The following is a 71,584-nucleotide window of genomic DNA, read 5'->3' on the forward strand; positions in this document are numbered from 1 at the left end:
CGCGCTGTTTTATGCATTTCTAATCACTCGCGCTATTTAGCGTATCGCACTGTTTTGTGCATTTCTAATCACTCGTGCTGTTTAGCGTATCACACTGTTTTGTGCATTTCTAATCATTCGCGCTATTTTGCGCACCTCAATTGCACTATTTTGTGCAGTTTATCATTCGCGCTATTTTACGCACCTCCGTCGCACTGTTCTGTGCAGTTTATCACTTGCGCTATTTTGCGCACCACAATCGCACTGTTTTGTGCAGTTTAGCATTCGCGCTATTTTGCGCACCTTCATCGCACTGTCTTGTGCATTGCATTCATCGCGCTATTTTGTGCTTTGCATATCACATCGCATTATCTTGTGCATTTCAAATCAATCGCGCTGTTTAGCGTATCGCACTATTTTGTGCATCATTCGCGCTATCTTGCGCACCTTACCTGCACTTGTTAGTGTATTGCATCGCGCTATCTTGCGCACCTCACCTTTAGCATCACACTGTTTTGTGCATTCACTCTACTCGCACTGTTTTGTGCACCTTTAGCTCGCATTGTCTTGTGCACTCACTTGGTCCAGGAGACCTTAAATCCTCCGGTCTAAGGAGACCTTAAATCCTGCATCATCACTCGCACTGTTTTGCGCATCGCACTTGCATTTATTCGCACTGTCTCGTACACTCACCTGGTCCAGGAGACCTTAAATCCTCCGGTCTAAGGAGACCTTAAATCCTGCATCATCATTCGCGCTGTTTTGCGCATCATACTTGCATTTTACTTGCATTTCATCGCATTATCTTGGGCACCTTCGCTGGTCTAGGAGACCTTAAATCCTCTAAAGGTGCAATTCCTTTGGTGTTTGTCGTGCCCTAACGACTTCCAGTGGTCTGGTATAGCCACCTGCCTGTGTTAGCAGTGAGTTCTTAGGAGATCAATTGAGACGGTGGAAACTAGAGTTTGAATGGATCTTGCTTAGAACGCAAATGTTCGGGATTTCTGAGACTAAAGTCTGGTTTAAATACCTAGGGGTATATCCTCGGCTTGAAATCTGTATGGCAGCCTCATAGATTGAAATAGCATATGTATGAGCCTCAATTCTGGATACCGAATCAACCTAGTCTGTTACCCTATTGGAGAATAGGGAAAGCTGCAACCATAGTCAGGGAGAAAAGTAGTACCTGCAGTTCAACCAAGAAGAAGCGAAAGATCCCCAGTGGCATGAGGTAAGTCATTGCCAATTACGCCTATAAAGTACCTTCACCTCTTAACTATTACATTGCATTTTAGCCACTACATTACAGTGCATTGCATAAATTCTCAATTTTTTTAAACCGGCTTCGCATAGCGTATAAGTCCAATCTTCAAACCGACTTTGCGTAGCGTATAAGTCCAATCATCAAAATCTTCCCGCATATCATTTTATCCTGCCCCTAAACTACGCTGGTTTGATTCCTTGCAAAGGGATACGTGTCACGACCCAAACCCGGCCCTATGGGTTTAGCACCGTAACCGGCCAGTAATCCGAGATTACCAAAGGCCTGCAGAACAGTAATACAGTAAAACAGAGTACAGGGCCTGGCGGAAGCCAATACAGTAAATAAATAGTGTCCATTGAGCTGTGACAGTCTGTATGCAAAAAGGCTTTTCATACATTTATACATAAACAGTACAGAACAGTATACACAATATTTACAATCATTCAGACTAGGGACTCGACCCTAGATAACAGTACAGTAACACTCAGTCTATACAGAACAGTAAAACAGTACAGAAGATAGGCGGGGGAAAACAAACAAAACACCCCCAAGCCATAGCATGGCAACTCGGAACCTCGCAGTGAGGCACAAAGGCTGGCTTGACAAAACTGGAGTCTAACCCACGCTCCTAGCTCCGATCTGGTGGCTGAGCACCTACATATATATATAAACAGTGAGCTAAAGCCCAGTGAATAACACAATGCGTAAAGGGGTTTAGAATGAATGTCCTTACAGTAATGAAAACAGTTCAATTCAATCAGTATTTCAGTTGTTCAGTACAGCAAACAGTCATATGTGGTACATCCATTAGTATAACAGTAACAGTAGGTCTTAAAAGACCGAACAGTGATGATGACCATCAGTCAGTAAACAGTAGTGGTTCCACGAGGGAACCGACAGAGATCTCTGTAACAGTAACAGTAACAGTAACAGTAAACGGTAGGTACTAAGGATGCCACAGTACAGTTCAGAAATAAAGGACATACATTCATTTAGTAATACCAGTTCAGTAAACAGTTCAGTTCAGTATTCAAAAGATATCAGTTGAACATATCTTTACACAATCGTTACTCACAGAGTTTGGGCTACAGTAGGCTAGAGCGTGTCTCCCCAGTCGCCAACCCTACACAGTTCACAGGTTGAACACACACTAAGCTACACAGTTGGGAAATATCATAACTTAATCCCTAATTTGCCTTGGTGTATTCTACAACGATATCCTCATCTAAATGTCTTAAACTAGGCCTAAGAATGCCTAGGAGGGGATGAGGATGCAAAAATACACTTAGAAAACATTTTGCAAAGTTTGCTGAAAATAGGAGCTTCGCTCGAGCGAGACTTTCTCCGCTCGAGCGTAAGTCCAAAATCAAAGGCTTCGCTCGAGCGAGTAATCCTTCGCTCGAGCGGTCTGCAAAACAGTAAAAATACTGGATGCTGAGATTTTACGCGCGATGGTCGCTCGATGGTCGCTCGAGCGGAGCCCTGGACAAAGGTGCTCGCTCGAGCGGGGAATCCTTCGCTCGAGCGAGGAAGCCAAATCTGGAATTTCCAGATTTGCCTCCCAAGCTCAAACCAAGCATTCTACCACTCCAAACTCGACCTCTTGGGCCCAAATTCTGGAAAACATCACTAAATTCAATGTATAACAAGTTTCAAAGCTCAATTTATGAATTCAAGCCCCAAAGGTGAGTCAATTAAAACCATATTCAAACCCATTTTCAAAAATATGAAGAACATGCAAACATGCATGGATTCAAACCAAATTCAACCTTCAAAGCTTGTTCAAATGGGCTCATTTCTTCAAGAACATGATGAATTCATGGAGTATGACCAAAAGATGGACATGCATGTAACCTTTTGCCATGAAAACAACTCAAACATCTACATTACAAACATGCATGCATGAAATGAGTTCCAAATCAACAACAATGAACCAATTCTAGACTTGAATCACTAGAGGCTCAAGAATCTTACATGAATGAGCTTAAACACAACAAAGAGGGGTTGAATTCCTTACCTAGAGCTTTAGTTACAAGGTGAGGAAGCTAAATTTGCAACCTATGTTCCAATTCCTTCAATTTCCAAGCAATTCACAAGGTAGAACTCAATTCCTCTCCCTTTTCCTCTCTTGGTCGGTTAAGCTCAAGAAATGAGCTGATGAAATGCTCTGATTGAAGTGTATACAAGGCTCAAGTGTGTGCATTTGAGTGGACCACTAAGGGTGGCAATTCGGTAATTAAGTCCAACTCTTTAATTAGCTTATTTAATCTAATTTAATCATACCTAATCAATTTTCAGATAATTATACTATAAAATCACATTAATTCTAAGGATCATAGAACACTAATCGGTTTCGGATTCGGCCGCCGATAAGGCCTTCAATTAGCAGTTTAAACATATGAACATGAACAGATAATCATACTGTCAACAGATAAAATGCAATTTAACTAACATATACTCAATCAATTCGGTTTCCAATTTCAGTCAGTCAGTTCAGTACTTTTAATCAGTTCAATTATCAGTCAGTTATCAGTCATTATCCGTTTCGTTTAACAGTAATCGGTGATTATCGGTAATCAAGCAGTCATTAATCAGTAAACAGTATGGGGGTTGTTACAATACGTAGGCAACCTGCGGGCGCAACCATTTATTTGTTTGTACTTTATCTGTTTGTCCAAGTCTTCGGCCTTGTCAAAAATGGGTCGTCTCTGGGCTTTGACATTCACTCCTGTCACTTCTTAACTTCCGAGTTCTGTCAAAGAGGGGCAACAGTAGACACCCCATTTTTGACCAACCTTAAGACTCAGACGTCATTGATTGAACGCTCGGTGATATTTCATATTGCGCTCGTTCAGAAGTTTCAGAGTCCCGGCTGCAAGCCTTGCCTCCGGACTTCCGGACTCTTTCGTGCCTAGCCTCGGTTTGCGAATCAGGCTCTGTTTTCTCTGTTTTCTCTTCCCGAAGGGAGGGAGAGGTCTCGTAGACCATCTTTCAGTGGCCGTAGGCTACGTTTCACGGTCGTAGGCCATTTTTCCTGTTTGGAGCCCGGTTTCCGATTTTTCGGAGCCGACGGCCGTGTGCCTCGGTTCGGGACCACCTAACCACCTCCGTTTGCTCTGGTTTTTGGTATACACCTTATTTACTCCCTTTTGGGGGACACTGTGGCCCGAGAGACCAACTTCATGGTCGAATGCCACCTTCGGTGCTTAACAGCCCATTTTCGGGGTCCCAGGCCGCGCGTTTCGGTCCTCGAACCTCCGTTTTGCATCCGTTTTGGTTCATTTTTGGTGGAGACCTTATTTTCATAGTTAGGAAGTTTGTAGGAGGATGGGAGGCCAGCAATTATTCTGAAAAGCTAGCTTTATTTCTTCATCACTCTCCAACACCCGTTTTCCGCACTTGAAAGCCAATGTTGACCACCCCCGTGCCGCTTTCTTGAACCCTAAACCCCATATTTGTGTTGTACACACTTGGGAGGCCACCAATATTTGGTGGCCGACCAGTAATTGTGCCTGACCCTTTTGAACCCCTCTAAAAAATGGTCTTTTCTCTCTCCTGGTTCACTTTTTCTGGGTTTTAACCCCATAGTTGTGTTGTGCACACATGGGAGGCCACCTTTTTGAGGTGGTCGACCAGTAATTGTCATTGACCCTTTTGATCCTTGGTCGGCCTGCTATGGGAGGTGGCCGGCCGGCCCCATGAACCTTCTGAACCTGGCCGGCCATGACCCTTTCACCTGGTTCCTTACAGCTGCATCCTCTGTTTCCCCCCAGATCCTACATCCGGAGGGGGTCTTTTGGGGGGGAAATTTGAATTTGATTTTCCCCCATTTTCTCCACTCCTCTCCTCTATAAAACCAGCACTTCCAGCTGCATTTTAGGGGGTTACAAAATTGGTTTTGAGCCTTTGCCTACAACTCTCACTCTCTCTCTACTTCAACCATCTAAACCCTAAAAGCCTTGCACCATTTACACTACAACACATAACACAAGACCTCCACACTCCATTCCAGCAACTTGAGACTGTTTTTTAGGGGATAGGAGCACCATTTCTTGGTCCAAAAGCTGCTGTGTCGTTGCTCTACAAGGGTGAGTCTTCTTCCTCCCTTTTCTAGCCTTTTCTTGGTTCATTTACAAGTCATACTTGCAAGAATTTTTGGGTTCCGACCCAAACTGTAAATAGTCATATTTTGAGCCCCTTTTCATATTTGATCAAGGACCTCCTACTGTTTGAGATCTCCTACTATCACTTGCCTCTTTAACTCTCTTTTAGGCCAATTTTTGCATAGTATTTTAGGCTTATTTGTGAGTTGTTTTGGGCTTGGTCATAAACTGTAAAATAACTTTTTTTGAGCCCCTCTTCAACATTGTTGAAGGGATCTCTTCTGTTTGAGGTCTCATACTATCACTTGTCTCTTTAACTCTCTTTTAGGCCAATTTTTGCATAGTATTTTAGGCTTATTTGTGAGCTGTTTTGGACTTTTCCATAAACTATAAAATATCTTCTTTTGAGCCCCTCTTAAACATTGTTGAAGGGCTCTCTTCTGTTTGAGAATAGAAGCTACCACTTGTCTCTTTACCCCTCTTTTAGGCCTTTTCTTGCATGATAGTTTGGCCTTATTTGTGTTTATTTTCGTAGCTTGATGTAAACTGTAAAGTGACTTTTTTTGGGCCCCTCTTAAACTTTGTTTAAGGGCTCTTTGCCATTTAGGGTCGGCTGCTGTCCCCTTGTGTTTAATCTCTCTTTTAGGGCCATTTTTGCATGATAGATTAGCCCTATTTGTGTTCATTTTTGAGACTTATTATAAACTGGAAATACGCATGTTTTGGGAATTTCTTGCATCTATCTTCATGCTTCATGATCAAATAATGCATGCTTTGTATAGCTGTAAGTCATTCCATGTGCCTAGTTTCGAATTTCGGGGTTCATTCCATGCATCGGGTGCCATGTTTCCATGTTTCGGGGCTGTTTTGTATCATATTTCAGCGCTGAAATTTGCATGTTTGCATACCATATTCCATGCCTTGCCATACTTTGATAGAGTAGTATTTGTTGCCTTAGGTTCGATCATCGGTTTGCGTGCATGCGTTCACGTATTTCAAGAGTCTCATTTTTCATCTAACGGCTACTGATGTGAGTGTGCCTGAGGTCCACTCATATTGGTGTAAGTCCATTATGCATTGTGTATGCCATTTCGATTCATAGCATTGCGTATGCTAGGTTGTATGTTAGAGCATTGTGTATGCCTTGTTACATCGTGCATTGTGTATGTCATCTCATAGCATTGTGCATGCTAGGTTGTATATTAGTTGCATTCATGCATGTCATGCATATTGCATTGTGCTTGGGATAGGAGTTAGCCCGAGCACGGGAAACGAGGGACGTTTCGTACTTCGAGTGACGGAACGTGTGTCAATTCCCGGTCACCGACACTCCGAATTATCCATGATGGAGTTTAGGTCTTGTTGTGTTTATATGTGCATTCATTTCATATTGAGTCGTGCAATTCGACCCCTCGGCCATCATGCATCGATATGCGTGATTGGTGGCACGAGGATCGAGGACTACACTCCCCGAAGAGTAGTCATGCATACATATGTGAAAATACTTTGCCATGCCCCTTTGTTGCTCTCTGTTGCAGTAAATCAGAAATCGACAGCCTTCCGGAGCTTGGCACGCATTCCAAGAACAATTACAAATAGAGGCAAACCGGGGCATCACAAGGGATTTTCCGACAAAGGCAACCGAAGCATGCATCATTTATCATCCGGAGCAGATTTGAGGCAGTCCCTGCCTTGCATGCCAATTTATTGCTTTCCTAATTTAATTTGTTAATTAATTAGGGTTTTGTACATATTTGGACTGTAATTATTCATTTGGGACTGTATATTATTTATTCGGACCCTCCGAGTGAGGGCACAACTATAATAAGTGTGCGTGTATGTGATGTATGTCTTTCAACCCCACGTCTTTCTCCCTTTTATTTACCCACTTATGATGGTTAGATTAGGGCATGTTTCAATTAGCATACAGTATGATAGCGTATTTGCATTCATTTCATCTGTTTTGCATGCACCGGGCTCGGCGCATCATACTAACTGCATTGTATTTTCAATTCCAAGTTGAATACATGTTAGCTGTAGCATTTCATATGCCATGTCTAGAATAGCCGAGCCTGCTATAGTTGCATTTTTGCATGTGTTGCATTAGGCATTTCTGTATAATTAGGATCATGCATGGATTTCTAATTAGCTTCTGTTTTGGCTTGGAGTACTCGGTAAGTTTTATGCTTTAGCATCCTTGCATGCGTGTAAGTGACTGCCATGATAGCATGCTTACCATGAGGCTAATTGCTTATGTGATATATCTGCCTGAATGCCTGTGGGTGAAGGTTGAGTTATTTGGATTGGAACAATTCATCAAATGTGTGTTTTAAGCCCACTAGATAGTGGCAAAATCATGTTTTCTAAGCCCACCTGAGGGTGGCAAATCCACGTCTTAGCCTACTTGAGGGTAGCACCATTAAACCATTTTCAAAACAAACAAACATGAAATGTTTTGTTCCAATTCAGGCGATCTAGTCTATACTTGTATGCTGTGTGCATCACATAGTAAATCTAGGCTAATAACCGGAATAAGAACACATAATGTTTTCAAAAATAGATATCATGGTTAGTAGAGGCCGATCTTTGATCGGGCGAGCGGGGGTTCTCACGAAGTGACCTTCCCCAATCGTACCCAAGTTCCCGAGTCGAGGCAACTTTGGTGATGACGGACACGTGGCCTTAGGCAACGAGTCAGGGTTTCCTAAATTTTTCAAAAATAAAATATTTAGGTGGCGACTCTGTATCTGGCAAAGCAGTCCATGTTTGGCACTTCTTTCAAAATCTGTTTTCTCAAAACGATTTGTCGGATTTGGACTCTTTGGTTCATATTTAGAACCGTGACAATTTGAGAGTCCTGAACTGTAGTGAGCCCAATATGAACAGAACGGGAGGAACGGGACTTATCCCTCCCGAGGCGTTCGGGGACGTCTACATATGTGTTTTAAAGTGTTTTCTAGAAAATTAGCCCAAAAGGATCGAATTTGATGCTTTAAATGTTGATTTTGAGCTTGGAGGTTCAATCTGGAAATTCCAGAATTTGGACCCACGCTCGCGCGAGGAACTCCACGCTCGAGCGTACGCTTTGTGTTCATGCAGTTCGCTCGAGTGAGGAAAGTGACGCTCGAGCGTGAAATGCGTGTATCCAGTACATTGCATGTGTTTACAGTCCGCTCGAGCGAGGACTTGTATGCTCGAGCGAGGACTTGTGTCTCACGCTCGAGCGAGGGTCGAGCGCCCGTCGAGCGTGAATTCCATGCATCCAGTACTTTTGCAGTCCGCTCGAGCGAGGAAAGTCACGCTCGAGCGGAGCTCTTTTGTCTGCATGTCCGCTCGAGCGTAGAAAGCCACGCTCGAGCGAGACCCCTGTTTTCTGAAAATTCTGAAAAGTGTTTTAAAGTGCATTTTTGCATCCTCATTCCATCCTATGCATTCCTAGGCCTAGTTTAAGGCATCTTAATGAGGATAATGCTTTAGAACCACACCGAGTCAAGATAGGGACTAAGTTATTATTTCCCAAACGTGCAACTTAGTGTGTGTTCATTCTGTAACTGTGTAGGGTTGGCATCCGAGGACGCTCACTAGCCTATCTGTAGCCCAGAACTCTGTGAGTAACAATGTTGTAAAGATATGTTCGATCATGAATATTTTCTGAATGAACAACTGTACTGCTTTCTGAAATGATATTTCTTACTGAATGAATGTTTGTCCTATTTGTAAACTGTATTCGTGGCATCCATAGCAATTTACTGTTACTGTACTATACTGCTACTGTCACAGAGATCTCTGTCGGTTTTCATGTTTAGAACTACTACTGTTTACTGATATGATGGCCATCAACTGACCGCTCGGTCTGTTAAGACCTACTGTACTGTTTTGCTATTAGATGTACCACATATGACTATTATAGTTTCTGAATGACTGTTATGGCATGAAATATGAGCCACAAACTGAATGACTGATATACTGATAAATGACTGTTTTCAATACTGAAAGGACATTTATTCTTAACCTCTTTACGCATATGTTATTCACTGGGCTTTATCTCACTGCTCATATATATATATATAGGTGTTCAGGCACCGGACCGTTGCTAGAAGCGTCAGGCTAAGCCCTTGTTTTGTCAAGCCAACCTTTGTGCCTCACATTGAGGTTCCAGATCTGTTCAAGCTAAGGCTGCTTGGGGTGTCTCAGATTCACCCTACCTGTCTCTGTTATGTATAGACTGAATGATATTTGTACTGTACTGGTATGGTGAGGATTTGGTCGCTAACCTGAATGCCTGTAAATGATGGATGTATATACTGTTTTTGTTCTGAATGTGAACATGTTATGAAAAGTCTTTTTGCATACAGACTGTCACAGCTCATTGGATATCTTTTAATTACTGTTTTGGCTTCCGCCAACCTCTGTACTATTTATTACTGTTTTACTATTAAGTAGGCCTTCGGTAATCTCGGATTACTGGCCGGTTACGGTGCTAAACTCATAGGGGCGGGTTTGGGTCGTGACACCAGCGGCGTCCGGCAACCTAGCTCCTCAACATCCGTCAGACCGAGGGAGAGTTGCTACGCAGCTTCGTCACCTACTTCAACACCAAAGCCCTACAGGTAGTGAAAAACGATGACAAGGTCATCCTCATGGCATTCATGGCCGGCCTACGATCATCTGATTTCCTTTTCTCCCTCTCCAAAAACCCCTCAACCTTCATGGCAACCCTATTTTCCAAAGCCCAAAAATACATGAACGCCGAAGATTCCCTAGCCGCCCGACAAGATCCTATAGCCAAAAATCCGACCCCTAGAGAGAAGAGAAATGACTCAGAAACCAGAAACACCCAGTACAATCACCAAACACCTCAATATGCTGACCGATCACCCCAAGCCGACCGGTCAGCGCCAACTTGACCGCCCGGCCGGTTCGAACGGTACACACCCCTCAACTCCCCCATGTAACAAGTCTTGAACCAGATTCAACGTGATTATCTCCTAAAATGGCCCCAACCATCACTGTCTCCTTCCAACCAGCGAGACCAGTCCAAATACTGTCGTTTTCATCAAGACTACGGCCATAACACGGAGGAGCGTGTTAACCTCAAAGACCAGATCGAGGGCCTGATACGTCAGGGACGTCTCAGTCGGTTCACGGAAGCCTGCCTTCAGCAGAGGCAAAGGACTGAACCTATTAGAAACAACCGCTTGTGCACCCCTCCCCAACAACTCACACAATCTAATCAGGGTCATGATTGCCCTCCACAGCAACCCCGGGCACAAGGTAACCCCGCCCCCCTTGTTGGAGAGATCAAAGTTATTGCTGGCGAGCTTGCTTGTGGAGGACCATCCCGTTTGACTCAGCGGACAAAGCTCAGAAAAATAAGGCAGAGCTCAGACAAAGAAGTTGCCACATTGGACTGACGCTTCAAACAACCTAAGCAGTGGATGGAGCATATCACCTTTACGGCAGCCGACTGCACAGGCATTCGTTACCCTCATGACGACCCTCTCGTCATCTCTGCCTTCTTCTCCAATTACAAAGTCAGACGGGTTCTTGTCGACAACGGCAGTTCTTCAGATATCATCTTCTTAAATGCGTTCCGCCAACTCAAGATTGGGGAAGAAAGTCTGTCCTCTCTCCAAACCCCATTGGTTGGTTTTACTGGAGATCGGGTGACCTCCATCGACCCCATCGATTTTCCTATCATAATCGGGGAATACCCAAGGCAGACCACAAAGTTGCTCACATTCCTCGTCGTCGACTGTCCCTCTGCTTACAACATTATCCTCGGCCGCACCGCCCTAAATCCTTTCCAAGCTGTCACATCCACTTTCCACCTTGCCGTCAAATTCCCCACCGACCTTGGGATCAGCATAGTGAGGGGAGAGCAGACCGTGGCCAGAGAATGTTACATCATTTCACTTAAAGAGGTCAAGCTAAAGGAGGCTATGATCATTGAAGGACTCAACGTCAGAGACGAAGACGAGCTGGTCAGCGGGGAACCAGTGGAAGAGCTGGTCGAGGTCCTCATCGAACCCACCAACCTGGCAAAAACTGCCAATATCGGCAGCCAACTATCCTCTCAGGCGAAGGCCGACCTTACGACCCTCCTAACTGAGCACAACGACGTATTTTCCTGAACCTACTCTGACATGCCAGGTATTGACCCATCTTTCATCACCCACCGTCTCAGTATTGAGCCTCATTTCTGACCCATCCACCAGAAGCAGCGTATCTTTCACCCAGAGCGCAATACCCTTATTGCTTCTGAAGTAGATAAGCTCATTGAGACACAGTTTATCACAAACGTGGACTACCCCAAATGGCTGTCGAATGTGGTTCTGGTTCGTAAAAACAACGGCAAATGGCGACTCTGTGTCGACTACTCTGGCCTCAATCGAGCTTGCCCCAAAGACAGCTATCCGCTTCCTCGCATAGATTTGCTTGTTGACGCTACGGCCGGTCATCAAATGCTCAGCTTCATGGATGTCTTTTCTAGGTACAACCAAATTCTGATGCACCTGTCTGACTAGGAACACACCTCCTTCATCATCGACCGAGGAATCTACCATTATCGTGTCATGCCATTTGGGTTGAAAAATGCCGGAGCCACTTACCAACGGTTGGTTAACGCCGTCTTTCATCATCAGATAAGCCAGAACATGGAAGTATATGTCGATGACATGCTAGTCAAAAGCAAACTCTCCACTGATCATCTGGCCAACCTGCGAGAGACCTTCGACACCCTACGAAAGTACCAAATGAAGCTCAATCCGGAGAAATGCGTCTTCGGCGTAGGATCTGGAAAGTTCTTAGGTTTCATGGTCAGTCAATGGGGCATCGAAGCTAACCCCGAAAAAATCAAGGCCTTAATAGAAATGCAGTCACCCAGAACGGTTAAGAAGGTTCAGAGGTTTACTAGCAGAGTTGCCGCCCTCAACCGCTTCATTCCCTGCGTAACGGACAAGTGCCTCCCCTTCTTCAAAGTTCTTCGGCAAACTTTTGAGTGGACGACCGAGTCTGAAGAGGCTTTCCAATAATTGAAGTAGTGCATGGCCAACCCTCCCTTACTTTCTCAAGCGTTCAAAGGTGAGTCCCTTTTTCTCTATTTGGCCGTCTTCAACACCGCAGTCAGTGTGGCCCTCATCTGGGAGGACAGTTCTGTATAGCGCCCGGTTTATTACATTAGCCGGGCTCTCAGAGGCGCAGAACAGAACTACCCACTACTAGAAAAAATGTCATTGGCCTTCGTCACCGCCTCAAGACGACTCCGTCCTTACTTCCAAGCCCATTCCATAGTGGTCCTCATTAACCAACCCTTGAAGAAGATAATGCAACAACCAGAGCTGTCTGGCAGACTCATGCAATGGTCGGTCGAGCTCAGCCAGTTTGACATCTCCTACAGACCTTGAACGGCGATCAAAGGGCAGGTTGTTGCCGATTTTATCCTGGAATTCACTAATCCCACTCTAACCATGGCCCTACTGCCCCCGCGACCCCGGACTAAGGTGGAAGTCCGCCACTCTTGGACCCTCAATGTCGACGGATCATCCTGCAAAGAAGGCAGTGGGGTTGGTCTCATCCTCACCACCCCCGAGGGTGGTTATTTCAAGTGTGCTCTTCGTTTCTTGTTCGACGCAAGCAATAATGAGGCCGAATATGAGGCATTGATAGCAGGTCTCCGCCTAGCCAGAGACATTGGTGTTAACCATATCCAAGTGTTCAACGATTCCCAGCTCATTGTCGGACAAATTACGGGGGAATTCGATGCCAAGGAAAACACAATGCGGGCTTACAGGGATATTGCACTCCCACTTGCTTGCATCTTCAATACTTTCCACATCAAGCACATCCCTCGAGCGGAAAACTCCAAGGCAGATAAGATGGCTCAATTAGCTTCTGCAGACCAGTCAGACCTCAGCCACGGTGTCCGCCTCGAGTACTTGGCCCACCCTGCCATTTCCCCAAATCGGCAGCAAGTCCACTTCCTCCAAAATGAACCTATTTTATGGGCGGCCGACATCTTTCTATTTCTGACAACGGGGGAACTGCCAGATGATAAACAGCAGGCCGCCGAAGTCAGGGCCCGGTCGTTCAACTACATTCTCGTCAGCGGCCTCTTGTACAAACGTGGCTTTTCATGCCCATACCTGCGATGCCTCAATCCAGCTCAAGCGACCTACATGATGAGGGAAGCCCATGAGGGTATATATGGTAATCATTCGGGTGCCAGGTCACTAGTCCACAAAATACTTCGCACTGGTTATTTCTAGTCTACTCTCAATCAAGATACGGTTGACTTCGTGTTTATATGTGATAAGTGCCAACGTTTTGCCAACATCCCTCATGCTCCTCCTACAGAATTGATCACACTTTGCAATCCTTACCCATTCACCAAATGGGGGATCGACCTAGTTGGCCCATTGCCCACTGGCCGAGGCCAAACCAAATTCGCAATCGTCACCATTGATTACTTCACTAAATGGGTAGAGGCGGAACCCCTTGCCACAATTACCTAGCTGAATACAACTAGATTCATCTAGCAGTCGATTGTGTGCTGATTTGGCATCCCTCAAGCCATCGTCTCTGACAACGGCAAACAATTCGACAATGCCAAGTTCAGGAAATTCTGTGCAGAACTTCAAATCCAACCATGTTTCTCTTCCCATGTCATCCCCAAGCCAACGGCCAAGTTGAGGTTACCAACTGTTCTCTTCTGAAGATCATCAAAACTAAGCTGGAAGCTGCTAAGGGACTCTGGGCTAAGGAATTACCAAATGTACTCTGGGCCTACCGTACTACCGCTCAAACCCCCATTGGAGAGACCCCCTTTCGCTTAACATACGGCGCTAAGGCGGTCATCCTAGTGGAAATTGGTCTGCCTACCCTGAGGGTTTTACACCCGAATCCAGAACTAACTAAAGAGCTGCATCGGGCAGACCTAGACCTAATTGAAGAGCTCTGAGAGACCACTACTGTCAGATGGGCCTCATACCAACAGAAAATGAGAACACACTACAACCGCAAAGTCCAACCGAGGGAGTTCGCTGTGGGGGACCTTGTTTTGCGCAAAACAACTCTTGCCACCAAAAATCCGGCTGAGGGCAAGCTGGCAGCCAAGTGGGAGGGACCTTACGTTGTTAAAGCCATACCTCGTCCGGGTACTTACCGACTTCAGGACATGGAAGGCTGATACCTCCCCCATCCATGGAACGCCGAGCACTTGAAGGGTTATTTTCAATAAAAGCCCAATTTTTGTATCGATCATTTGCTGTATTTTCTTTTTGACAATCTGCATACTTGAATGTTTTTGTCCTTTTCTTATATGGTGTAAATTTGTGATCAATGGGCTCCGCTTTAAATGACAACAATCTTCATATCTCAATTATCTGCGTGGATTTTCAATAACACCTTGCTTGTAGCCTTAGCTCGACTGAGTAATTTAAAGCCTCAGCCATATTGAGCATGAAGGGCTTAGCCAGACTGAGTTACTTAAAGCCTCAGCCAGACTAGGGATGGCAATATGAACCCGGCTCGACGGGGACTCGGACCGCCCTGTCCCGATAAATAGGGTTTTCCCCGTATGAGCGGGGCTGGTATTTAAAAATACATCCCCGATGATTTTTTAGCCAGGGACGGTGATAGATTTCCCAACCCCGGCCCCGGCCCGAAATTTCCCCAAAATTTCCCCGCCTATAAACCTGTGTTTGGGGTTGTATTATTATATATATATATATATATCTCCTAGATACATGTGTTTGGGTTTGTATTATTATATACATATATATATATCTGACTCTCTCAATTCTCTCACTCTTATTCTTCTCTCCCTCTTATTCTTCTCTCTCTCAAACTTTCTCATTCTCTGACTCTCTTCACTTTCTCACTCTCTTGTCTTCTCTCTCTCAACTCTCTGACTCTCCCAACTTTCTTCACTCTCTCACTCTATTGTTCTTCTCTATCTCAACTCTTTGACTCTCAACTCTCTCATTGTCTCACTGTTTCACTTAACTCTCTCGCGATCTCGATGGTTCGACAATCATCCAAGCGACAGAAATTGCCTCATCCGTCACCGATCTTCCATGGCCTTCACACCTCTCATTCGCGGCTTTCATCTTTGGATCCAAATCCAGAATAGATCGCCTCCTTCGTCATCTCCGCTACCACCGATTGTGAGATCTAGATCCAAATCTGAATAGAGTTTTAGAGAGAGAATCAATGACTATTGATGATTTTCTCAGATCTGTTGATATTTTCAGATCTCTTTTTCCTTTCTAAGTTCTTTTTTTCCTTTCTCAGATCTTATTTATTTATTTATTTTTTTAAAGTTGATGATTGTTGGTGATGATGTTGTTGATGATGATGAATTGAAATATACTGAAAATACATATATATATATATATATATTTTTTGTGTCGAACAAAATTTTTTTAAAAAAAAAGTCAGGGTTTTTCCGAGGTCGGGGAAACCCGATCCCCGTTAGGGGCGCCGGAGTGGGGGGGCTGCTGGCGTTCCCGTCGGGGATCGGGGGCGGGGACGGGGATTTTTCTACTTTCAGGGATCGGGGACGGGCAGTGTAGTCCCCGGCCTCGCCTCGGCCCGTTGCCATTCCTAAGCCAAACTGAGCACGAAAGGCTCAGCCAGACTGTGTTACTTAAAGCCTCAACCAGACTGAGCACGAAGGGCTCAGCCAGACTGAGTTACTTTAAGCGGGTCTATACTCTTACGTTTCTCAACATTCTTTGCATTTTTTAACTTTCATTTCCCAACCCAACCCTTTCTTCCTTAACACTCTGACCATACGATTTAACATTTCAAGACTCACAATTCAAGGCCTTTATATTTCAACGTTTTCATATTCTTTGCGTCATAGTTTTCTCACAAGCTAGAAGAGCCCCTACTGGGTCGTGATTTGAAACTTCACGTTTTTTTAACATTCTCACATTTTAAACTTGACTTTGCGTTATGGTTTTCTTACATTTTAAACTTCACTATGATTTATACACAAGACTTGTTTGAGTGATCATTCTCATTCTTTTCTGATCTACAAGAAATAACAGCAACAGTATGAAAAAATACAACTCATAATTTTATTCATTTACAAACTTACATATAAGTCCACTACAGCAATTACACAAAAAATAAAATAACAACGATAACAAAACAACAACAACAACAACCAAAATTTTCTTTACAAATTTTATTCACACCAATCCTTCATCCTCGCTTGACGCAAGGTCTTCTTCTTCAACACCCTCGTCTAGGGGGGTCTGGGCCACGTCGTTTTCGTCTATCCTCACGTTGCTAAAGTCCAAGTCTGGGAACAGCTCTTCTACTTTACGCTTGAACGTTTTCCAGCCGCTGTCCCAGAACTCAGCCATCTCATGCTTGTAAAAGTCCGACCGCTGGAAGCTCTGGATCACTTCCTCTTCGCTCCGGCTCACGGTGGTCGCTCCCGACGGGCCAGCCCCCTATCCCCCTCTCTCGCCAAGCTACTGGCGATCGCGGCATCAATGGCCATCTGAAAGTCAGCGGACCCCTTGAACTGCTCTACTGCTGCAACACATAGGTCGGGGTACGCCGCCCTTTCAGATGCTAGCTTGGCCCTTTCTTCCTCCAAGGCCTTCTCCAGCCCCGCCTTCTCGGCCGCTGACTTGGCCCGCTCATTTGCCAACGCCCTCTCCAACTCAGCGATCTTCAGATCTACTTCTTCTTTTTCTTTGATTGACTAAGCACGTAGATCTTCGTTGCAGGTCATGGCCTCATCCCACCGTTCGTTGGCGACGGTGCAGGCTTTCTGGGCCTCTTCCAACTTATTCTGCTCGCCAACCAGTTGAAACCTGAGCAACACCACCTTGCGGCATTCCGTCTCCAGCTCCAACTTGGTCGCGAGCAGCTCAGCATGGGCATGGTCGGCTGAATTGCCCTGTACCACCGCCAACACCTCCATCTTCTTGGCCTTCTGGGCCTCTTCCAGCCCCCTAACACACGCACTCCACGCAGTCTTCCTCCGGCCTGCACTCTCCCTCCTCAAACTTTCAAGTTGGGCCTTTACCTCCCCCAGCTTGGCTTTCAATGGCTCAACTTCGCCTTTTGCGTACGCCGCTTTCTTCAGCAAGGCTCCTGCTAAGGTCGTCGCCTCCATCTGGGCCGAGCAGAGCCCCTTAGCAGTTCGGCCTCTATAAAACTCTCCATCAAGCGCACTACCGTGTCTTCCACCACGCCCAAGAGCCGATCTGCAGCAGTCCTAGCTAGGCCTCCTTCTCCTTCCAGTCGCCCAGACACTGCTGGAGCGTGGTAGATGACAGCCTTCAACTTTACCTTCTCTTCCTCTCCTTAGGGCGTAGGACCCCCCTTGGGCTGTTGCTCAGCCCCCTCCTCAGGGTCAGTCGCCCCACCATCCACTTTTTTTTAAGGGACAGTTGCCCTACCCTCCATCTTCTTCGCCGCCTCCTCTACTCCCACTTCGGGGGCCTCCTCTTCCATTACCTCCTTCACTCTCTTCAAGGCTGGCCCCCCATCCCTCTCCCTTACTCTTTTCTTCTTCTTCAACACAGCCTCCACCTCATTTTTGCTCTTCTCCTTCAGAGGATCGACTGGAGGTGGTCGTGGCTCAAAACCACTCAGATCCTTCCCCCCGAGCAGCTTGGGGCGCGGTCGGACTCACTCCCTTGCGATCGGTTTTGGAGCAGGCCCCAACTTTGCCTTTTTATATTTGTCCACTCTGGCAAACAATCTTCTTTCCTCCTCCTCTTCCCCCGTCCTCCTCTGCACCTCCAACTTCTCCCTTGCTGGATCCTCTCTCAACGGTTGCGGTCCCAAGTTCAGGGCAAACAACGTTGAAGGAAGGACCAGCTCGTCCCACCTCACTTCCTTCTCTTCCCTCCATTCCCTTACCTTCTTCACTCGGTCTTCGGCCGCCCCGTCCAACTTGGGCTCGACCGGTTTGGTGGGAACCTTCCATGTTGTGTTAACTCCTGTCCCACTGTTCGCCGTCACAAAGAGCCATCTTAGTCTCCACCCTTTTACCGACGATGGAAGACCTGCCACTAGCCCTCGCCCCACCACTGCTTGCAGAGTCACCCAAGTCTCCTGCTGACCGGAAGCCGTATAGCAGGAGAAAAACTCCTCTACTGTCATTGCCGTCCCTCCGGTCGCCTATAGCCAGGCACTCGCGTAGGCCACCACTATCTTCCAGGCGTTCGGCATCAATTGCCCTGGCGCCGCTTCTAACTTGTTGAGCACATCCACCACTATTTGAGGGAGAGGTAGCCTCAAACCCCCTCGCAACACTTCCTCGTACAAGCTGAATTCATCTGGCCACACATCCGACGCCCTTTCCTAGGATGTGGGCAATCTTAACCCTATCTCCGAGGGAATTTGGTACTTCCTTCTTAAACCCTCTAACTCCTCTGCCGTAAGTATGGATCTATCTGGTTTGGTGTGCCAGTGGTCCGGCTCCACTTGACTAATAGGTCTCGCGACTACAATCATTGTCTTGGGGCGAACCCGCACTGCTTAACTCGCTACCTCCCCCTCCCTTTGCTCCGTACGATATTGTTCCGCCAAATCTACCGCATCGTCGTCGCCTAACGGATCAACCCTTGTGGTTGTTGCTTTCTCTTGGGCCATTTCTCTCGTGTGTCTACGAATGGTTTCGGATGCGGGCACAAGAAAGTTCACAAAGTGTTGCAGGGGTGTATCACTGGAAACGAAAGAGTTTACTTTTGGAATGTTTTAATTTTCTGCAAAAAGATAGGTAAAGCGAATAATACCAAAAGCCCAAGGTTTGCCTATATTCCAAGGGTCGCAATTAAATTTTGCTAGTTTGAAAATTTTCAAAAATCCGCCAAAACTGTCTTTTCAACACCCTATATTGACCTATCGGTTCATATCTTGCTCAACGCCTAACCTTCCTCATTACGGGATTCCGCCACGAGTACGACCACAATCCATTGTCTTCTCTCCTACTTTGTCTTTTCCACTTCAAATCACCACGTGCCTTGCCACTTCTCGAGCCCCGCGCACCGCTACTTCTCTCTCCACTCGGCCACCCTTTGCGGTTGGCCCTCCTCACAGTCGGTCCCTCCACTCGGCCACCCTTCGCGATCGACCCTCCTCACGGTCAGTCCCTCCACTCGGCCACCCTTCGCGGTCGACCCTCCTCACGGTCGGCCCCTCCACTCGGCCACCCTTCGCGGTCGACCCTCCTCACGGTCGGTCCCTCCACTCGGCCACCCTTCGCGGTCGACCCTCCTCACGGTCGGTCCCTCCACTCGGCCACCCTTCGCGGTCGACCCTCTTCACGGTCAGTCCCTCCACTCGGCCACCTTTCGTAGTCAGTCCTCCTCATGGTCGGTCCCTCCACTCGGCCACCCTTCGCGGTCGGCCCTCCTCATGGTCGGCCCCTCCGTTCGGCCACCCATCGCCGTCGATCTTTCACAACCATCGTCTTCTTTATTATTCCCTTCGTTGGACTAAAGCTGCACTTGGGAATGATGGACTACTGACATGGACAAGCCCATAAAGGTTATAGCCCACCACTTAGGGCCCAATACATAATTCAAATATTAAAGCCCAGCGTTGCTGGAACTCAACATGGCATCAAGAACCAATGACATCTGAACACGCGGCAAGAGAAGGACAAGCCACATAAGTAAACAAAGATCCTGCAAAGTTATTGCACTACACATCAGCCATTAATGAAGTCCCTTACAACATTTATTGCAATAACCCCTCCCTGTTGAAACAGAACGGCCTCACCATGAACAAGGTAAGTTAGAGCATAGACTTTCGGCCAAGATGACAGGTCAGAAGGGACAACGAAATGATTACCAGAGGATATAAGCAGACGTCGAAGACAAGAAGAAGGTTAAGCTTTTTATCTCTAATCTATCTCTATATTTCATCTCTCTTTCTAACTTGCTCGTCGGAGGGCTCGCTGGGGGACTCCCCGTTCCCCGTCGAACTCTTGTGCAGGTCTTTTGGTGGGCTTGGTACCTCGGGCACTGGTTTGGGAAGCGTGGATCAGTTCGACCCGTTCCATCTGGAACACGCTGTACCATCAACTTCCATCTATGGCAATGGCTCTAGAAAATGACAAGGGGGGAATGAGTTCCCTTTGTTTATCAAAATAATAATAATAATGTCTGTATGAATTTTCAAAGGGTCCAGCCTGCCTCAAGTTGAGATCAAGACTGGACCCGTCCAGTTCGGCCCATGGGGCCCATTTTTGGGGCCCGTTTTGATAATTCGAACCGTTTAATATGTAGAACTCGTTGAGTACTACATGCTTGTAAAAAATCACGTTGATCGGATATCAATAGCTATGTGGTCAAATCAGTTTTGTATAAAAAAAATGGACGGTGAAAAAATTAACGGTTGATAAAAAAACTGTTTTGTTTACATAGCTATCGATATCCGATCAACGTGATTTTTTACAGGTATATAGTACTCGACGAGTTTTACACATTGAACGGTTTAGATTATCAAAACGAAACCCATAATGAGCCTTCACAAATCTAACAATACGATTCAGTCCGATATTAGATTGGACTGGACCAAAGCCACTGCCATTTTCAAAATATCTCGGAGAGAAGCAAACAATTGTACAGATTTCTAGTGAAACCCTGTTGGCGGCGCCTCCACCTATATAGCAATGGCACTAAAAAATGATGAGACAGGGAATTTCCTTTACTTATCAAAATAATAATAATAATATCTTTGCTCGGCTCTCATTTTTTAAAACTAGTTTTTAAAAAATTTTATACTTTTATTTTTTGTATTTTTTTATTTTTACTAAATTTTTTTAATATTTTATGTAAATTTTTTACTTTTTAGACACACTTAATATAAATACACTTAAAAAGTAAATTTTTTTTTTAAAATTCACTAAATACTAAAAATACAAAAAAAATACAAGAATTTAGTATATTTTTTTTACATTTTTATGTATTTATTAATTTTAAAAAATATTTTTTCACAATTTTTTTACTTTTTAGATACATCTAAGTAAGGTGCATCTAAAAAAAGTAAAAAAAATGTTTAAAATTTTAAAAATATTCACTAAAAACAAAAAATATGAAAATCAAAAAATTTAATTTTTAAAAAACTTAATTCAGAAAATTTAAACCAAATAAGGTGAATAATGTCTATGAATTTTGAAAATATCTTGTGCATAGTGGATGCACAATCAACAAGCTTGTACACATAATAATGTCCAATGAGTTTAGCACATTTATCCAAACTTTTTCCTATTTATTCAAGAGTGGACCTATTGGCATGGCTTTTAAGGAATACTTTTGTCAATTTACGCAAATTGCATAGAAACTTTTACAATACACCTACTTAAACTTTATTTACATATAAAAAATATATAATTATTTTTGTGGGTATAGACACAAAATTGATAACTGCATTTAGAAGTTTCCAAAAGAATAATGCAGTATCAGTCACATTTTGAGAATCAGTTTTTTTTAAGTAAAAAAATAATAAAAATAAAAACTAAAAATATATTTTCAAAATTATTTCTGCTTCCAAAAAAGATAAAATGATAGTACTTTTGAAATTTAATTAAATTTTTTTTTTTTTTGGTTTTTACAAAAAACAGATTCTAAAAGCCAAACCCAAACCCAAAAAAACTTAAAATTGTATGCGCATTTTAAAAAACAAAAAACAAAAAATTGCCCTTGGCAATTAATTTTTAACTATATATATAATTTATTTTTCCTCACTGCATAAAGCCGTCGATATGTCCGAGTGGTTAAGGAGACAGACTCGAAATCTGTTGGGCTTTGCCTGCGCAGGTTCGAATCCTGCTGTCGACGCTTTTCTGTTTATTTTATTTTTTGTTTTTTTGCTTCCATTCCACCGAGCTCGCTCATACCCAAAAATGTCCGATTCATTCTGATATTTCTCTTATGAGAGAGAGAGAGAAGAGAACCCACTTTCTTCTAATCCTTACACTTTTCGGCCCCCACCTAAAGCCCTCCTTTCTCTCTCTACAAGTAGTTGCAAAGCAAGAGAGAGATGATCCGGAACCCAGCTCCTCGTCCTTCCTGATCTTGATCTCCATCTTCTCTCGCTTCAAACCCTAAAAAAGCCCAGTTTTCTCTCCCCCCCAATCACGCTCGCTTTCTTCACTCCATCAAAGTCCTCATCGGTAATGTTCTTTGCTTCTATTCTCCGTCTCTTTAATAATATTCTTTACTTGCCAACTTCACACACAACCTCTCTCTCTATTTGTCTATCTCTCTCTCTCTCTATATATATGTGTGTGTGTGTGTATTTTATGTATTTGTATGTATAGATGTGTATGTATGTTGATGAGAAAGAAAAAAATGGTGTCAAACAGTTCATTGCACTTTATGCGTCCTGGAAAGAGAGCTGCTGGAGGAGAGGTTGTTGAAGCGGACACTGAAGGAGACAATCAAAAGATCGAATCTTTGAGCAAGAAACAGAGGATCGATTGCTTGATCTCGTCGGTGACGGCGACTAGTAGCAGCAGCGGCGGCGGAAGCGAGGCGACGGCGACGGCGGCGATGGTGGGTAAGGTTAATGGCAGCAGCGGTAACGGGAAGGCGCCGATGATGGATTTAGGAGAGGGAAAATCGCCGGATATCGATGAGGATCTGCACAGCCGCCAGCTCGCCGTGTATGGCCGCGAGACCATGAGGCGGCTTTTCGCCTCTAATGTTCTTATCTCAGGGATTAATGGGCTCGGTGCCGAAATTGGTGGGTTGTTATTGATTATGGATTTGCATTGATAGTTAAGATGATTAAGTTCAAAAATTTAAAATATTCAATTGATAGATATTGGGAAGTTTTTTGAGTATTGAACTGAAAATGGTGGTCTAAATTTTATATTTCTGTTTAATTGGGTGTTTTTATGCTAGAGATGGGCATTAGGATAAGATAAGATATACTGGGTTGAAGTGATTATTTGACCTGCTGAATTTGATGAAATGGGGCATGTGCGTCTTGCAGCAAAGAACCTTGTTCTTGCTGGTGTCAAGTCTGTGACCTTGCATGACGAGGGAATTGTGGAGTTGTGGGACTTGTCCAGCAATTTTATCTTTTCTGAGGATGATGTGGGGAAGAATCGAGCCCTTGCTTCTGTCCAAAAACTGCAAGAACTGAACAATTCCGTGGTTATTTCAACTTTAACAACTGAATTGACTAAGGAGCAACTTTCTGATTTTCAGGTATAGCTCTTTTAGCAATTGCCGGGTCCGATTACTCTGTTTATTTGATTACAAGTTTTTTTTTCTATTCATTGCTTTGATATTTGGAATTTCATATATAGTACATATCTATTAATAATTAAATGTGCTCCCTTATACGTACTGTTTAGTGTTATCATCAACTGTTTCAGAAAGAGAAGAAAAATATGACTTTTTTGACTTCATTTGGGCTTGTGATTCTAGAACTAATGTGGATACCCATTTTAGATTAACTGTCTATGTCTGGTTTGTTCTTGTAGTTTTGTAGTGTACTATGCAATTTGGTAAAGCCTACAGAACAATCAAATGCTCTAGTCTCTTCTATGCATGTGTGGTGTCCAAAGGGAGTGTGGCCACCATCAACATGACAAAACATGCTCAGTTGGAGTGTCTTTATATATATATATATAGATTGTAAACATTTTTACAGCCTAGTTGCTCTAGCATGCTGATAGGTTTTGTACTTGATCATGTTGGTTGATTGTGATGAGCCCCATATTTTGTAGCTATGATGATTTCTCAAGCTGCAAGGATAGTGCATAGATATGGGCATTGCTGCACTTTGGCATGCATTGCATTATTGACCTTGCTTAAGGTATTTATTGGGGAACCCAGTACAATTAGGTGTCAAAGGTGCAACCTTGTATTTGCTGGTATGTTGGAATATGCAGAAATGGCTTTCTATCAACACTAAAAGAGCATATATAATTTATTAATCTGTTCCAATATTCTATTTACTACTTGATCTTGGATTGAACCAAGTGCTGAAAGGGGATTTGTGCAGGGCCACAAGTTATTGGTTAATAAAGTTTGTTGTTAATTATCAATCACTGAATATTCTTTTATTAATCTTACAATGCCTAAGTATTCCGACTGGTAGAATATGCAAGAGCCAAGCTAGAAAGTTTGTTATTGCACTCCATGGGCTTTGTTAGTTGTAACCTTCCTGGGTTCCTCATTTTTGACATTGTATCTTCTATATTCACTATATTGTTTCAAATGTTTTCGGTATTGTGGTTGTCCTTCTGTGTTAGTGGGACCTAATTGTGCTTGTATCCATATGAGATTCCTCAAATGTTGATCCTTGTGAAGGTATGAGTACCTGTTGTTATTATTGCAAGTATTACTGGCTATACTTTCTGATGTATTCACTTCCACCTTGACCTTCTATAACCTTTGAACCTGCTCCTAGATTTCAACTTCTCCCCTGTTATTCGGGACCTTCCAAACTGTTTTGATCTTTATATTTTTGGACTGTCAGTCATCTGTAATATGGCCATTTGCTCTCGATATTGCAGGGAGAAGGTACTGGCTGCTGTCTAGTTTAGAAATTTTCCTTGCGGATTTCAAATTACAGTGGTCGTTTATGTTCGGAAGTAAAATATCACAAATGATATTTTAAGTGTTGGGGAATGTCGCAAATCAGTTGTTTTTGATTTTTTTTGCAGATTTCAATCTATTGCTTCTTAGTTATGGTATTGGAAAGTGTTTCCACACTGGGTTATTGCATGCATTATTGTTGTTTGCTTCCAAGAATAGCAATGAAGTTTCTTTTGTGTTCCTTGAATTGCAAAAAGTGTGTGTATTTCTGGAATTACAATTTAGCTGTAGCAAAAGATGTGATTTTGATCAAGCTCTCATCTTTTGCAAGTGTGCATGTATGCATGTATGCACACTGCACTAATTTGGTGCATGTGTGGATGTATATTTGTTTTTATAATTCTTGCATGTTTTCTTTTTAGGCTAATTTTAGGAAGTAACGTATAGAGCTGTTTATGCTTCTCCCAAATCTGTGTCTGCTTTATAGAACGTGGAATAATTTTTAGCCCTTGACTGTTGGTGGCAGGCTGTAGTATTCACTGATATCAGCTTGGAGAAGGCAATTGAATTCAATGATTACTGCCATAGTCATCAGCCTCCAATCTCTTTCATCAAAACTGAAGTACGAGGTCTTTTTGGCAGTGTGTTTTGTGACTTTGGTCCCGAGTTTACAGTTTTTGATGTTGATGGCAATGATCCACACACAGGCATTATTGCATCTATTAGCAATGACAATCCTGCTATTGTTGCCTGTGTGGATGATGAGAGGCTTGAGTTTGAGGATGGAGATCTGGTTGTCTTCTCTGAAGTTCATGGAATGCCGGAATTGAATGATGGAAAGCCAAGAAAAGTTAAGAATGCAAGGCCTTATTCATTCACCATTGAAGAGGATACAACAAATTATGCTGCATATGAAAAAGGTGGTATTGTCACCCAGGTGAAGCAGCCTAAGGTATTGAACTTTAAGCCATTGCGAGAAGCACTTAAAGATCCTGGCGATTTTCTTCTGAGTGACTTCTCCAAGTTTGATCGTCCACCTCTTCTACACTTGGCATTTCAAGCATTGGACATGTATATATCAGAGTTGGGGCGATTCCCTATTGCTGGATCAGAGGAGGATGCTCAGAAACTGATATCTTTGGCCACTAACATCAATAATAGCTCAGCAAGTGGGAAACTTGAAGAGATTGATCCAAAACTTCTTCAGAACTTTGCATTTGGTGCTAAGGCTGTTTTAAATCCCATGGCTGCCATGTTTGGTGGCATTGTTGGCCAGGAAGTTGTAAAGGCTTGCTCTGGCAAGTTCCATCCTCTTTTTCAGGTTAGTTTCTTCAGCTATGCTACTTGTGATGGGTCTAGTTTATGATTTCACTAAGCTGAGTAGTGAAATGCAGATAATACAAATAGTCTGGATAAATTTTTCAAACAAATTGTTGATTGGGCTTGTAATGCCTGTTGATGAGAGGTTTTGCTGAATCGCAAGCTGTTTTCAAGCAGCAAGTTTCTCAACCCGGGGCTGAGGCCTTGAATCTTTTATGTTTACTGTAGAAATTTAATGTATAAAGAGAAATGATTGTATTATTGATTGATTGATGTTGTACAAGATTGATTAATTACAATTCCTATACAATCTATATATAGAAGAAAATGTGGTAGTAGGTGTAGTGGAGGTGATAGTGGGTTAGGTGAAGTGGAGTGTGTGGTGAAGTGGAGGTAGGTGAAGTGGAGTGTGTAGTGGAGTAGGTGAAGGTAAAGATGGGAAATTCTAACAGCAATTGGTTTGTTGTAATGGTGGGCAGGCTGTCAATTGGCGTGAAACCATGTGAGTTTTATATATATTATACATAAACATGTCATGTAGTGGGCCAGGATGAGTTTGTATGGCAGACATTCTCGTTGGCTTCACTTAAAAATAAATAAATAAATAAATAAATTTTACACACCCAGCACCCCATTGACACAGACCACCCACTCACACAACGCATGTGGTCTCATTTTTTATTATTATTAAAAAGCCCACCCAAGTGGTCTCATTTTTTATTATTATTAAAACGTGGTCTAATCACTACCCTCATGTTTTCCACTGGCAGTGTCCACCTTTTGTACTCCACTTTCTTTCTTTTATTTTATTTCTTTATTTTTTTTTTTCATTAAAAAAAAATAAATAAATAAAAGAAAAAAAAAAAAAAAAAAATCACACTGCTGTTTTTCTTATCACCCATCCACAACTATTTTTCTCTATTTTCTTTATCCATTGTTTTCTTTTATTTTATTTTTCTTATTACACAAAACAATACCACAAAATAACACCAACAGCTTTTCACAATCTTGTCCTTTTATTCATATCAGGGGATTAACTCCGATCACACTTTTACATCACCAAAAAAAAAAAAAAAAAAAAAAAAAAAAAACAAAACAAAAACAAAAACAAAAACAAACCAAAAACCACATCCACAGGCGGGATTTTTTCTCTACTCGGCCGCCGGTCTTTTCTTTTTGCCTCCGTCCTGGGCGGCCCTTGACGGTGCTGCCTCCGTGTTTCCCACTCCACTGGGCATGATCACTACTCCCTGCTCCTCCACTGCGGCATATGGCGGACCTCCAAAACGGAACATCACGGTGGCCTTCCGCTTCAGCTCCTTGTTTTCTGCCCTTAGCACGCTTATCTCTGCTCGCGCATCCTTATACATGCGTTGGAGCAGAGCCAGCTGGGAGTTTAATTGCTGCACCTCATTTGTCCTACTCTGCAGCCGGTGCGACAGGTTTGTGACCGCCGTCATGGACTCCACACATGCCTTCAAAGTATACTGATTGGCCTCCACATCCGACTGCCCTGCCATTCTTTGCTCCACCGACCGCATCGGAAAGTTCAACGGAGCAAACTCCGGGGCGTTTGGTTGAGGTTCCAGTGCCACCGCACCAGTTCTCTCTCTCGTTGACTCGTTGAGGTCGGGAAAGAGGGTAAGCAGCCCGCGGGAAGACGATGAAGCCATTTTCTAGGCAACAGAGTGTTATACAGAATTTCTCTCAGAAATCTCTCTCAGACAACAGAGTGTTACGGACTATCTCTCTCAGCAAAACGAAGAAGAGTTTTTTGTTTTTTCAGAGGTTTTTCGCAGCTTTTCTCAGCCTCAGCCTCAGCCTCTGTCTTATAGCCAAGGTAGCCACGCGCATCGCGCGCCTCTTGCCACCAGCCGACAAACGGGCACGCAAGCCAAGGCGCCCACGTGCCTCGCCATCATGTCCGGCACACCTTTTGATGAATTGGGCACGCCTTTTGATGGCACGCCTTTTTATGGATTGGGCACGCCTTTTGATGGCACGCCTTTTGAAAAATTGAGCGCACCTTTTGAGGATGCGATTTTTTATGGGTCCGACAAGACTCTGTAAACTGTCCCGACATTGATTCCGGTTAGCTCCTTTATGGGTCCGACAAGACTTTGTAAACTGTCCCGACATTGATTCCGGTTAGCTCCTTAATGGGTCCGACAAGACTCTGTAAACTGTCCCGACATAGATTCCCCCGACATTGATTCCGGTTAGCTCCTTTATGGGTCCGACAAGACTCTGTAAACTGTCCCGACATTGATTCCGGTTAGCTCCTTAATGGGTCCGACAAGACTCTGTAAACTGTCCCGACATAGATTCCGGTTAGTTTCTACAAGGGTCCGACAAGACTCTGTAAACTGTCCCGACATTGATTCCGGTTAGTTTCTACAAGGGTCCAGCAAGACTCCGTAAACTGTCACAACATTGTCTTCTACAACGGTCCGACATGACCCCATAAACTGTCTTCTACAAACGGTCCGACATGACCCCATAAACTGTCTTCTACATCGATCTGACACCACCATACAGTGTCCTCTACAACGTTATGACACCCCATACAGTGTCTTCACCAACGGTCTGACACGACCATACAGTGTCTCCTATCCTTTTTTATTTTTATGTATTTTCTTGTTTTGTTACTCTCTCCAAACTCAAGTTGGTTAGTTTCTCTCCTCTTTGAGTTTGCGGGGGGCTGTTAGAATTTCCCATCTTTACCTTCACCTACTCCACTACACACTCCACTTCACCTACCTCCACTTCACCACACACTCCACTTCACCTAACCCACTATCACCTCCACTACACCTACTACCACATTTTCTTCTATATATAGATTGTATAGGAATTGTAATTAATCAATCTTGTACAACATCAATCAATCAATAATACAATCATTTCTCTTTATACATTAAATTTCTACATTTACCTACCTTTCTAACATAACTTTAATTGTATATACATTAACGTTTTTGTGTGTGTGTGTGTGGACAGTTTTTCTATTTCGACTCTATTGAGTCCCTTCCTCCTGAACCCTTGGATCCCAGCGATTTGAAGCCCTTGAACAGTCGATATGATGCACAAATCTCTGTTTTTGGAGCCAAACTTCAGAAAAAGCTAGAGGATGCCAAAGTGTTTATTGTGGGATCTGGTGCACTAGGTTGTGAGTTTTTGAAAAATGTAGCTCTGATGGGTGTTTGTTGTGGTAATCAAGGAAAACTAACAATTACAGATGATGATGTCATTGAGAAGAGCAACCTTACCAGGCAATTTCTTTTCCGGGACTGGAACATTGGACAGGCCAAGTCAACAGTTGCTGCTTCAGCTGCCTCTTTGATAAACCCTCATCTCCACATTGATGCACTACAAAACCGTGCCAGCCCTGAGACTGAAAATGTGTTTCATGATACTTTTTGGGAGAATCTCAATGTTGTCATCAATGCACTGGATAATGTGAGTGCCAGGCTCTACATTGATCAGAGGTGCTTATATTTCCAGAAACCGCTTCTCGAGTCAGGAACCTTAGGTGCCAAGTGCAATACTCAGATGGTCATTCCTCACTTAACCGAGAACTATGGTGCCTCAAGGGATCCTCCTGAGAAACAAGCACCCATGTGTACAGTGCATTCATTCCCACACAACATTGACCACTGCTTGACATGGGCTCGATCAGAGTTTGAGGGTTTGCTTGAGAAGACACCAGCTGAAGTGAATGCGTATTTAACCAGTCCAAATGAATATACGTCTGCAATGAAAAATGCTGGTGACGCACAGGCCAGGGATAATTTGGAACGTGTTATCGAATGCCTTGACAAGGAGAAATGTGAAACATTCCAAGACTGCATAACCTGGGCCCGCTTGAAGTACTACATTCTATTAGTAGTTTTATTTGTCCTTGTTCATGTTTTAGCTTCACTTTCTTCAGTCAGCTTCTAATAATGTGCTTTAATGGAACTAGGTTTGAAGACTACTTTGCTAACCGTGTGAAGCAATTGACATTCACTTTCCCTGAGGATGCTGTTACCAGTAGCGGAACACCATTCTGGTCTGCCCCAAAGCGTTTTCCCCGCCCACTGCAGTTCTCTGTTGATGATACTAGCCACCTTCACTTTGTTACAGCTGCATCAATATTACGAGCGGAGACCTTTGGCATCCCAATTCCTGATTGGGTTAAGTCTTCTAAGAAGTTGGCTGATGCTGTTAACAGAGTAATAGTCCCTGATTTCCAGCCAAAGAAAGATGTGAAGATAGTGACAGATGAGAAAGCTACTAGTCTTTCGACAGCGTCCATAGATGATGCTGTTGTGATCAATGAATTGGTAATGAAGTTAGAAATATGCCACAAGAAGTTGATGCCAGGCTTCAAGATGAACCCAATTCAGTTTGAGAAGGTTGGTTGTGTGTGTATGTGTGTGCGCGCGCGCGCGCGCGCATACCCTTACATGTCATTAACATGCGAAGCTGAAATTAATTGTTAGGATGTCTTTTAGCATTGGGTAATGCTAGGGACACCAAATTTTCTACCAAACAAATGACCAAATGTCTCACATGGGTGTGGGGCCCACAATTTTGTGGGCCCCACACCCATGTGAGACATTTGGTTATTTATTTGGTAGAAAATTTGGGACCTCTAGCATTTTCCTTTAGCATTTTGTAGTGTGGCACTCTTATTCTTTTTGCTTTTCCATTAATACCGCCTACATGGTTTTTCTGAATGTGCAGGATGATGACACCAACTATCATATGGACCTAATTGCTGGACTTGCCAACATGAGGGCAAGGAATTATAGCATTCCTGAAGTAGACAAACTCAAGGCCAAATTCATTGCAGGGAGGATCATACCTGCAATTGCAACATCCACTGCTATGGCCACAGGTCTTGTTTGCCTGGAACTATACAAGGCTCTTGATGGAGGTCACAAATTGGAGGATTACAGGAACACCTTTGCCAACTTGGCTCTTCCTCTTTTCTCCATGGCCGAGCCGGTTCCTCCGAAGGTGATCAAGCACCAAGACATGAGCTGGACTGTGTGGGACAGGTGGATTGTGGGAGATAATCCTACTTTGAGAGAGCTTCTTCAATGGCTTAAAGACAAGGCACTGAATGCTTACAGCATCTCATTCGGGAGTTGCTTGCTTTACAATAGCATGTTCCCTAGGCACAGAGAACGGATGGATCGGAAGATGGTTGATTTAGCCAGGGAAGTGGCGAAAGCAGAATTGCCTCCATACCGACGACATTTTGATGTAGTGGTGGCTTGTGAGGATGATGAAGACAATGACGTTGATATCCCTCAGGTTTCTATATACTTCAGGTAGGCTGTTTACTCTGATTAGTCAAGACAGATACAATGGCAATATCAGGATGGGAACCTTATCTTTAGCTGTTATGGTTGAGCTTGGCTTCCTGTCAATTTATGTATGCAATGGGATACTTTGTTTTCAATGACTAATATAAATTTGAAAGCAATACTGATTCTCCAATATGATGTTAATACTTGTATCAACCTTTTTTCTTTGGCCGATGAGCCATGCTGTTTGTGCTGCTTTTTATGCTATATGCATGAACTTATTACTGAAAGTGATATAATTCTTAGTGTAATGTGTTTACCTGGTACAAAATTTTCTTGCAACTCAAACAAGGACCCATAATCTTATCAACAGATAGTATGTATTCACATAGTTGCAGGTTTGCTGTTTTATTCGAATCAGACAGTTGACTTGCAGCCAGAGGGAAAAAGAAAGAAGAAAAAGAAAAAGAAAATGAAAAGTTGCAAAACCACATTGATATTACTGTGTAGTGAGCAAATTTGAACCAATAGAATACCTCTGAGCTAAAAGATTCAGGTATTAAAGGTCTGACTACTGTTTTTTTACAAGTCATTCTGGTTCTTTACAGGGAGAGCCTTGCAAGGCATCCCTACTTGTGGGCTTGCAATTGAGTAGTTCATAAAATGTATGTGCGAAAACTAGGACCTGTTTTATGTCTTTGATTAATTTGAACCATTACATTCTTCTGCTGATCACGTGTGTCCTCTTTGTAATCATGTCATTTGATGGTTCTACTCGTTGACAAAGCTTGAAATATGTACTAAAATACCTTATAGCTAGTTGTCTTCCGTAGACAGTTGGCTGGCTGAAGATATACTCCAGATTGGATCAGCCCTTGTGCTCGCTACATTCAAAAAAATAAAATAAAATTCCGACTCAATTTTCACCCATCAATGCTAAGTTCGCAAAAATTACATGAAAATGCATATAAAATCAGGGTCTATGAGTTGCATGTAACATTTTATTGCCAACCTCCTATTGTCAGTGTGCCTATGAAACATAAAAAGAAGAGGGTTTGTGTGCAAGTTAAGCAAAGTTAGTATAAATAAATAGTAACAAGTGATCACCAATTAGACAATGTTGTCTTTTGTCATTATTTTTAACTTAAATTGTTTTGTGTACAGCATTCACAAAAATAATGCATACATCATATGATAAATATATCCTGTAGCCTGTAAATGTCTAAATATATATTTACTGGAAGACAAAAGTAAATTTTCTTCTATTGCTGCCCCTGCCCTCTATTTTGGTTTCTCAATTACTCATCTCCAAGTAGAAACTCTCACTAATGGAGTTCCTCTCCATTCCAATACCATCTCATTCTCATTTTGTCCTTCGTTCTTGACTGTATATGAACTCTGTCCCTCTTTCACCATTTCTTTGGCTTCCATTAAATTTTCTTTGGTTAGGGTTAGACCCTTCATCCCTATCCCAGCATGAAGATCAGATCCTTCTGCTAGCTCCTCCCACCTCTGAAGCCAAGAAAGTGAAGACACGAAAGGTGTGACAAAGAGATTCTCCATGGCTATTCTTGCTTCTGCAAGATAAACTGGAAAGTTCCACTCCATTGATTCACAAAGAGCTTGATAATGGTTTATATACATGTCAAAGAACGAACTATATGTAGAGCCACTTTTCAATCTCTCCGCTGCATCTCCATCACCAATTGTTATGATTCCTTTATTAGTTGCAGAATAGGTTAACAATTTTTTGGCCACCCTTAGAAACTCCATAACATGGCTTCTACTCCTTCCCCTCCCCATATGGGGAATCCCTGCCATGCAATTAAAGGTCAACCACTCTTTCCCCCCACCCCTCTTCTTCATTTTCTTTATCTCACTTGTCAAATCATCAATTCCCACCTCTTCCACCTTCAAGTTTAGGCCAAAAGACCTTGCATGATCACAGAGTTGCCTCTTTGTTTTCTCAAAACTCCAGTGTACGGGAGCATCACCAGAGTCCTCCCTTGTTTTGATTGATGTCAACTTCAATGCCTTTTGTAGACGAGCAACAGCCTCGATCATTGGAGGCCATTGAATCCCTTCCCTCATATTGAAGTCTACAATATGTACTGTCTCTGCGTCGTCTGGGATAGCCTCCAGGATAGCCAAGTTCGCTGTGAAGTGAGCAAACCTCCCATATGGGAAGATTTGGTAGAATGCCTTGAATGCTGCCTCGAAGTTCTTGCTTGACTCTTCTCTTAGATACTCTCCTTGATTTTCCTCGGATTGGAATAAGTTGAATGCAAGTCGTTCCAAAGTTTCACCAATTGGACTGACTTTCTCAGTTATGCATTTTATGATCACCTCTGCGAGCTCTCTCTGTTCCATCTCCATGGCTTCTCCGTAAGCCTTAAGTAGATGTTGAATGCTCAATTGGTTGTCAATTTCCATGCCATCTCTTGGTAAGGTTACTGGCTCTTGTACTGATGGAAACACCATCGAAGCCTCGCTTGATTTCGTTGACTGACAAGGACTCCAGAGATCCTCACCTTCCATCGACAGTTGTTCTGAAAGAAAACCTCCCTCACCCTCACTTTCGCCCAACCATCTACAGACATCCTCAATCTCACCTCCCCAAATAGACTCGATTCCCTGCATATAATCTGCAATATTCTCCATGGGTGATGTGATTTGCACATCTTCATCACCCGACATGGGATATTTGGGAAACTCATTGGAGAATATGGTTGAGAGAAATTGGTCCGAGGAAATCCCAGAGGATTCCTTGGAGGTGGTGAAATAGAATGAGAAATCATGGTCACCTATATGGTGATCCATTTGTAGACCACCATATGCTCCAACTTGATCACAAGGTGAGTTCATGATGTTGTAGAATGGCCTTGGGTGCTGCTGAAGAAGCTCAGGTTGCATCATCTTTTGATGGGGATAAGACTTCTAACTTTTGAGTCTTGATGATAGCTTTGATTGAATCTTATAAATATAACATGGTAAACAATGTTGACACAAAGTTAAAATAAAATAATGAATGGAATTAATTAATTATAGAAAAGGAAAACTACCCAATAATTAATTATTGAAAAAGGTTCCCTGTTGACTCCTCTTCCTTTCTTGGAGTCTTCTGGGCGGTTAGTAATCTTTATTCATACCTGTCTTGATATCTATTTTAATAAGGGGATGCATACCTATCTGTCTTTTATTTATTATCTATGTTAATCAGAGGATGCTAGAAAATTATTGATGTCTTTTTAAAGTAATCACCTTTCACCCACAGTTGGAAGTAATTCATTTGACTTAATGGATATATATTAGAATTTGCAGTCTTTGTGGGTCCATAGGCCTCCTTCCAGGTGAAGTAATAACTCCTGATTTCATAATAAACTTATAACTTGCGGTAGAGAGGACAAGAAAGTTAAATTTCACGCTTCCTTCATATCATTTTTTCTGGGAGCTAATCCCCACACAATTTCTTTGGAACCCTCCTTTGGACCCTCACTACCTAACTTCAAAATTTATAAAAATTCTTTGCATCTCACTTATTATCAAAATTAGCCTCTACCCTCTTAAACCCTAACCCTACCCCCACCACCTGCCACCCAACCCTACCCCCACTCTAGCCACCGCCCACAACCACTAGCTCCGTGCACCTTCCACTGCACATCTCTTACTACGATTGGCACCTCCAATCCCTTCCTAGCCTCCCCGCCTCTCTTTAGCCCCTCTCCCTACCTTGCACACACCTAATCCCTCTTCCCTCTGCTGCAACAGCCACCCCCAAAGCCTACCCACTGCGACCCCACCTTTGTGATATAGGAGGGGCTGAGGGGTGGCCAAGGAGGGGTTTCAGAGATGGGAGATGGGCAAAATTAGAATTTTGTTATAGGTTAAAATTTAAAAATTGTAATATTTTTTTTTCAATTTTTTATTTTTTGGATGGATAGTGGGAGTCCAAAGATATTTTGTGAATGCTGTTAGCAGCACATTTTTTTCTTCAAGTCACTATTGATAGTTATCAAGATGAAAACAAGATTAGCATTCAATATGTACTGTAGATGTCTCTTTTAACCGTGTGAACGGGTTTACATTCTAGTCTTTTGTTTTATGTGCATGTATATTTTGGTTTTTGGTGGTGGAATGAGGATAAGCTTTACGATGAATTAAATTAATAGGGGATAATGTCTAATAATGATTGATTTCTATTCGACAATACAATTTTGACCAAATAATCACAATAATTTGTTTTTAAGCGAATGAAGATTACTCTGGATAAGTTTGAGCTGCTTCAGCGGCATTTCTCACTGAAATTTGGCTAATGTCTAATACTCTATTGGGTTCAGTTAATGGAGTCCATATTTTAGTATCTAATTATATGAATAGAACTATTCTATTTTGCTTAAATAATAAAAAGTCCTAAGGAAATGGTTAGACGCAACCTCATGCTAATGTACTGTGTTTCAAACTATTGTCGTTTCATTGTTTGCATATGTATGCATATTTGTTTAGAGGGCATTGCTTGGGGTAGGGGTAAAAGCTTGGTTGATAAGCAGGAGATTGCGAGTGTGTATATGTGTATATGTGCATGTATATAGACATTTGTAGGATTAACTGTGTATCACAGAACATGATTCAATTTCCTGTATTCTTTGTTGCAAATAGTTAATTGATCTAGGTTTTGATTGATAATACTGATACAAGATATGTAATTCTGGCCATAACCATTTGTCATCGAAACATTGAAATGGACAGTTAATGCCCAACTTGTTGGACTCCAAGACACGGTTGCATGGGATGCTAGAACTGCGATGAGATATGTTTGGACTACACATGCATACGAAGGTAGGAATTGAGCTATATGAACGTCTCTACCACTTTCATGTGCCAGATTTGTATAATTATATTGTTTGTGAGATGCTATTTTTTGTGCCGTGTCATCAAATCTGCCACATCGGACCCCTTAAGTAATGCTAATCTCTAGGATATTTTTCTTAATCAATGTATGACCGCTTGTGTGGCTTGTTCTTTTCTTGCTGTCCAGAAAATTGGATCTATCAGGTTTGACCTAATTAGCTGTATGTGCTTAAATTGTCTGTTACAGTTGAATATGCAAATACATGAATGGAATGTGGCACTATTTCGACTTGTATATACATTTGATGTTAGAGTTCATCAATGGCTCTTGATTTAAACCAAACTATACAGGACATTTGTGTTTTGTTTTAACTTGTTCATCATTTGTTCAGGACAGTAGGGTGATGATTGGAAAGCATAGTTGAGAAGTTGCTCAACTGAGAAATAAAATGGAAAATTATAGAACAGTCAAAATACTAGATCTAGTCTAATGTAAAAGAGCTCATAATAACAATTTTTAGTCTGTGTTTCACTTGAGCCTGTATTCTATTGCTATTAATTTATGCAGTGGTTTTGGAAATATTGCTGACCTCTTAAGGTCGTATTGCTTCTATTTTTAATATGTTAGGCAAAGCTATGTATAGTTCGGGAATAAGTTCTCCATTAGGCATGACTGTTGGATTGAGTTCCACAATCTCACCCAAAATCAAGGGGTGTTAGGGAGAGTTTCATTTGTATTTTATGATATTTGACATGGCACCGGCTGACTAGTTTTTAGAATGACATTGTGTACAACAATTCTTCTATCATGATGAAGCTTTAACAAGTCAAACCCATGACAACCTAATTTTGACACTACTTGACGGACTGATTTCCATCATCTCACCTAAAACCATTTGGTGTTTATGAGAGTTTCGCTTCCGTCTTTTATGTTATTAGACATTGCACTTACTAGCCTGTTTTTCGAATGGTCACAGTGACCAGAATTGTATGAACCACCAACTTCAGCCCTAGATTATTTCATGGGTTTAATTCAACTCTCCCATCTCCTTCCAATACAGACACACGCAGACACACACAGAACGAAAAAAAAAAAAAAAAAAAAAAAAACATTAAAATTGTTTTAGCCTCTTGTATTTGAGAAAGATGTTCATATGATAAACAAATGACATGTTTACAATGTTTCATGAATGTGAAGTTTACTTAAATTTACATGTGCATTCATTAAATACTCCCTTAAAAGCTAACACGTGCAATTCTTATTTCCAATGAAGTCAGTCATAGATGGATAAATTTTAAATTTTGGAGCACACTAGTTAGGGGGTTCATCAGGACAAAATAGAGTGATGTAGAAACATAGGAAAGGTCGACAGCGGTGTAAACAATGAAGCTCTCTGGCAGCTCATTTGTACACATCATTTATTGTGTTTTTTGAACATCAGAAGTCTACGCGAGCTTTTTCGTACATGTTCACTTCCATCAAATAAGCAGTGTTGTTACGCTCCATTGTAGCCCAGGCATTGGTGCCCCTATTATATATGTAAAACTTGGTTGGTTTTAGGAGAAAATTATCAGCCAAACGATTCTTGACAGATTTGAGAATATTTCAACCTATCACCAACCTACCTGTCCTCAAAACCGACGTGTTTGTTGAATGGATAGGTTTACAGAGAAACAATCAACATGTTATTGAATGTAGTAATGACATTTCCTTTCTGCTTGCTTGTGACCATAGGATCGTGTTCAATGAGTAAAATTTGAAGAAGCGTGGGATGTGTAAAACTAGGTCGATTTTAGGAGAAAATTATCAACCAAACCATCTTTAACGGATTGAGAAATTTTCAACCCATTGCCAACCTATCTGTTCTCAAAACCATCAGGTTAGTTGAATGGGTGTATGCTTTGAAACAATCAACATGTTGAAAAACGTAGTGAAGACACGTGCTCTTTGCTTTCTTGCGACCGAAGAATCAAGTTCAATGATTACAATTCTTAGAATCATGGGATGCAATGTATCTCATATATGTGATAAAAACCTTTTATTTTCTCCGAAAATACTAGGATGGTGTTTTGCAAGTACATTTTCATGTCATGGTCACAAAATGAAGAAAAAACCATGATACAAGTCAATGAAATTAAACAAAATCAACATTCCAACGGCTGGCCTTTTCAAGGGGTCTTAATCAATGACTTGGAAGATTAATTTACTTCATTAAGGACAGAAAACAGAGCCAGACACTTAATTAGACATTTACCAGGTGGGCACCGTTGGTTTAAAATTTCCCTTTCAAAACCGTTGGTTCTAATACTTAAAATTTCCCTTTCAAAACGCTGGAATAATCTATAATTAAGGTACAGTAGCATATCGATAGAAGACAATTTGTCAGAAAGTAATACTACAAAATTACCACGTAGTTGCGTAATACACTCTATAGCTGTTTGTTTTTGTCCTCCATTAACATGAATCATGCGGTTGATTAACATGATATTTCCTTTATCATAATCAGCAATGCTGAAATGCTAGTAGAGTAAAACAAATTCTTGGGGAGTTTGACATAACACCCGATTGATTCACAACAATTTTCTTATGATTTTTTTATATGAGATTGATTTGAAATCAAAATTGTTGGAGGGTTGAGTAAATGTGGGAATGCTTATGAGTTTCTGATTGTCACTTTGGCCAGTGAGTTCATGAATAAATATGTTCATTAATTTACTTCCAAGGCCTTTTCATCCTAGTGGCAGACTAATATACATGACTCTGATACGGACACAACCCTAGATGAAATATAACTCAAATCATGCAAATATATAATCACACGTAGCAAAGAAGACTCGCACGTAGTAAAGTCGTTTTCATGGAAAACCTAGACGTGGAACCTAACACTGAAAGGGAATTCAATGAGTAATATACCATTTTCTGTTATCTTTTCCTAAATATCTATTCTCCCATTCAGTTTCTTAAAGGAATCTTTGTGCCTCCCTCGAGAAATAAAAAATGGGAAACTTATATTGATCGATAACCCTTCTTAATTAAATATATGATTAGGGTAGGATAATGCATGTTATTTATTCTGAGAAGCTGCCAATGAAGAATGTGACTTGATTGAGAGATGTGCTTGAATGAGATTGCCTTTCTCACTCCGAGTCTCTATATAGTTCTCTGTTCTTATAAATACACGTGGTCAAAACTAGGTTTTTAAAGCCTTCTTAAGCCTTGTTAACAATAATGCAATCTTCATCGACGTCCTTCAATAACAGAAATTCATCCTTTGATGAATTTGGAGCTTATGGGCTGGCTTTGGATAATGCTATGGATCACGATGAGTTCTCTCCTCCTGTGACCATAACAGAGGACTCCTCTGTTATAATCTCAAGAATTCCAACCACTTTCCCTGATAATTTTATGGACTTTCCAGTTATCACATTACCGGAGATTGATTTTTCAATAGCTTTGGAGGATTTTGAGATTGAAAACATGTTTGAATCTTCGGAGGAGAGAGAGAAAAGTTTTCTTTCTCAACAGTTCTTGATTGATGGAGAAGATGGATGGAGCCTTAGCTCACCGATGAAATCAAGTGACACAACAATGGACATGTCATTGAACGAGGCATCACTAACTTTGCCTACCGAGGACATGGAGCTTGACAATCAAGAAAGTCTAATTCATCTAGTCAAGGCTTATGGAGAAGCCATAGATGAAGAACATACAGAGCTCGCTGAGGCGATCATGAAATGCATAAGTGAGAAGGTAAGCCCAGTCGGTGGAGTCGTGGAACGCCTTTTGTATTACTTGTTCCAATCCTTGGACAAGCAAGCTGGCTATCTCAAGCAAGAGTCTAGCAAGAACTTCCTTGCTGCTTTTAAGGCGTTCTACCAAATTTTCCCGTATGGGAAGTTTGCTCATTCTGCAGCCAACCAAGCAATCATCGAAGCCATGCCTCACGATGTGGAGGTCATACACATCATTGACTGTGATATGGGAGAAGGGATTCAGTGGTCTTCAATGATTGAGGCCCTCGGATATCAACAAAGGGAGATCAGGTTGACGTCAATAAAATGGAGCGAGGATGATTCTAATGGTGATCCCTCACTATGGAGGTTCGAGGAGACAAAGCGATGGCTATATGATCATGCTCGATCTTTTGGCCTAAAGTTGACAGTGGATAACATGGAACTGCATGATTTGGCGACAGAGATAAAGAAAGTGAAGCAAAAAGGAGGGAGAAGAGAATGGTTAGCCTTTAATTGCATGGTAGGGCTTCCCCATATGGGGAGGATGAGAAGTAGGAGGGCTGTATCAAAATTTCTAAGTGTGGCCAAGGAATTGCTAGCATATACTGCAAATTATGATTATAATAATATGGGGATTGTAACTGTGGGTGATGGAGATACTTGGGTAACATCAAAAAGTTCCTCTAGTTTTGGGTCTTTTTTGGATGGTCGTTTGGTACATTACCAAGCTTTATTAGAATCAATAGAGTGGGCTTTGCCAATTCATCTTGGACAATCAAGAACTGTCTTGGAATGTCTCTTTGTGGCACCTTTGATATCTTCAATTTCATGGAGTCAAAAATGGGAGATGAGTTGTTGTGATCTTCGCTCAGGGTTAGGGTTAGGGTTAGAGGGTTGGCGAGTGAGTGAACGGAGCTTAATGGAAGTTGAGGAAATGGTGAGAGATGGGGAGAATCTATATGGGGTGAGGATTGAAGGTAAGAATAACAACGATATGGTCTTAAATTGGAGAGGAATTCCGTTGGTGAGAGTTTCTTGTTGGAGGTAAACAACAGGAGGTCTTCTATTCAAGTCTGTACCTTGCCCGATATGTGAAATCAGGGGTGAATATATTAAGAAAACCAATTAGCAGCACATAAGAACTGGAAAATTTTCCATCTGTGTATATTCATTATGTGAATATTGTAAAATGTCGACTGCATTGTATATAAGACATTGATGAACTAATACATGGTTCTGTTACTGTTTATTTGCTTCAAAACACACTGTGTCCTCTTCAGTTTCTGAATCCTGCTTTTAGCCTTGAGATCAACTTTCAGACTTGGCCACCTTAATATGTTGGATTAGGTAAATACTATCGCTGTGACAGGATTATGCTCTGACATGTCATCTGATTAGCCATGTCAGACCCCTTTTAAGTATTGTTAATAGTTTATCTGGATCTTTTTTAATCTATGACGAACCGTCCTATGTTTAGTTGCTGTCTTTGAGACTAAAAAAGCTGTGTCGATCTCAACTATAGGAATGTTTGTATCTGTCACCGTCGACCTGCCTGACTAGCTGTATTGGTGCACCATGCTCAAATTTCTCTGTTATCATTTTAAAATTCTCTGTCATCGCTTTCTGTTTTTTTATTTTAATTCTTTCTTTGGAGCTTCTATGACATGTTCTCTACATTTGATCTTGAAGTTATTAATGTTACTGTAGGAGAGGGTTCAAGAAAGGAGTTGGAAAATTCGAAGATCTTCGAAGATCCTTGAAGAACAACTTCGAATTCTCTAGAATATGATGAGAGGCTTAGATTCTTCAATAATCTCAACTTAGGAACACAACAACAAAGGAGATGATGGAGATAAGAGATTGGGTGAAGAAGAAGGCAAAATGGCTAGAGAATAGAATAATGGCACGGCTCTCCCATAGATCTCCCACTTTCACTCTCAAGGTTGATAATGGAGAAGGGAAATTAGTTCTTTCCCAAGAGTTAAAAATCTCCAAAAATCCATCCCTTGTAAAGCTATGGGTGGGTGCTATTTATAGGCACCTCATGATGTAGGATGGAGCCCATGTGCAAGGCACATGGGGGATATTTTCTCTAACCACCTTGTCCGAGGGGGTGACCTCTCTGAGGAGGTGACTTCTCCGAGGAGGTGACCTCTCCGAGGAGGTGACTTCTCCGAGGAGGTGACTTCTCCGAGGATGAGAAAACCCCGAAGAGGAGATCAATCCCTCGGCGAACCCTTCTTCTTAGCCACACCTAACCAATGATCCCCAATCATCCCAAAGGGTCAGGGGTAGTCCCAGAGGACGTCCTGCCGCAAAATATTGCCGAGTCTCATGGACCCCCCGTGGTCGTGCCACCTCGACCCGGGTATAGGCTAGTTTAACCGAAGAGTGAATTTATCTCCACTCACCGTCCTCGGGATCGGGTCCTTTGTTCGAACTCCATTACGCCCATGGTTCTGGTGCGTAGATCCCGGAAAGCTCCGAGCCCACAAGTGTTCTGGGACTCATTAACGGAGCGACTTCTAGATTGCGTCTGAATCCGTTCGAAGCCAAGTGTTTAGGACCTCTAGGTTCGTGGATCCGAACCCTTTCGAGTCCGAGTGCCTCGGATCTCTAGGCTTGCTTAATACCCTTTCGAGTCTGGGCCCGAGTAAGTCTCTAGGTTCGTGGATCCGAACCCTTTCGAGGCTTAGAGCCATTCAGCCCGTTTTGACGGCGATAAATCCAAGCCTACCAATCTTGGACTTGTGATAAATTCAGGCCCACTAATCTTGGGCTATTGGGCCTAAATAATTTAGTGGGCTTAAATTAGCTCCTCTTACATTTGCCCCTTGCGTGTGCGAGAAATTGTAATTTTCTCGGACATGCATACTGTCATTTCTTCGACCCTGCTTCGGGTCACGTTTTCCAAAAAAAAAAAAAAACATGTTGTCACGACAGAGCCTATGGATAAAGTTGATGACGCACTTCAATTTACAAAAAAAATTGACAAGCAAAAAATTAATTTTTTTGTACTCTTTTTTTTTTTTTTTTTTTTTTTTTTTTTTTTTTTTTTTTTTTTTTTTTTTTTTTTTTTTTTTTTTTTTTTTTTTTTTTTTTTTTTTTTTTTTGCGAAAAGTATATATATAAATTTTTATTCTAACCAAAGGATTATAAAACATTTTTTGTACAAGATTCATGGACATTTTTTTTTTTCGGTTGTTTGGCAAACATGGCATACACATATTTAGAATATTCAATAATAATGCTCCCCTTCTTTTTTCTATTTAAAGAAAGGCCTGAAAACCCTAAATCTCACAAAATTTTTGCACAGCCGCCGCACCATTTCTCAGCCTATTCTCTCTCTCTGGATCAAGAGGCCATCTTCCTTCTTTTTTTTTTTTATTTTTTTTTCTAAACCGAGAGACCACACCAGGTAGCCTTGTTTTTTCAACAAACCAAAGGCTAAAAGTGTGCACACTGACTGCCATCACAGCCCCGACCAACACCACTGATCTGTCCCAGCTCCGGCTGCCGCAGATGTCGCGACCCAGTCACCGACCTATCCCAGCGTCGTGACCCAGCCACCGATCAGTCCCCGCGTCGCGATCGCCGCAGACGTGTGATCCGAGCTGCTACTCACCATTGCTGCTTCACTTCAGCTTAGCGTCCTCTCTGATTTCAACTAGAAGAGAGCAAAGCTCTGAATGTGTGGATAAATCAAGAAAGGTGAGCGAAGTATAAATTTTTTCTCATTTTTTCTGTTACATGTTCCTTGTCTAACTTATACAGTTTTTCATTATTGACCAGACTGTCAATCATAAAGGAAAATGGGCTGCCTAGTCAACCTTTGGATGTTTCTAGAAGAGGAATGGTTTTCAGAAATTTGCAGCCTTCTATTATTGGTATTGTGCTCGTGAAAGCTACCCAGATGTGATTCTGGATGTTTAATTGTTTGTGTGCACATGCTCTACACGGCATATCTATATTTAAGTCTCTTCCTGCTAAACACAGATAACTGCAATGCATTTTGAGTGTACATCAAATATGGGCCAAACTAATTCAGATTGTTGCCCTTTTTTTTATGCAGAGGATACTGATATGAAGCAAATTTATGATGCTAATGTTTCTGCAAGAAGTCCTCCAAAGGCAGATGGAGAAATATCCTACCGAATGAAAAAAAGTCACGGGGTAGTGTGTGGGACAGATTGGGCAAGCCTTGTAAAGAAAACTGCTTTGTTAATGATAAAGCTGTTGATGCTCATGCTGTTGATATTGTAGAGAAAGATCAAGAAATGTATGACCAGCATAGATTATTGGTCCCTATTCGCAATGAAGAACTTTATTTTATTTATTTTATTTTATTTTATTTTATTTTATTTTTTTTTTTTTTTACTTTGCTGCTTGACAAACTTTGGGCAAATATATATATATATATATATTGATTATCATATATATATTTTTTTTGTTTAGAGCTCGGATTACCCACATTAGCCTTGGCTTGTGCACAATCAATCGCTGCTTCCGGCTTCAGCTTATCCGACGTCGACCACGCACGTTCGCCCTCTCAACGCAACGTGTGTGGTCTTGCCCAACCTAGCTCCACATCGCTGCTTCCGGCTTCAACTTATCCGACGTTGACCACGCACGTTCGCCCTCTCAACGCAACGTGTGTGGTCTTGCCCAAGCCTAGCCCAGTCTTGTTGATTACAGTCTGTAAAGCCTCTCTGATTTCAGCTTAAATTTCCAGTATCGGCTTCGGACTTCACCTCTCTAACTGCCCAAATTTGTAAGTATGACATTCGACCCCCTCTTCCGAATATAAATATATTTAAATATATATAAATATATTTTTGTGGCAATGTAGAGGGCTCAAGCAATCTGATGAAAATAAAAATAAAATAAATAAATAAAAACTGAATCTGAATATGGACTCAATTTTTGTGGCAATCCCAATGATATTTTTTTTTTAGGCCATATGGAAACATGCACTAGCACTTGAAACCTTATTGAGGTGCTTGGCTTGAACATAATTTGTTGAACTTTATCACCGATGAAAGGCCGAATATAACTTGTTGACTAGTATTTGAGCTCCATTTTTGACATGGAGAGAGGAAACCCTGGACTTATGAATATGGACTTTGGAAAGGACATTCTTGTAATTTGCATAATGATCCATTGAATCTTGCTACTGATAAGCAATGTAATATACTTCAAATCTCGGGCCTGAAATTTACTATTGAACTTCACTCTGTCTAAATTTTGAGCCCCGTATAAATTGGACCTTTAATATGGAACATAGTGACTTTAAGAAATTGACCCGATTGAACTTCATCATGAAGCGACCTATGACATTGCACCTCTTATTGATGATAGAAGACGAAAATCTATATGTTGATGATGCACCCATTGGTATTAAAATTTGTTGAGCTTGAAGAATATCCGAGAAAATGAATTGTTGATGACTTCCGGGGTTAAACCTGGACTCTTGGTGTAAAAAATTCCTCGTAGAATTTGTTGAATTCATGGACTCTCAGAGAAACGAATAGTTGATGCCGAAATTTCATTCGCATGTGTTGCTTTAATTCTAATATTCTGAATTTTAATACGGTCAACTCCTTACCATTTATACCTGTTATTTCAGCCATATGTCTTCTCAAAAGAAACCCGTAGCTCCGGGGTCATCAGAACCGGCTCTCATGAAAGAAAGGGATGTACCTCCGGCATCTGAGTGGAGGAAATCTCCTTATTTTGGTCGGAAGGATCCCTTCTGGCGGGCGGCTACCTCCACCACTTCTCTTCTATCTCCGAAGGCGGCTCCATTATGTCTCACTGAGGACACTAACTCTGGCCAGGAGGCCCTCATTTCTCCTTCCTCGGTGCTACGCTTTCGGATTGAGCGGGGGGACTTTCCATACTGTTATCCTCAGTTCAAGGCCTTCTCAAACCCTCCTTTCGGTTGGCAAGAGTGGGTCGATGATGTCCTCTCGGACAAGAGCCTCTGTCAACGGCTTCAGGAGGCTCGGCTACTGATCCCGGTGAAAATATCTAGATCTCTATCCATCCGTCGCAACAATGCTAGCCTGGAAGCCATGGCTCTTCGGTGGAGCACCGAGACACACACCTTTATACTTGGCCAGCATGAGATGGGGCCCACCCTTGAGGATGTGTTCATGTTGCTGCGTCTGGAAGTGACCGGCCCTGATGCCTTCGACCCTGAGCAGACACCCCCCGAAGATGATTCTTTGATCCAATCTCTGAAGCTAAATCTTCAAACTTGTGGTCGGTGGAGTTCTGTTTTTGATGGTTCAGCGAGGAGGACTAGTCGAGTAAGGACGGACCGTGCCTCCTATACTGCATGGATCCGTCACTTCTTCAAGGATCTTCAGCCCTTGGCCAGAGATGCTGACCCTGACTCTCGGGAGTATGAAGCCGGTCCGATGTATGGCTCCAGGCTCTATTTCTTGGGATTTCTGGCTTGCTTCCTTTCATTCTTCATTCTTCCGAGCACACCTCCGGATTCCCTCAATCCTTTCGTCTTCCCCTTGGCAGTCCGGCTCTTTAGAGGAGATCGGATCCCTTTGGCTCCCCTATTTCTTGGGAATCTCTACTATCGGCTGGATCTACTACATCGAGATATGGTTCGCTCCGTGGGTCGATATGAGCCTGTCTCCTTTATTCACAGCCAGTTCCTGCTATGTTTCTTCTTCGAGAGGTTCCCAAAATTTGCCCCTGCTCCGACTGTATTTGAGGCGGAAGTTCTTCGGGAGATAGTGGATAAAGATGGCATCCCCGTGCTCAATACTGATGGGTCTCGGACATTTGAGAAAGCGAAGTCTTGCCAGCCGTTGATTACACGGTGGTCACGTACCATTTCCACCTTATCCTTGAATACTCTGGTGGATGATCCCCGACGCTTTGTGGCACAGCCGTATGTATGCCCACCTGTGGGTGTGGCCACACCGCTTATCTATCATGGTTCCTCCCGCTCGGTGTCCTTTCCTTTGCCGAAGAACATCCCTGTACCCTTTGTTGATATGCTGATTATGATCCGTCCGAGTTCATTACCGGTGTGGCATGAGGAAGGCGTTGATAGTGCCGTTTATAGGCCTGACCGTGTAGCATGTCAATTCGGGTTTGATCAATGTGCCCCGGGGCCAGCACCTCATTTATTATCATTTTCAGAGAGCTACGGGCGCTTCAGTCGCCGGCTTATACACACCGTGCTTCCCGTATCCGGCTCTTTGACGATGCCAGGCTTGAGCCGAGTAGGGGGTTTCACCCCCTCTTTCAGGCGGTATTGGCAGAAGAATATCGATGCGTTTATTGCATTTGTCCAGAGCAGACCGACCGTATGTTTGCCTCCGCCGATTTATAAGAAGGATTCTTCTCTTCGGCTACCCGAGAGCCGAAAATCTGACCACATGTACGAGGGTTTCTTCACTTCATCTGCTCCAACTGACCCTTCTGCTCGGGCATCTGCTTCTAGCTTGGCAATTACTTCTCCAGAGCCAGTCCCTTTGAATAAGGCCTCTGGTCCTCGGACGACCCGCCTTAAGAAGATGGCTCACAAGAGGACTTCTGATGCCAGTCCTTCCGCTCCTCGCCTTTCCAAAAGGCTTCGTGAGGTACCCGAAATTCTTGATTTGAAGCTACTTTCCTTCTTGCGACTATACCTTCTAAAATGAAAACTTTTATTTGCCCATGTTATGTAGGATCCTGCGGTTGTTGACGTTCTCGGTACCGTGGCTCCTGGCCATGCTGCCTCCCCCAGGCCGGACTCAGACTTGGACGACACCCTCCCTTTGTCTGCAAGACTTGTGAAGATGTGCACCCCTCGTATAGCAGTTATAGATGACGATGATGATGAGGCTGAGTCCTCCGATCATTTTTGTGACCTTATTCCACGCACGCGTCGTCATCGCCCTACCGTAGCTGAGGAGGAGCACTACCTTGGTGACGAGTTTGTTGGGGCTCACCGTTCTGATGTTGAGATTGCTGGAGGGACTGATGCCACAGAAATTGATGTCGCGGGCCATGCTTCTAGAGGCGATGTAGAGATGAGGTGCGCCTCTGGGAATGGTGTGGAGGTGGATGTGCTAGAGATCTCTGAGACTCGCTCTGGCACTTATGGTGATTCTCATCCTCCGGCCCTCCTTCCTTCTTCAGGGATGACTACTACTGTTCAGGCTTCATCAGACATTGAGATCGATCAGGTGGTCTCTACACGACCAAGTGACTTTGTTGATGCTAGGAGTCCTTCAGTTGCCCCTGCTTTGCATATTGATTCTCCCTCTGGTAATCTTTCTTTCTGAAGTTTGTCATTTACTTATATCTGTGAGAAATCTTTACTTAAATGACTTTCCTGTTCCCTACCTCTAATAAGGCCTTCTTATCTTTTCTTCAGTGTTAGCTGCTAACGGGGTCTTGCCTTCACCTACCTCAGACTCTGCTCCAGTGTTAGTTGCTACCGGGGTCCTGCCTTCACCTGCCTCGGACTCTGCTCCAGTGTTAGCTGCTACCGGGGTCCTGCCTTCACCTGCCTCGGACTCTGCTCCAGTGTTAGCTGCTACCGGGGTCCTGCCTTCACCTGCCTCGGACTCTGCTCCAGTGTTAGCTGCTACCGGGGTCCCGTCTTCACCTGCCCCGGACTCTACTCCGACTCTCTTTGTAACTCCTCACGGTTCTCCTTCTCAAGGGGGAACACCTGCCTTTGAGACGACTGCTAGAGGTTCTTCATCGCCAGTGCCTTCAAATATTTTGGATTTGAATCTCAGTGATTTCCACATTGATAGTGATGCTTTTGGTCTTTCCCCTTATCGTTCGGCATTCTCAGGCTCGGGACCTCTGCCGGGAGTTACCCCTCCGGGTGGTTCATCTAACCCGATAGACATTGGGGAGATTCCTGAGACTAGCAGCTTTCCGGCCCCAATTCCTCCTTCAGCTTCTGGCAAAGTATCATTTCTCCATTATTGGGTAGCTCCTGAGTTTGCTTCAGTTCTACAGCTTGTGCATTCAAGTTACCCGGAGACCTTTGCTTCATTTGCTTGCCAGTGTCCACTCATTCAGACTGCTCTTCTCGAGTCTTTTGCCACTATCTTATATAGCTTGGACACGCAACGGTTGTGTGACCTTAATGGAAAAGTAGTCGAGACGGCGTATCAGGGGATCTCTGACATGGAGCGTCACCAAGTGGACTTATCATGGCTTCGGAAGCGCCTGGATATAGCTTCGAACGCCAGTCATCGGCTGGAACTTATGTCTGTGCTTGCCTCTTATCGCACCTCTATAGATGAGACAAAGGTAACTCTTCGTGAACTTGAGTTGGGTTATGCTCGGGCCTTGGAGACTTTAGAGGCACACTCTACTGTTTGTCCTCCAGATGTAGATGTGACGGGCAGCTTCTTCGAAGGTGTCTTTAGGAAAGATTGAGTTTTTTTTTTTTATCATTACTTTCTTGCCCCTTTCGATAAAAATGTTTTATCTAGGACAATGCAATGAAATGACAAAATTTTTGTTGTTTGGATATTTTCGCATTGTTTTCTCATTCTACTTGATAAAATATTTATTTCGAATGATAGAACAATCATATGCACATGTTTATAAAAGCTGAAATATTCTCATTAGTTCTTCAACTTTCTTGACAAAAGCATAATAGATTCACTGTAAGTGATGGGATAAAACATACACCATAGAGAAAACCAGCTTCTTCATAACGCAAGGGAAATACAACCTTTAGACAAAGTAAGAAAGTGAAAATGAATTTCAACATAGATGAGTCCAACTATGGGTAGTAATGCTTGATAAACTTTGCATTGAGCGGGCCAGTTCGGAAGCCGTCTTCAACCCTTACAAGTTTGTAGTACCCGCTTGAGCTTGCCTGAACCACCTTGTAGGGCCCTTCCCATTTTGGAGAAAACTTGGGTAAAGGCTGTCCTCGCATGATTGGGTCTACAATCTTCCATACTAGATCACCTTCTTCAAACTTCCTTGGTACCACAGTCTGGTTATAGGCTCGGGCGATGGACTCATGATACCTTTCCATGACTTTTGCAGCTCTGTCATGCTTTTCCTCTAATGCTTCCAATCTGGTGGTTCGAGGCTCCAATACCATTCCCGAGGCGAGAGCCATTCGAGCAGATGGCGTTTCCAACTCTATAGGTAACACTGCCTCGGACCCATACACAAGGGAGTAAGGAGTTGCTTGAGTTGGCTTTCTCTTCGAAGTGCGATACGCCCATAGGGCTACTATCAACTGTTCGGACCAAGTCCCCCCAAACTCATCCATCATCTTGCTCAGAATCCTTATCAGTGTCTTGTTTGTGGCTTCCGCCTGCCCGTTCCCTTTTGGATAGTAGGGTGTGGATTTGTGATGCTTCACTTGGTAAGTCTCTAGGAGGCTCTTCACATCTTTGTTTATGAAGGGAGTGCCGTTATCCGAGAGGATGGTGTTTGGTACTCCAAATCGGCAAATGATATTCTCCTTGATGAAGTTCGCGACTGCAGGCCCCGTAGCGTTCTTCAGAGGAATTGCTTCGACCCATTTTGTACTCAATTCTGTGGCTGCGAGAATCCACTTGTAACCCTTAGAAGATGTGGAGATGGGCCCTATCAGATCAAAAGCCCAGGTATGGAACGGCCATGGCGTTCGGATACTATGCAGGTCTACAGCTGGAGCATGGATCAAATTTCCGTGTTTCTGACAAGTCTGGCACCTCTTCACGTGATGGGATGCATCTGACTCCATGGTCGGCCAGTAATACCCAAGGTGTATAAGTTGCTCGAACAGCCGAGCCCCTCCTTGATGTTCAATCTCGTGGGCTCTTCCGAGGACTAGATCTGACTCCTCCCTGGAGAGACACCTCAGGGGAGTGCCCTCAATACTTCTTCTATACAGCTTGTCCTGATCAAGAAAGTACCGCCTCGCTCTCCTCTTGAGGTGTGCAATGTCCCTCGGGCTCTCAGGTAGTGTTCCCTCTTTGAGATAGTCAATGTAGACTTGCCTCCAGTCAGGGGTATCAATTTCAAAGCAACTCTCATCCTCCCGGATGTATGACTGACACTTGGGGCATTCCTTCTGTAATTGATTCGAGTCCTTCTCCATCTCGGGCCAATAATAACCTTGTCTTTGGATTCTTCTATACAGACTGATATCCCCATCCCCGCAAGACTTTTCATGGATCTGTTGTAGTCGGAAGCTTGCTTCTTGTTGGCCAACACACCGGGCTAGGAATCCGGTACCTCCTCGGAAGTAAAGTTCACCTTGAATAATTGTGAATTGGGCAAGCTTGGCCATAGTCATTTTTCCAACTTTGCTTCTGAGTTGTTCGAGGACTTCTCCTCTCCAGTCTTCCGGAAGGCCTTTGTCTTCGGGTATTATTGAAGGTTCTGTTCTCTTTTTGATAACAATTGTTGCCTCTTCCTCTGGAATGTCAACTCTTGCCCCTAATGTTGCGAGGGCATCTGAAAACTTGTTGTCGGAGCGAGGCACATGCTCTATTTCGACCTTCTGAAATTTGTCAAGAAGCCTTTGAACTGTTGTTCGATATGTGGCCAAGGCAGGCTCCTTTAAGACGAACTGTCCTGAAACTTGCTTCACTATCAGCTTTGAGTCCCCCCGGATCCGAATCTTCTTGATACTGTGCTTCTCAGCTGCTATTAAGCCTAAAATAAGAGCCTCATACTCGGCTTCGTTATTCGAACAATGGAAATCCAGTTTATAAGACAAATATAACTTTTCCCCACTTTTGCTTGTAAGGACTATCCCGGTTCCTCCCTTCCCTCCGGCTGCTGCTCCGTCAAAGCCCAATGTCCAGAAGCTTTCCTCGGAAGCCATAGCTGCATGCACCTCTCCTCTTAATTCTTCATTCACTGGTTCATAGTCACCACTTGGAAATTGAGCAAGGAGATCAGCTAAGGCTTGGCTTTTGATCGCCTTGGGGGCTACACATGTGATCTCGAATTCACCTAGTGCTAACAACCATCTTGCCACCTTCCCGGTTAGAGCAGGCTTACTGAGGAGGTATCGGATTGGATCACTTTTAGTAACAATCTGAATCTGGTGTGCTAAGAAGTAATGTCTGAGCTTTTGGGCAGTGAATACCAAAGCTAAACAATGTCTCTCTACCGGAGTATATCGGACTTCTGCTCCTCGAATCTTCCGGCTGATGTAATACACCGGGCGTTCTGCTCCATCTACCTCTTGGACCAATAATGCCCCTATGGACTTGGGGGTTGAAGTTAAGTACAACATTAGAGGCACCCCGGGCTGCGGGGCTATCATGGTCTGAGGCGAGGTCAAGGCTGCCTTGATTCTCTCGAAGGCCTTTTGGTGCTCCTGGTTCCACTCGAACTTGGCATCTCCTTTTAACAATGAACCGAAAGGCGCAGAGATCTCTGCCAGTGCTGGGATAAACCTCCGAATATAAGACACCTTCCCGAGGAACTTCTTTAACTCCTTCTGAGAATGTGGGGGAGGCATTGCTCTGATAGATTTGACCTTGTCTTCATCTGCCTCGATACCATGCCTATGTACAAGAAACCCGAGGAACTTCCCGGCCGTCACCCCGAAAGCACATTTGAGAGGATTCATCTTCATTTTGAATTTCTGGCACCTCTTGAATACCTTCTCAAGGTCTCGGAGATGGTCTTCTTCTTTCTTGGATTTCACCACTAGATCATCAACATAATCTTCCACCTCATGATGGATCATGTCATGAAAGATTGCAGTCATAGCCCTTTGGTAAGTTGCACCGGCATTCTTGAGTCCGAAAGGCATGACTGTATAGAAGAAGTTTCCGAGAGGTGTTCTAAAAGCAGTCTTTTCTGCGTCCTCTTCAGCCATCTTAATCTGATTGTATCCACTGAATCCATCCATGAATGAGAACATCTGGTGTCCCGAGGTAGTATCCACGAGGGTGTCGATGTGAGGAAGAGGGAATTCATCCTTCGGGCAAGATTTGTTCAAATCTCGAAAGTCTACACATACTCTGATTTGGCCATTCTTCTTCTTTACTGGCACGATGTTTGCTAACCACGTGGGGTACTGTATTGGCCGGATGAAACCAGCCTGTTGAAGTTTTTCAATCTCCTCCTTAATCTTTTCTTCGAGATCTGGATGATACTTTCGAGCAGCTTGCTTAATTGGCTTGGAGTTTGGGAACACATCAAGATAGTGGGAGACTAGGTCAGGATCTAGTCCGGGCATTTCCTTATATGACCAAGCAAACACATCTGAGTATCGGCTTATCAACTTTAACAACTGTTCCCGCTTTTCTGGGCTAAGGCTCGAACTTACGAATACCGGCCTCGGTGCATCTTGTCCATCACTCAAATCTACTTCAATAAGTTGTTCAGGCTGAGGCTTCGGCCCATCTTGCATGCATTCTGGAGCCACTTCAGGTTTTATTACTATATCATTGTCAGGAGGCTCTTCTTTTGACTCGGAGTCGGTGACTGAAGAAACCGACTCCCCGCACCTTCATAAATAGTACACCATCTTGCCTCCTTCTCGAACTTTCATCACCTTCCGAGGAATAGGCGGACTTTCTGGTCTAGACATCGCCCGCTTACTTGACTCTGCCATCGGCTCCTTGTCATCTTTGATATCCTCCCAACGAGGAATTTTGACCCCTCGAGGCTTAGAGGTGGTGGGAACTTCTTCGACAGCCAGTTCGGTGAAGTAGATGGCATCAGAGTAATGAGCTTCATGGATCTCGAACGGCCTTTCTGTAGCCTGAATTGTCACCGTCTTCTTTCCCCATTTAGCCTTAACACACTGATGATAACTTGATGGTACAGCCCCATATCTATGCATCCAGGTCCTCCCTAGAATGATGTGATAATTTGCCTCGGAATCGATAATATGGAACTTGGTGGCCGAGCGAATCTCTCCAACGGCTAAATCAACTGTTACGCATCCGATAGTAACTCTCCTTTCTCCACCGAAGCCAGTGATGACTATCGGCTGCTTCACAATGCGTTCTTCAGAGATTCCGGCTTTTTCTAGAGTAGCGCGAGTCATAATGTTGATAGAGGCTCCACTATCTAGAAAGGCCCTTTTGAACTCAACCTCGTTAATAAAAACAGTCACATAAAGCGGGCGATTGTGAGAAAAAGGATACTTTCGATCAGCCTCAGAGAAAGTAATGGCACTAGATTGCTCTTTTGCCTTCCTCGGGATAGATCCCTCAGTCGACATGCATTCCTCATGGTGTGCCTCGGCTATATTAATGATAGACTTGGTGATTTCCGTTCTTGCCTCCCTGGAAAGTCCAAGCTGGTCAAAGAACTGCTTGAACTTTACACAGTCTTGCAGGGTTTTGGCATAGTGATCCGGATCTGTTTCCACTCTTGGAGGCTCGTAGTTAACCATCTCCTCGGTCTCCTCAAAATAAGATGCCACATAAACATGGTGTCCTCCTCTTCCATAGTATTCTTCTCCTCCTTCTGGATCAAAGGGATCTTCGCCATGAGTCATAAATGTTCTGCCCTCTGGATCGAGAGCACTTCCATAGTAAACTTGCTCACCCTCTGGCTCGAGGATGTCGTCCAGATAACAGTCATCGTCATCGAGATTAGCGATAGCCTCGATCATTGGGCCTTCATAAGCTATCATAGCAACATTCTTGCCCTTGTCTCGGTGTTGAGGATATGGTTGTTCTCGGATGTCTTGAGTCCCTCGCTTTTTGAACCTCAATTCGTCTGCCTCGACTTTATCTCTGAAGATTTTCCTGAGAGTCCAACACTTCTCTGTCGGATGTTTCAATGTACGATGGTAGACACAAAATTCAGGGCTCTCACGGTCCTTTTTTGATGGCATTTCTTCAACATAAGGCAATTTTAGCTCTCCGTCAGCCACCCATTCCTTAACTAGAGCTTTCACTTCCTCGATTCCACATGGATAAGAAACATTCCCCTTTTCACCATTATATTGCTTTCTTTTCTGACCCCTATGACCTCCTCCTTGTGAATTTCGAGTATCCGGGGCAGAGGCAGCAGCAACGGTAGGTCCACGAGATGACTTGAAACTAGTCTTGTAACTGGCTTTAAATCCGGACTCCTGAGCCTGAGGGATGCTAATGTTCCGAGCTGCTTCTATTAATGCCGAGAAGGTGGGTAGCTTGTGGTTAACTAGAAACATTTTGTACCTGCTCAATGCCCCTTCTAGACAAATTTGAACCAGATAACTCTCCTCAACTGCTTCATGACAATCCACGGCCTTGTCCTGAAACCTTTTGACGTAGTCAAGGATGTCTTCACTTTCTTGTTGCTTCTCTTTACACAATGTAAGTGTGGTCACCTTCTCCGCCACTTGAAAGAACTTGGAGTGGAATTTGTTAACCATTTCCTCCCAACTTCGGACAGAGTTTGGGGCCAAATTAACATACCAACTATATGCTCGGTCGGTGAGGGACTTAGAGAATTCTCTCAGTCGGAGGACGTGGTTTGAACCATGAATACCTAGAGTCTCGATGAATCGCACAACATGTTCTCGGGCATTTCCTTGTTTGCCGTCGAACTTGATGAACTTCGGCACTGTATACCCCTCAGGGTATGGGTAGCTCAGCATCTCAATGGGGTAAGGCGGCTTGACGTCTGGATCAGGCAAAGAGGGTAAGGTCCTCTTGCCCCGTTCAAGATCGAACATGGCCTGCACATCGGCGAGAGTGAGAAACTGTTGAGGGAGAGAGTTTGATGGTGGTATTCCCGGGACTTGGCTTATGTACCCGAAGACTGAGCTAGGGGCGTCTTGGCCATTCTGGTGCTGCGAATTCATCATTGGTGAGGACATTTGACGATACTGGCCATCAGCGCCTATAGACATGCCAGTTGGTGATGGGATATTGAATTGAGGCCCGTAAAGTCCACCGTACGGCGCTGCTATACCGGGTTGTGCTTGCAGATTTGTTGTTGGCACCAAAGGAGGCCCGCTTGGTGCTTGGGTAACATTTACTGGTGGCGTGACAAGATTAGGTACGGGCAGAGCTCCCTTTTGTGCCCTCATGCTCCTTATGTTTTCCTGGACACCAACAGTCGCCGGAGCACCATTCATTACACTAGAGACTCCCCTAGTCACCATTGGATCTTGGCTTGGCACGCCATGGAGCCCGGGTATGGGCAAACTGCCGCCGCCTACTATGGTTTGAGCATGTGTTACTGTGGCCGTGTTGCCATGAGCCATAGGCTGATTGGGGCCTACTTCTCCTTGGATTTGATTTTGTGCTCCGGCGGGAATAACTCCACCACCAGTTTGATTCCCGTTTGGCGCCGGTGCAAAGTTAGAACTCATCACCAACATGGTGTGAGTGAGATTCTGAAGAGTGGTAAGAATCTCTTGCTGAGTATTCTGAAGTCCTTGAATGGCTTCAAGCAAAAGTGGTTGATCTGGAGTCATGGTTCTGTCATCACCACCATTAGAGGATCCTTGTTGGTGAACTTCATCTTCTCCCGCCATTCTTGTTGGAGTTGTGTGGATTCCAGATCTCGTTGAGACCATTAACCAATCCGCCTCCCCAGTGGAGTCGCCAAAATGTAGGAGAGGGTTCAAGAAAGGAGTTGGAAAATTCGAAGATCTTCGAAGATCCTTGAAGAACAACTTCGAATTCTCTAGAATATGATGAGAGGCTTAGATTCTTCAATAATCTCAACTTAGGAACACAACAACAAAGGAGATGATGGAGATAAGAGATTGGGTGAAGAAGAAGGCAAAATGGCTAGAGAATAGAATAATGGCACGGCTCTCCCATAGATCTCCCACTTTCACTCTCAAGGTTGATAATGGAGAAGGGAAATTAGTTCTTTCCCAAGAGTTAAAAATCTCCAAAAATCCATCCCTTGTAAAGCTATGGGTGGGTGCTATTTATAGGCACCTCATGATGTAGGATGGAGCCCATGTGCAAGGCACATGGGGGATATTTTCTCTAACCACCTTGTCCGAGGGGGTGACCTCTCTGAGGAGGTGACTTCTCCGAGGAGGTGACCTCTCCGAGGAGGTGACTTCTCCGAGGAGGTGACTTCTCCGAGGATGAGAAAACCCCGAAGAGGAGATCAATCCCTCGGCGAACCCTTCTTCTTAGCCACACCTAACCAATGATCCCCAATCATCCCAAAGGGTCAGGGGTAGTCCCAGAGGACGTCCTGCCGCAAAATATTGCCGAGTCTCATGGACCCCCCGTGGTCGTGCCACCTCGACCCGGGTATAGGCTAGTTTAACCGAAGAGTGAATTTATCTCCACTCACCGTCCTCGGGATCGGGTCCTTTGTTCGAACTCCATTACGCCCATGGTTCTGGTGCGTAGATCCCGGAAAGCTCCGAGCCCACAAGTGTTCTGGGACTCATTAACGGAGCGACTTCTAGATTGCGTCTGAATCCGTTCGAAGCCAAGTGTTTAGGACCTCTAGGTTCGTGGATCCGAACCCTTTCGAGTCCGAGTGCCTCGGATCTCTAGGCTTGCTTAATACCCTTTCGAGTCTGGGCCCGAGTAAGTCTCTAGGTTCGTGGATCCGAACCCTTTCGAGGCTTAGAGCCATTCAGCCCGTTTTGACGGCGATAAATCCAAGCCTACCAATCTTGGACTTGTGATAAATTCAGGCCCACTAATCTTGGGCTATTGGGCCTAAATAATTTAGTGGGCTTAAATTAGCTCCTCTTACAGTTACATAACTAAAACTGAAACTTAAGATGATTTTATTGTTGTTATTATTTTTCATTCTGCAAAGCACGTGGAAGCGTAGGAGACAATTTATACAAAATTTTAATTAATTAAAGCATCAGCGTATGGTTATGTGTACCAATGATAGGTTATTTTCCGTGGCATGGTACTTGTAGTGCCACATAATCTCTATTGATGATGATCCTTATGATTAGTACTTAATTTAGGTAATTAGGGAACATGAGATTGGATCTTCCAGCTAAACTATATAACTTTGTTGTTAATCATCGAGCCAATTATAGTTTCTATTTCCTGGAATGGATAAGGATGGAAAAAAATTACTCAAACAGTATATGATGAATGTATAAATAAAATGTGTGAAACTATGAAAATTGGTTTCATATATATGTTTTGATTTCCAATGCAAGATCTTGCACTTCTAAATGCGAATCTTTTGATGTGTTTTCATGTTCTGCATTTATATTAAACTTCTTTGATAAACTATTTTTGAAAACTACTTTTTGGAATATTTTTAAAAATAACCCACCTTTAATAAACACCAAATAGTTTAACTATTTTATATTTTAGAAGCATATTATAATGGTTTGAAAGCTCCAATCAGTATGTAGATGTTATGATGTTGATGTAATTTGTAACATACATGACTTAGACCATAACCTAATTTAGTGTTAAGAAAAGAAAAATATTAAAAACAGCTCTTAAGACAATATTTAGATCATTTGGTTTTGATTTTCAGAAAACACTTTTCAAAAAAATTTTACTTTTTTATTTTCTGTATTTTTTTGTTTTCAATGATTTTTTTTAATGTTTTAAGCATTTTTTTTTATAAAATTTTTAGATACACCTAACATAAATATACTTAAAAAGTATAATATTTGTGAAAAAATCTTTAAAAAAGTTTACTAAATACCAAAAATGTAAATATATATATATATATATGAAAATTCAGTACATTTTTCATATTTTTGTGTATTTGTTAATTTTTAAAAATATTTTTTCACAAATATTTTACTATTTAGATACATCTAAGTAAGGTGCATCTAAAAAAGTAAAAAAAATTACTTAAAATTTTAAAAATATTCACTAAAAACAAAAAATATAAAATATATGAAAAATAAAAAACTCAACCATCTGAAAACTGAATTCAGAAAACTGAAACAAAAAACGTTAATTGTTTTTTTTAGAGGGTTAGTGTTGGGGAATGTGTAAAGGGCATATTAAAATGTGTAAATAATCTATAAAAATATATAAAACTATTATGGGATATATGAAAAGTGTACTTGGATTATAACTATTTTGACATTTTGTGTTTCTTATTGATAGTCTTTACAGATGTCATTAGCAAACTCTGTTGGAGAAAAATGGTTGAATAAGAAATTGTCTCATAAATGTGTGAAATTGCCTCATAAATGTGTATATAATTCACACATTTAAGGCTCATCAATTTTACAAAATTCATTGGGCAGTTTTGCTAGCATTAGTTGCCAGCCTTGATGGCTAGAGGCTCATCCCCTCTCCCCCATGGTGTATAAAAGGAGGCCCTATTCCTTGAAAAGAGACATAGAATTTTTCTTTGACATCCATACACTGTTAGTCTACTTCTCCTATAATTTTCTTCCTGAGAGAGAGTGCTGCCATTGTCCGTTCGTTAAGCTAATCAGAAGGTGCTTCTATTGTAGTTGGTAAAAACCGTCGTATCCTGGGAAGTAGACACCGGCGTACCTCCAGCACCCAACGGTGAGGCGACGAATCTATTTTAAGGAGACTGTGGTATCACACAGGCTTCGGTTTGCTTCCTTTAACCATTTTATATTTTATCTGTATTTTATTCAGCATGTTATTTTTTCTGGGATTGAAGGTTTGTTTTGTTCATCTCATAATTTTGCGATATGCAATGTGAAATTATGTAATGTGAGTAGTTTTTCCCAACAAGCTTAAACTAGATTCGACGTTTATCATAGAATTAGATTAATAGATTCATAGGTGTGTGTAATAATTTTGCATGTAATTGGCCATTGGTAGTACTAGCGAGTTAATTGGTTTATTAGATGCATGTACACAGGGTTAAGCTTTTGATTTTGCCATTTTGTGTATGCTACTGTTTGGTCTTCCCATGGTATGAAATAGGCCACTGTTATCAATAGAGAAGAAGAGTTCCATTGGTGCAACGTTAATTCACTGTATTTTCTAATTAATTTATTAATTTATGGTGTACCAGTTCATGCCTTGTATTTCTAGATTTACATTCTTCTAGTTCACATACTTTTAGTTTACAATATAAATTACATGTTCATTTGGGTTTAATTTTTAGTGTAATTTACATTTCTAGCATGTTTATTAGGTAGTAAATTTTCATGTAACTTGTACCTATTAATCTTTAATTTAGGTTTGTAACTTATATAGTTAATTACATGTTTATTATGTAATTAATTTTTTACAATTTTTTTTTAGTTTAAATTCTAGATGTGTAACTTAAGGGTTGGTTTTAATCTTTACTTACAGTTATTTATTAGTTTGTTTGCTAGTACCATCCCCTTCAATCACTACTTTGCCAAAAGTAAAGAAAAGCTGAAGGAGGTTTTGTTGTATTTTGCTGCTAACTCTTTATTGCAGGCATACCTAAGCGTGGAAAGGCTTTTGGACTAAATAGAATCCTTATGGATTGATTATTTTATTTAAATGTTTGAAGCATGTTTGCTTGAGATGTAGTTGTTTTGTTTACCAATTTGTAGTAGCAAGTTTTATTTGCTTATATTGTTGTAGCAATTATTTTACATTGCTTGTGAAAGTTTTGGACCTTGGTTTGTTTTAACCTAGTTCATCCCTAAGAAAATTTAATTCTTAAAATTGTTTATCACGGACTAGGAGTCAACATGCTCTTAAAAGTTTTGTCAAAAGGTTAACTGGGTTTTAAGTGGGACCGATGTGACCCATCCAGTCTTCCTGGAAACTTTCTTGACCATGTTTGATTCTAGGTTTTTATGGTGAGACTAATTTTGAATTAACTTTTCATCTAATGGATTTTCTAAGGGTTAAGTTTAATTTCTGGAACACAGAAGTGATATTCTGGTGTAATTTTCAGAAATGGCAACTATCACTGATGCTGCTGCTACTGCTAATGTTGGTGGGGATCTGAACCCCGGAGCAACTAGGTTGCCAACCTCTACAGTTGTGACCTCTGTGGTCAACTCTAGCGTTACTCCGGCTGTTCCGGGAGGACCGCTTAGTCACCATGAGCGCCCAAAAAAGTTTACTGGGGAAAACTTTAAGAGATGGCAGTAGAAGATGCTGTTTTACTTGACCACGCTAAACCTTGCAAAGGTTCTGAGCGAGGATCCTCCAGCCGTGGCAGAGAATGAGCTTGATAGGCAGAAAGTCATGGCGCTTGACACATAGAAGTAGACAGATTATCGTTGCCGGAACTATGTGTTTAACAGCTTGGCAGACTCACTCTATAATGTGTTTTGTTCCAAGAGCTCAGCAAAAGAGTTATGGGAATCTCTGGACAAAAAGTACAAGACTGAGGATGCTGGGGCAAAGAAGTTTAGTGGATCAGATATACCACAACGCCTTATTCGCCTCAGTCAAATGGTGTTGCTGAGCGGAAGAACAGGACGCTGAAAGAGATGATGAATGCAATGTTGATAAGTTCTGGGTTGCCACAGAACTTATGGGGGGAAGCAATTCTCTCCGCGAATTATATTCTTAATAGAATACCACAGAAGAAAGTGGACAAGACTCCATATGAGTTGTGGAAAGGTCACAAGCCTTCATATAAATACCTACGAATGTGGGGGTGTTTTGCAAAAGTGGCGGTACCTACACCCAAGCGGGTTAGGATAGGTTCGAAAACCGTGGACTGTATTTTCATTGGTTATGCACAAAATAGTAGTGCATATAGATTTCTTGTGCACAAGTCTAATATTTCAGATATACACAGGAATGCTATCATGGAATCTAGAAGTGCATCTTTCTTTGAAGATGTATTTCCGTGTCGTCCCCAAGACAGGGTTCCGAGTTCCATGAAAGAAATAGATGATCACGAAGACGATTACATAGATGATCACATGGATGATCAAGTAGATGATCAAGCTGATGAAATAGATGAGCCAAGAAGGAGTAAAAGGGCTAGAACCACAAAGTCTTTTGGTCCAGACTTCTTGACTTATATGTTAGAGGGAGAACCTTGAACGTTCCATGAAGCTGTGACTTTACCTGAAAGTCCTTTATGGAAAGAAGCAATTAAGAGTGAGATTGACTCCATCTTACAGAACCATCTTGGGAGTTGGTTGATCTACCCCCAGGCAGTAAGGCCTTGGGGAGTAAGTGGATCTTTCGAAGAAAGATAAAAGCGGATGGGTCAATTGACAAATATAAAGCTCGGCTAGTTATCAAAGGATACAGACAGCGAGAAGGCCTGGATTACTTTGATACGTATTCACCTGTGACAAGGATTACATCCATTCACATGGTGATTGCAATAGCAGCTTTACGTGGTTTAGAAATACATCAGATGGATGTAAGGACAGCTTTCTTAAATGGAGATTTAGATGAAGAAATCTACATGGAGCAACCCGAGGGGTTTTCAGCTCCAGGAAAAAGTAAGAAAGTCTGTAAGCTTGTCAAGTCATTGTATGGTTTGAAGCAAGCTCCCAAACAATGGCATGAGAACTTTGACAATGCTATGTTGTCAAATGGGTTTCGAATCAATGAGTGTGATAAGTGCGTATATGTTAAAGACACTGACAAAGGTTATGTCATTTTGTGTTTATACGTTGATGACATACTCATTGTTGGTAACAATGATGAAATGATTAAAGCTACCAAAAGATTGTTAAACTCTAAGTTTGACATGAAGGATATGGGCCTTGCAGATGTCATTCTGGGTGTTAAGATCACTAGAACATCTAGTGGTATTGTACTTTCTCAAGCTCATTATGTTAATAAGATACTTGAGAAATTTGGAAAGTCAGATACAAGTATGTTTAGGACACCGGTAGACTTAAGTCTATATTTGACCAAGAATAATGGTGAGAGTGTCTCTCAATTAGAATATTCTCGGATAATTGGAAGTTTAATGTATCTGATGAGTTGTACTAGGCCAGATATAGCTTACTCAGTTAGCAGGCTTAGTAGATACACAAGTAATCCCGATGCTTCTCATTGGAAGGGCATTGTGCGGGTATTAAGGTATTTACATTATACTTAGAATTATGGGCTGCATTATACTCGATATCCAGCTGTGCTTGAAGGCTATAGTGACGCAAATTGGATATAAGATATAAAGGACTCAAAGTCCACTAGTGGATATGTGTTCACTCTTGGTGGGGCAGCCGTGTCTTGGAAATCTTCCAAGAAAACGTAACGATGGAATCAGAGTTTATTGCTTCAGATAAAGCAACAGAAGAAGCTGAATGGCTACGCCATTTCTTTGAAGATATTCCACGTTGGTCTAAACCTGTGCCAGCTATTTGTATTCATTGTGATAGTCAATCTACAATTGGTAGGGCATAGAGTAATATGTATAATGGAAAGTCTAGACATATCCGTCGTGGACATAATTCCATACGACAACTACTCTCGAATGGAATTGTCTCTATAGACTATGTAAAGTCTAAGGACAACATTGCGGATCCGCTAACCAAAAGGTTAAATCGAGTGTTAGTCGAAACGTCGTCAAGAGGAATGGGGTTAAGGCCTTTAGTAAAGGTTACCGGAACGGAAAACCCAACCTAGTTGATTGGAGATCCCAAGATCTAGGTTCAAAGGGACAGCCTAACTTTGTGTAACGGGTGAGTCACGGAAGAGGTAAATCCTCTTGCCCATTCCTTTATACAGTGATGCCCTATGGGGGTGGAAGGTTAAGCTAATGCTTTTAATGACTTTAGTGATGTGGTATAATGAAATACCGTATCTAGGTCACCTATGTGAGTGCGAAGTGGGGCCGCTTCTTTAAGAATTGCCAAGGCCGAATTCTTTAAAAACACTCATAGAACCAGGCTAGTGTTCTAGGGCCATACCGGACCCACCAGTGAGAACAAGAACAATGGTTGGACTAACTCCTGTGCGAGGTCTATTGTCTCAGTTTACATAAACGGCAGAACAGCTCAAGACATCACGTTCACTACTCAGCCAGTAAATCCGATAGGCTTTCACTACGAAAGGTTCAAGGCCAACAGCTACTTTTTCTGATGCAGGGTTAGTCTATGTGCTCTCTCTCTTTCTGAGTCTTTGTTGATAAACGTTGAGCGTTTGCTGTATTCGGTCAATTTTTATTCATGTGGGGGATTGTTGGAGAAAAATGGTTGAATAAGAAATTGCCTCATAAATGTGTGAAATTGCCTCATAAATGTGTATATAACTCACACATTTAAGGCTCATCAGTTTTACAAAATTGATTGGGCAACTTTGCTAGCATTAGTTGCCAGCCTTGATGGCTAAAGGCTCCTCCCCTCTCCCCCATGGTGTATAAAAGGAGGCTCTATTCCTTGAAAAGAGATATAGAATTTTTCCTTGACATCTATACATTGTCAGTCTACTTCTCCTATAATTTTCTTCCTAAGAGAGAGTGCTGCCATTGTTCGTTCGCTAAGCTAATCAGAAGGTGCTTCTGTTGTACCTGGTAAAAATCGTCGTATCTTGGGAAGTAGACGCTGGCGTACCTCTAGCACCCAACGGTGAGGCGGCGAATCTATTTTAAGGAGACTGTGGTATCACACAGGCTTCGGTTTGCTTCCTTTAACCATTTTATATTTTATCTGTATTTTATTCAGCATGTTATTTTTCCTAGGATTGAAGGTTTGTTTTGTTCATCTCATAATTTTGCGATATGCAATGTGAAATTATGTAATGCGAGTTGTTTTTCCCAACAAACTCTGTATTTGGATCTGTAGACGTGCTCTCGGGCCCCACTACAATTCGGACTCAATTGTCACAGTCCTATATCTAATCTTGCAGAGTGCAATGCAAAACCGATGAATCATCAAAAGAGTCCAAATCCGGAAAATCGTTTTTGAAAACAGATTTTTTTGAAAGAAGTGCCAAACATGGACTGCTTTGCCAGATACAAAGTTGCTACCTAAATATTTTATTTTGGGAAATTTAGGAAACCCTGACTCGTTGCCTAAGGCCACGTGTCCGTCATCACCAAAGTTGCCTCGGCTCGGGAACTTGGGTACGATTGGGGAAGGTCACTTCGTGAGCACCCTCGCTCGCCCGATCAAAGATCGGCCTTTACTAACCATGATATCTAGTTTTGAAAACATTATGCGTTCTTATTCCCATTAATTAGTTAGAATTACTATGTGATGCGCACAACATACAAGTATAGACTAGATCGCCTAATTTGGAACAGAGCATTGCATATCCGTTTGTTTGGAAATGTTTGAAGTTTGCTACTCGCAAGTAGGCTAAAATGCGGATTTCAATGAATTATCCCAATTCACGTAATCCAACCTTCATCCACAAGCATTCAGGCAGTTTATCACACAAGCATATAGCCACATGGTAAGCATGCTGTCATGTTAACAATCACACTCATGCGAGGATGCTAAAGCATAAGTACTTACCGAGTACTCCAAGCCAAAACAGAAGCTATGTTAGAAATCCATGCATGATCCTAACTATACAGAAATGCCTAATGCAACACATGCAAAAATACAACTACAATAGGCTCGGCTATTCTAAAATGGCATGTGATGATACTACAACTAACAAGTATTCAACTTGGAATTAAAATACAAATGCAGTTAGTATGATGCGCCGAGCCCAGTGCATGCAAGACAGATGAATGAATGCAAACATGCTATCATACTGTATGCTAATTGAAACATGCCCTAAATTAACCATCATAAGCTGGTAAATAAAAGGGAGAAAGACGTGGGGTTGGAAGACATACATCACACTCACGCACACTTATTACAACATTGCCCTCGCTCGGAGGGTCCGAATAAATAATATACAGTCCGAATAAATAGTACAGTCCGAATGAATACAAAATCCTAATTAATTAACAAATTAATCTAGGAAAACAGGTAAATTAGCACGCAAATCCATGGACCGCCTCAGCTCTGTTCCAAATGATGAATGATGCATGCTTGAGTTGCCTTGCGCAGAAATCCATTACGATGCCCCCGTTTGCCTCTGTTTGCAATTGTTCTCAGAATATTGCGCAACGCTCCAGAAGGCCGCTGATTTCTGATTTACTGCAACAGAGAGCAACAAAGGGGCATGGCAAAGTATTTTCACATATATATGCATGACTACTCTTCAGGGAGTGTAGTCCTCGATTCTCGTGCCACTAATCACGTATATCGATGCATGATGGCCGAGGAGTCGAATTGCACGACTCAATATGAAATGAATGCACATGAAAGCACAACAAGACCTAAACTCCATCATGGTTAATCCGGAGTGTCGGCGACAGGGAATGAGACACGTTTCGTCACTCGGAGTACGAAACGTATCTCGTTTCCCGTGCTTGGGCTAACTCCTATCCCAAACATGATGCAAATGAGATGGCATACACAATGCGACTAACATACAACCTAGCATACGCAATGCTATGAAATGGCATACACAATGCTCTAACATGCGACCTAGCATACGCAATGCTATAGACTGAAATGACATACACAATGCACGATGGACTTATACCAACATGAGTGGACCTCAGCCACACTCACATTAGTGGCCATGTGATGGAAATGAGAGAACCGAAATGCGTGCACACGTGCACGCATACCGAGGACCGAACCTAAGGCATAAAATGCCACTCTACCAAAGCATGGCAAGGGATGAAAGATGACATATAAACATGCAATTTTTAGCACTGAAACATGATGCTAAATGGTCCCGAAACATGGAAATATGGCACCCGATGCATGAAATAAGCCCCGAAACTCAAAGCTAGGCACATGTATTGAATTATAACTATGCAAAGCAAGCATTATTTGGCCATGGAGTACAAAGACAGAGCCAAGGCAGTCCCAAAACATGCACATTTTTAGTTTAAAGCATGGCCAAAAAGTGCTAACATGATAGACTAAAATAACATGCAAATTTGGCTAGCAAGCATGGTTTACATGGCATGTGTACGGGGAGCAAATATTCCGGCAAGCCCGTATTCCTTTCTTCCGAGCTCCGTCGATGTCCGATCACCTGCGAGCAAGTAACGGTGAGCTACCCGGCGGTGTGTGGCCGGAAACACCCTCCGACGGTCAAATTAGCACACACCTTAGAGGGAATAGAGAGAAGGGAGAGAGTGTTTGAGTGTAAGGATTTTCTTACATAGATGTTCGTCTGTCGCGTATGGGGGGCGCAGACATGCTTATATACCTTCTGAGCCCCATATCCACTCCCTGTCATCTCCTGACACGTGGCTCTGCTATCCCATCTATCAGCATAATCCATGCCGTTCATCACCTGCTCTCAACTGCCTGTCAGCATAGCTGGAGCTCGGCAGCCGAGCTGCCCTACCTCGGTCATACCATGCTTCATACCTTAAGCGCCTAACCGGATAACCGAATGAAGGACCGGGCTAGGCGGCATCTCGGCAAAGCTTAGCCCGGGCTCCTCCTTTGGTCGGCCTTCTCGCCGGTCAGTCAACTACCTCGGCTGACCGCGCCTTTCCGAGCGCCGGCCTCTCGGTCTGTCTGGTCTCGACAATCCTCGGACCGAGCATCCTAACCTGACCGGTCACTTCCTGGCCGAGCAGCTTCTGCACGGTCCGGGGCAGCACACAGACCAAACTCTGCCCGGCCCAACTTCTGGTAGCCCATCTCCGGGTGAACAGTCGATCATCTCGGCCCAATGCTCTGCTGGGCCCTCAACTTGTTCGGTCTATACCTCGGCCCAACACCGGAGCATAAATCACCCTCTCAATTGCCCCTTAATTCCGTCCGCGGAAGCGTGACTGGGATTATTCACCTCGTCCGAGATAACGTTTCTCCGGTCGTCAAGACGCCAAGCCTTGACCGAGCTAGTTGACGTAATTGTCCGCAGATTTGACCGGTTATATTCCTCGGCTGACCTATTCCCGTTGAAAGTAGCTCGGTTGGCTCTTCGTCTTTTCAACCCGTCGCTTCAGTCCTGCCAAAGCCATAAATGGGGACACGTGGCGGTCTGCCATTGGTCATCAGGCAGCCAACCCGCCGTTTTTGCCAGAATTTGAATTTGGGCGGCCTTTCACCCTTACAAATACAACACCCTCCTCAAGCCGTTTCTTCCTACTGCCCTTATACTTCCTGACGATCCAGAGCTCAAGCCCTCTACTCGATCTCGACTGCCATTTCTCACTCTTGGAAGAACTGCCCCCAACCTCCAAAGGTAAGATTTTCGATCCCCCTAGTTGCTATTTTCTTTCATTTTACACACATTAGGGTACAAAAACATAGCTATTAGGGCATAGGTCGTAGAATCCGCATCAAACCTTCCACTGTTCTTGGTGTTCTTCGTCTGCCTGAAGAACACTGAAGAACTGGGGTGAACCGGGCTCTGGGCCTTCTTTTGATCCAAAAAACCAAACAAACCGGGCAAACAACATGTTTGTTTCAACCAAGGCGAAAACCGAGATAATAGAAGGACTTGGCCGTTCAACCGGGCTAACATCTGGTCCGCTTGGGCGACCGGGCTCCTTAGATAGAATAGACAACCGAGGTGGTTTGGCACACTTAATGGCCGAGCTAAATCCAGCACCTTCGCGCGACCGCGCTAACACTTGCCATCCTTTTCCTGCAGAGTCCAAGGGGACCACCGTCATTCCTGAGGCTCTCAGGACCGGGCAACATCCAATACCCAGAGCCAAACCCCTCAGCCGGGATACACTAAGCCGGCCAAAAATGGGGAAGTTCCGCTTCCTAGTGGATACTCCGGCTGCGCTGGTTACATTTAGGGAGGACTACGGCGTCCCGGCCGATGTCCACCTGCAGCTCGCAGAAGAGGAGACCACACCTTGGGGTAGGGAGGAGTGCCCCTTCACCGTGCTATCCATCGTTGAAGGGGGTCTTCGTTTCCCGCTCAACCCTCTTATAACCGAGTTCCTCCGCCGCACCGGGCTGGCACCCACACAGGTGTCCACCAACACTTATAGAATAATCAACGGCGTTCACGAATTGAATCAACGGCTGGGCACCAACTTAGGCCTAGCCGAGATATTGAGGCAATACACAATGGGCCACACCGGCGACGGCCTAGCTTACTACTTGAAAATAAGACCGGGCAAGGAAAAAATCATAACCGGCACCCCGGACAAAGATATGCACGATGATGATTTTTTCTGGGTGTCCGGCAACTACGAAACAGCCGAGGTGCCGGGCTGGTTCATAAGCAAGGACTTCGGTTCTTCATGTAAGCCACTCAAACTTGCTCGGTTAACTTTATTCTTTAGTTTTACTAACCGGTTTCCCTGTTTCTTTTGCAGCTATCCAAGCCTTGCAAGCCAACTACCAATTCCCCAACGTCGAGGCAATTCGGGCCGTGCTTAGGTACCGTCACCGAGACTGCAACGAATTGCTCGGCTACACACCGACTTACAGATATTCTGCTCCGCGCCGGAGTAGAGTAACTGACTTCCTCAGAGCTCCTTCGCCACCTCCAGATCCAACCCTACCAGACGTCCCATTAATCCGGTTAACCGACGAGCAAGAAATGGCCAAAAGATCTCGGATCAAAAACCTTCTAACCGCGACCTCAGCCGAGATACCGAGCGTCACCACCCGTTCCCCGACTGCCGGTCAATCGAGTGCAGCCGTCGTAGCCCTTGCATCTCCAGCTCCAGCTGCCGTGCAATCTGCCAGAGAAGCGCGCCGGGCTGGAAAAAGACCAAGGGCAGATCCCTCCGCCGAGCTCGTCACCGAGCTGACAACCGAACATCCTGCTGAAACTCCTGCTCCCGTGCCCGCTTGGCGTCCTCAGCTGAAGCACCGGGGACAGGACATCCCGGCGACTGCTTCGATCAAGGCAGACAAAGAACATTTGCTTGCCTTCGATATCTCCAAAGCATTTCTCCTACCGGGCGACGTGGTAGGCAGTGACCACGTCCCTGACACCCGGCTGGTAAAATCTTCCGTGAAGTCCATGGCCCGGGTAAGTCGGCGTTCTTTTTAACATTTCACAAGTGTTTGCTCGGTCCTTCTTGCTCGGTCCCCTTTCTGATGTACTTTGCTTCTTTGTGCAGGCCATTCAGAAACAACATTTGGTCTTGGAGCGCATCCACCGGCTTAGGCAGAAAGCCAACGACACTGCCAGCCATGTTGAAAGCCTTCAAGCCGAGCTCGGCCGGGCTAAAGCTTCTCTCGAGATGGCCAACCATGACAATAACAGGCTGCTCGGTCAACTGAATGCAGTCGAGAAAAAACAAAACGAGCTCCAGGCCGAGGTTGACACTTTGAAGAAGGCAAAGAAGAAGGCTTGCCGGGCTGCCAACAACGCGGGTTTCAACGAGGCCGAGATGAATTACAAGAAGCAAGTCTTTGCAACACAAGACATATACTTCAAGGCTGGCTGGAAATCCGCTTGCGAACAGCTCGGCCAGGGCTCTGACACCGACGTTTTTGCCAATCCTCCCAAAGCTTCACTACCGGTCTACCTCGTGCCATATGCAAATGATGTATTCAGTGCGCTTCAAGCGGAGGCCGAGGAGGGGCTTGAAGAAGGAAGTGATGAGACAGATTCGGAGGCTGAAGACGCCGTAGTGGAAGTGCAGCCCGGTCAAGTTGAGCCCGGTGCCCAAGAAGCGAGCCCAACCACCAACCTTGAGACTGCCGAGGATGAATTCACCAATCTATCCCCCCTGGTTTAGTTTTCTTTTCTTTGCATTTTTGCTTTCAATACTTTTGATGTAACCGGGCTCTGTCCCCACCTCTTGTAATGAATTTCTTTATCAATGAAAAATTTTGAATTTTCGCCAAGTGTTTGTCCGGTAGTAATCCATTCCATCTTCAGCAAACTATCTCGGTATAACTTATCATTGGAACACTTTGTCGACCGGAGTCCATAACACGGTCGAAGCAATTCGAGCATAACAAAACAAATTCATGCACCGAAATACCCATCTCGGTTGTAGCTAAGTTTGGACAAGATACCATGTTGGACAAGACGCCAACTCTTCCAACCGGAGTACTTCATCACGGTTGGGAATCCCAAGTTGGACAGAACACAAACTCTTCCAACTGGAGTACTTCATCTCGGTTGGGAATCCAAAGTTGGACAAAACACCAACTCTTCCAACCGGAATACACCATCTCGGTTTGGAATTTTAAGTTGGACAAATCACCAACTCTTCCAACCGGAGTACATCATCTCGGTTGGGGATTCTAAGTTGGACAAAACACCAACTCTTCCAACCAGAGCAAATCATCTCGGTTGGGAATCCTAAGTTGGACAAGACACCAACTCTTCCAACCGGAGCAAATCATCTCGGTTGGGAATCCTAAGTTGGACAAGACACCAACTCTACCAACCGGAGCAAATCATCTCGGTTGGGAATCCTAAGTTGGACAAGACACCAACTCTTCCAACCGGAATACACCATCTCGGTTGGGATTTTTAAGTTGGACAAGTCACCAACTCTTCCAACCGGAGTACATCATCTCGGTTGGGAATCCTAAGTTGGACAAGACACCAACTCTTCCAACCGGAATACACCATCTCGGTTGGGATTTTTAAGTTTGACGAATCACCAACTCTTCCAACCGGAGTACATCATCTCGGTTTTAAACATTAAAAGAACAATCCAAGTGCTAATGCAAAATGACTTCTATAATTTGACAAAAAGAATTACATTCTGCTTTGCAAGCCAAAAAATTGCTTTACAAAAAGAGGAAAGTAAAAAGCTTAAAAATAATAC

The 71,584-nt window shown here is 43.1% G+C and overlaps 4 protein-coding genes and 1 non-coding gene across 6 annotated transcripts; 4 read left to right on the plus strand and 1 right to left on the minus strand.

Moving 5' to 3' along the window:
* The first annotated feature begins 22,084 nt into the window (after window positions 1-22,084).
* On the plus strand, window positions 22,085-22,166 carry TRNAS-CGA (transfer RNA serine (anticodon CGA)). The gene has a single exon. It is a non-coding gene; the product is annotated as a tRNA-Ser (tRNA).
* On the plus strand, window positions 22,105-31,691 carry LOC114260059 (ubiquitin-activating enzyme E1 1). 2 transcript variants are annotated; one of them, XM_028200149.2, is made up of 7 exons: window positions 22,105-22,501; window positions 22,694-23,073; window positions 23,326-23,543; window positions 25,408-26,202; window positions 29,202-30,070; window positions 30,166-30,598; window positions 30,930-31,691. In XM_028200149.2, exons 2-7 carry the CDS (start codon window positions 22,707-22,709, stop codon window positions 31,524-31,526), a joined length of 3,279 nt encoding a protein of 1,092 aa, XP_028055950.2. In that variant the 5' UTR covers window positions 22,105-22,501; window positions 22,694-22,706; the 3' UTR covers window positions 31,527-31,691. The 2 variants fall into 2 exon arrangements, with proteins under 2 accessions (XP_028055950.2, XP_082775152.1); XM_082919026.1 differs by having other exon boundaries at window positions 22,113-22,501; window positions 23,235-23,543.
* Window positions 31,692-32,608: 917 nt separating this feature from the next.
* LOC114260142 (protein NODULATION SIGNALING PATHWAY 2-like) lies at window positions 32,609-34,739 on the minus strand. Its single transcript, XM_082919027.1, has one exon. It carries the CDS (start codon window positions 34,412-34,414, stop codon window positions 32,801-32,803), a length of 1,614 nt encoding a protein of 537 aa, XP_082775153.1. The 5' UTR covers window positions 34,415-34,739; the 3' UTR covers window positions 32,609-32,800.
* Window positions 34,740-39,575: 4,836 nt separating this feature from the next.
* Window positions 39,576-44,344, plus strand: LOC114261200 (protein NODULATION SIGNALING PATHWAY 2). Its single transcript, XM_082917808.1, has 3 exons — window positions 39,576-41,125; window positions 43,874-43,968; window positions 44,154-44,344. Exons 1-3 carry the CDS (start codon window positions 39,576-39,578, stop codon window positions 44,342-44,344), a joined length of 1,836 nt encoding a protein of 611 aa, XP_082773934.1.
* Window positions 44,345-45,576: 1,232 nt separating this feature from the next.
* Window positions 45,577-49,591, plus strand: LOC145822321 (uncharacterized). Its single transcript, XM_082919028.1, has 3 exons — window positions 45,577-47,691; window positions 47,779-48,361; window positions 48,471-49,591. Exons 1-3 carry the CDS (start codon window positions 45,712-45,714, stop codon window positions 49,493-49,495), a joined length of 3,588 nt encoding a protein of 1,195 aa, XP_082775154.1. The 5' UTR covers window positions 45,577-45,711; the 3' UTR covers window positions 49,496-49,591.
* Window positions 49,592-71,584: the final 21,993 nt, after the last annotated feature.

Source organism: Camellia sinensis, chromosome 3 (genome assembly GCF_055761805.1).
Source record: "Camellia sinensis isolate YWXY chromosome 3, ASM5576180v1, whole genome shotgun sequence".
Classification (NCBI taxonomy): Eukaryota; Viridiplantae; Streptophyta; class Magnoliopsida; order Ericales; family Theaceae; genus Camellia; species Camellia sinensis.

Excerpts from the sequence above, each read along its gene's own strand:
- LOC114260059 (XM_028200149.2), top strand. The coding sequence starts at position 22,707 with ATGCGTCCTGGAAAGAGAGCTGCTGGAGGAGAGGTTGTTGAAGCGGAC. Across the intron at positions 23,544-25,407 it reads AGCAACTTTCTGATTTTCAG|GCTGTAGTATTCACTGATAT; the intron begins GTATAGCTCTTT and ends TGTTGGTGGCAG. Across the intron at positions 30,599-30,929 it reads ACCCAATTCAGTTTGAGAAG|GATGATGACACCAACTATCA; the intron begins GTTGGTTGTGTG and ends CTGAATGTGCAG.
- LOC114260142 (XM_082919027.1), bottom strand. The coding sequence starts at position 34,414 with ATGATGCAACCTGAGCTTCTTCAGCAGCACCCAAGGCCATTCTACAAC.
- LOC114261200 (XM_082917808.1), top strand. The coding sequence starts at position 39,576 with ATGCAATCTTCATCGACGTCCTTCAATAACAGAAATTCATCCTTTGAT. Across the intron at positions 41,126-43,873 it reads GTGAGAGTTTCTTGTTGGAG|ACTGTCAATCATAAAGGAAA; the intron begins GTAAACAACAGG and ends ATTATTGACCAG. Across the intron at positions 43,969-44,153 it reads TTTGCAGCCTTCTATTATTG|AGGATACTGATATGAAGCAA; the intron begins GTATTGTGCTCG and ends TTTTTTATGCAG.
- LOC145822321 (XM_082919028.1), top strand. The coding sequence starts at position 45,712 with ATGTCTTCTCAAAAGAAACCCGTAGCTCCGGGGTCATCAGAACCGGCT. Across the intron at positions 47,692-47,778 it reads TTTCCAAAAGGCTTCGTGAG|GATCCTGCGGTTGTTGACGT; the intron begins GTACCCGAAATT and ends CATGTTATGTAG. Across the intron at positions 48,362-48,470 it reads GCATATTGATTCTCCCTCTG|TGTTAGCTGCTAACGGGGTC; the intron begins GTAATCTTTCTT and ends TCTTTTCTTCAG.